The 72,089-nt window shown below is 31.8% G+C and overlaps 3 protein-coding genes across 4 annotated transcripts in view; all 3 read right to left on the reverse strand.

Annotated features, from left to right (window-relative positions):
• Nucleotides 1–9,885: 9,885 nt before the first annotated feature.
• LOC107448651 (cytochrome P450 18a1) lies at nucleotides 9,886–55,485 on the reverse strand. 2 transcript variants are annotated; one of them, XM_087160952.1, is made up of 8 exons: nucleotides 55,119–55,485; nucleotides 51,011–51,132; nucleotides 50,102–50,208; nucleotides 47,681–47,988; nucleotides 45,929–46,047; nucleotides 15,176–15,431; nucleotides 13,504–13,694; nucleotides 9,886–10,069 (listed from the first exon to the last, which is right to left on the reverse strand). In XM_087160952.1, the coding sequence occupies exons 1-8, from the start codon at nucleotides 55,361–55,363 to the stop codon at nucleotides 10,044–10,046; spliced, it is 1,374 nt and encodes a 457-aa protein (XP_087017078.1). In that variant the 5' UTR covers nucleotides 55,364–55,485; the 3' UTR covers nucleotides 9,886–10,043. The 2 variants fall into 2 exon arrangements, with proteins under 2 accessions (XP_087017078.1, XP_015919434.1); XM_016063948.5 differs by lacking the exons at nucleotides 9,886–10,069; nucleotides 13,504–13,694; nucleotides 15,176–15,431 and adding exons at nucleotides 36,678–37,047; nucleotides 39,850–40,040; nucleotides 43,311–43,566 and having other exon boundaries at nucleotides 55,119–55,483.
• LOC107448629 (cytochrome P450 2B11) lies at nucleotides 16,569–26,859 on the reverse strand. The gene is made up of 4 exons (XM_043042549.3): nucleotides 26,735–26,859; nucleotides 25,254–25,359; nucleotides 18,498–18,805; nucleotides 16,569–16,728 (listed from the first exon to the last, which is right to left on the reverse strand). Exons 2-4 carry the CDS (start codon nucleotides 25,308–25,310, stop codon nucleotides 16,569–16,571), a joined length of 525 nt encoding a protein of 174 aa, XP_042898483.3. The 5' UTR covers nucleotides 25,311–25,359; nucleotides 26,735–26,859.
• Nucleotides 55,486–60,217: 4,732 nt separating the features above from the next.
• The window catches only part of LOC110281906 (cytochrome P450 18a1), a 16,209-nt gene continuing 4,337 nt past the window's right edge, over nucleotides 60,218–72,089 (reverse strand). The window contains exons 3-8 of the mRNA XM_021146375.4: nucleotides 69,667–69,773; nucleotides 67,669–67,976; nucleotides 66,507–66,625; nucleotides 65,411–65,666; nucleotides 62,360–62,550; nucleotides 60,218–60,584 (exon numbers count right to left, since the gene is read on the reverse strand). Coding sequence (XP_021002034.3) covers nucleotides 60,409–60,584; nucleotides 62,360–62,550; nucleotides 65,411–65,666; nucleotides 66,507–66,625; nucleotides 67,669–67,976; nucleotides 69,667–69,773 — 1,157 coding nt within the window. The 3' untranslated portion in view covers nucleotides 60,218–60,408. The remainder of the gene's footprint in view (nucleotides 60,585–62,359; nucleotides 62,551–65,410; nucleotides 65,667–66,506; nucleotides 66,626–67,668; nucleotides 67,977–69,666; nucleotides 69,774–72,089) is intronic.

Genomic DNA, 72,089 nt, shown 5'->3' on the forward strand with positions numbered 1-72,089 from the left:
ACACCCTTATGAATTGAGTTTTTTTCTTCTTTTTTTTCTTTTGCATTCGGTAAATTTACGTCACGATTTTTTGCTAAGTAGGTAAATGTGTTTGATTCCCATAATTTGCTTTTAATTGCCAATTTATTATAAATTTTTCTTCGAACTGGAATCAATTTTCAAAATTTTTATGTTGATAATTAAAGGATATTATAAGAAATAATACACATAAAATTAACAATTTATTCACAATGAAAAAATCTAGTACTTTGCTATCAACTAGTTCCTGAAAATAAACTCTCACTTAAAATTATAGGTTTCTATAGTTTAAAGTGCAGTATTGATTTTAAAAAACATACGCTGTTTTTACAATTTCTTTCAAAATGTTTATAACATTAATTCGTAAACTTTGCACATTAACTACTATTCTGTACTGAAAAATGTATTCAGTTTATCTCAACAAAAGTGTTGACAACTATCAAAAACTTTTACTGTTTAGTACACTTAAACTCTTTTTACTTAAGGCAATTTTAACGAACTAAACAATTTTGTCAATTTGCTATGTTACAAACCCATCTATTTACACTAATTCTATTGAAATTTAACTTTTAGTTGGCAGCAAAACCGGCCAACTCTAAAGTGAATTAATCTAAAATTCTAAAAAAAATAATAATAAATGTTATATTATGTTATATTATATTATGTTTTCTATTATGTTTTAAAAGTACATTGTCTTAAACCTAAGAGGTGTGGTTCATATCACATTTTGCCTAAATGTTGCAGAAAAGAAACTTTTCCTGAACATTTTATGTTTTGGAGATGGCCAATTTTGTATCTGAAGACAACTCTGTTCTAAATGTAATCTTTATTTAACATTGAAATGCATAGAAATCAAATCCTCGTGTATTAAATGAAATGCTTGAAATTCAATGCTTTCACTAAATGTCACTTCAACCACGTTTCATTTTTTTGGGACCTCCTTTTAGCAAGGGTACCGATATGCAAATACATAAGCATCCAATAAGCGCGGAAAGGAACTCCTCAATTGACGAGAGCAGCGAGTGATGACGTCACTCCTAGTTGTAATTAATTTACGGATATTTTAAGAAATCAATCATGACACTTTTTTTTAATACTTAAACAGAGGTTACCCAATTTTTCGGAAATACTTGTTAGTTTTTCCTTACATAGAGTACCATTTTCATTTTTCAGAAATTTCCTTTCTGGATATTAAACGAAGTTTATGATCATTTATGACAACAAAATATTTAATGAAGTATGCATATGTTGTCTTTAAATTTCAGTTTATATTTGGCAACAAACTACACCGTCATTCTAAATTAATATTCCATAATGAAGGAGGTATATTCTGACCCAGCAAGTCTGGATAAAGTAACTGAACAGTTTGGCCATATGACTGATAATATTGGTAAGCATATTTTCTGAGTTAACCTTCTAACACCACAGAAAAATGAAAATAAATCAAAAACATAGAGCCATTTTTTTTTTTAAGTAAGAGAAATTTTTCCCAAGATAATACGAAATCGAAATTAAGGGTCCCAAACTTTCGACCATTTTCTAACGATTGGGGTCATATTTTCTAGATTGCGGTTACCCTCTCTCCATCTATGAAAATTGAAAATCCGTGTGAGTCACAAAAAAAATTTTTTTTTTTTACATTACATTTCTGTGATAAATATCGTCAGTTGTAATTCTTCTTTTTTCCAAGTCACTGCGGCTTGTTGCAGGCTAAGGCAATCTCAAGATTTATCTGTTTCCATCCTCAACAAGCCTCCAGGTTTTTTTATAAGTTATCTTCAAGTTTCTATCAACAAAATCAATTGACATAATTTGTAGCTTTTTTTTCTATCTCCCATAAGACTTGTGAATTTGAACTTTGTTTGCGGGATTGTGTTTTCAATTTGAAATCGATGTAAAAGTCTATTTAGCTTGTCACTTGTTATGACCATACAGATATCAGGCTGTCTGTATCTTTGAAAAATTTCGAAGTTAAACTATGATCCACAGACATTATTTATATAGATTTCACAAAGTATTTTTCCCGCTGCCAAAGCATGGAAGCTATTACCTCTATAGGATCAAAATTGTGATGACATGTCTTTCATTATTTTTAGGGATGTTTTCCGGGCCATCGCCAACAACCCGTTGAGCGTGACTATAAATTGAAACTTTAGTTGATTTTTAAGGTTATGGTAGTTTTTTTTTATTCTTTTATCGGAATTTTTAACAGGAAATATTGTCAGATTAAATAGTTGGTAAATCCAAAGTATGAGCATGTTAGTTATTAAAACTGAGAGTTGGTGAAAATTCCACTCTAAGTAAAAATGGGTCAAGGGTTTAAATTCTAGAAAAGTTTGTATTCAGCAATTAGCATTGAGGATTACATGCTCGACTTACCACGCTCCGACCTACACGGATCTTTCTGGCGACTCTTCATGAGAGAGATAAAAAAAAGTTTCGAAGGTTCATTCGGATAGACAGGATGTCGTTAGTTAGATACATCAAGGGTCAAGGGTTTAAATTCTAGAAAAGTTTGTATTCAGCAATTAGCATTGAGGATTACATGTTCGACTTACCACGCTCCGACCTACACGGATCTTTCTGGCGACTCTTCATGAGAGAGATAAAAAAAAGTTTCGAAGGTTCATTCGGATAGACAGGATGTCGTTAGTTAGATACATCAAGGGTCAAGGGTTTAAATTCTAGAAAAGTTTGTATTCAGCAATTAGCATTGAGGATTACATGTTCGACTTACCACGCTCTGACCTACACGGATCTTTCTGGCGACTCTTCATGAGAGAGATAAAAAAAAGTTTCGAAGGTTCATTCGGATAGACAGGATGTCGTTAGTTAGATACATCAAGGGTCAAGGGTTTAAATTCTAGAAAAGTTTGTATTCAGCAATTAGCATTGAGGATTACATGTTCGACTTACCACGCTCCGACCTACACGGATCTTTCTGGCGACTCTTCATGAGAGAGATAAAAAAAAGTTTCGAAGGTTCATTCGGATAGACAGGATGTCGTTAGTTAGATACATCAAGGGTCAAGGGTTTAAATTCTAGAAAAGTTTGTATTCAGCAATTAGCATTGAGGATTACATGTTCGACTTACTACGCTCCGACCTACACTGATCTTTCTGGCGACTCTTCATGAGAGAGATAAAAAAAAGTTTCGAAGGTTCATTCGGATAGACAGGATGTCGTTAGTTAGATACATCAAGGGTCAAGGGTTTAAATTCTAGAAAAGTTTGTATTCAGCAATTAGCATTGAGGATTACATGTTCGACTTACCACGCTCCGACCTACACGGATCTTTCTGGCGACTCTTCATGAGAGAGATAAAAAAAAGTTTCGAAGGTTCATTCGGATAGACAGGATGTCGTTAGTTAGATACATCAAGGGTCAAGGGTTTAAATTCTAGAAAAGTTTGTATTCAGCAATTAGCATTGAGGATTACATGTTCGACTTACCACGCTCCGACCTACACGGATCTTTCTGGCGACTCTTCATGAGAGAGATAAAAAAAAGTTTCGAAGGTTCATTCGGATAGACAGGATGTCGTTAGTTAGATACATCAAGGGTCAAGGGTTTAAATTCTAGAAAAGTTTGTATTCAGCAATTAGCATTGAGGATTACATGTTCGACTTACTACGCTCCGACCTACACTGATCTTTCTGGCGACTCTTCATGAGAGAGATAAAAAAAAGTTTCGAAGGTTCATTCGGATAGACAGGATGTCGTTAGTTAGATACATCAAGGGTCAAGGGTTTAAATTCTAGAAAAGTTTGTATTCAGCAATTAGCATTGAGGATTACATGTTCGACTTACCACGCTCCGACCTACACTGATCTTTCTGGCGACTCTTCATGAGAGAGATAAAAAAAAGTTTCGAAGGTTCATTCGGATAGACAGGATGTCGTTAGTTAGATACATCAAGGGTCAAGGGTTTAAATTCTAGAAAAGTTTGTATTCAGCAATTAGCATTGAGGATTACATGTTCGACTTACTACGCTCCGACCTACACTGATCTTTCTGGCGACTCTTCATGAGAGAGATAAAAAAAAGTTTCGAAGGTTCATTCGGATAGACAGGATGTCGTTAGTTAGATACATCAAGGGTCAAGGGTTTAAATTCTAGAAAAGTTTGTATTCAGCAATTAGCATTGAGGATTACATGTTCGACTTACTACGCTCCGACCTACACTGATCTTTCTGGCGACTCTTCATGAGAGAGATAAAAAAAAGTTTCGAAGGTTCATTCGGATAGACAGGATGTCGTTAGTTGGATACATCAAGGGTCAAGGGTTTAAATTCTAGAAAAGTTTGTATTCAGCAATTAGCATTGAGGATTACATGTTCGACTTACCACGTTCCGACCTACACGGATCTTTTAGGCGACTCTTCATGAGAAAGATAAAAAAAAGTTTCGAAGGTTCGTTCGGATTCACAGGATGTCGTTAGTTGGATACATCAAGGGTCAAGGGTTTAAATTCTAGAAAAGTTTGTGTTCAGCAATTAGCATTGAGGATTACATGTTCAACTTACCACGCTCCGACCTACACGGATCTTTCAGGAGACTCTTCATGAGAGAGATAAAAAAAGTTTCGATGGTTCATTCGGATAGACAGGTTGTCGCTAGTTGGATACATCAACTGTTAGTTATTCAATTCAACTCATCAATCCGTTCCTCCATTTTAGGTAAGAAGTAATTCTTCTTCTCCTCTTGTCCTACAGTTCCCAGTTGATCCAAAATGGGGGAGGTCCATCTACAGAAGATCAAAATTGTTATGTCCAATTGTGATGATCGAAATTGTCTGGTAGTCATTTTTGGTATCAATGTAAGATTTTTTTATAACCGTTGCTGAACAGCAGACCCAATTTTCGGGTTTTCGACTACTAATGTTCAACTCCGTAACCTTGTAATTTTGAATCCAATCCAGAAGACATGGGAACTCCTGGATCAAGTATGCGGAGAATTTTGCTTTCGTGGAGGACGTTTTGATGGAACTAACTCGCATTTGCGCTACATGAAGAGGAAGACCACAAGAACCTCCTACGGTTAACCAGACTGTTAAGGGACTCTAACCCATGATCCGTCTACCACTGAGGATATTTCACGTCATCACTGTGATCGGTGCAAACTGGATGCAGAATTTGTATCGACCAACCATCGCTAGGATTCGAACCCGGTTCATTGGAAGGCGAAAGGTCGATTCCCTGAGCCATCGCGGCTCTAATGTAAGATTTAAAAAGAGAAAGAGAAAGAAAATAGTACGCGTTTGGATAAGCATTAAAAAATTATTCTTTGATAAAAACATGACATTTAAATGTATATTTATTTATTTATGTATGTTACAGGGACCTATTTTCAACAACAAACAAAGCCAAACATCTCCGGGAGAAAAACTCGCTTTTAATTGTATAAGTTTTTTCTTTAGAATCAATATAAAAATGGTGCTTAGAAAGTCTTTATAAATACTATACATAAATAACTATTTTTAAATCGTAGCTCAAGAAATATTTTACACGTAAATTATACTTTTATATATTATAATATACAAGAGAAACATGTTTCATAACTAAATTCTTCGCTGAACTGGTCTTTATGCGGCTGGTGAATTAAGATGCAGTCCATAACGATAATAACGTTATCCTTGTAAATTACTCTTTACAAGGAGGCTTCGCCCCCTGCTCGCTGGCGCTCGCCAGCTCCCGGAACTGCCTTCGCAGTTCATTTCGGATTGCGAAGCAATCCGATGCTCGCTTTGCTCGCTCATTGGATACGTTCTTAACGTCTAGCTTTTATATACTTTTTTGAACACTTAAGTTCCGAAAACTTTTCACTGTAGAAAATTCTAAATTTGTGCATTTCAATATTAATTTGAAATTGCAAACAGTTCACATATTTTTCTTAATCACACTATTCTAAATTTCAGTTGTTGAGAAAAGTAACTGTTGTAAGTTTTGTTTTAAAGACTTTCCCACCAGAGGGCTAAAACCATGTGTTGTAAAACAATATGAACGCCGGATGTAAAGCATCGGCTTCGATGAAGATAATTTTGTGAGAATTTTTTTAATAATTAGGTGAGAATTCACCCGATTAGATATATGATGCTCACAACGTGCTCTTGCGCGCCGAAGCCTATCAATTAAAAATGAAAACTGTTGCCAACGCGAGTAAAGAAATATCATCGGTTTTATTGATACATACGTATTAGCGTTTTATATAATATAGATAGATAGATTATGTTTATTCTACTGAAATGTAAAAATCTTGGTTTCATCGTATGATAAAACTGGATTATACAACTGAATGATGGATTATAAATCCCATGAAAGTAGAATAACGTTATTTATTTGACAAATGAAAATTGCACAAGTGGGTCATCACTTCATCTAATATGATAAAAATTAGATATAGATATAGAACTTCTTATTAATGTTATAAAAACTGCCGAATGACGCATGCGATATTATTTTACTCAATTTAAAATTAAATAAAGTTAAATATAGTAGTTTGCTCATCAAATGATATTAAGTTTTTGTGAAAGGTATTATTATATGAAAGATGTAATCAATAGATCTTATCATTAAAGGGAAAGCATGTCGCAGGGATAAGCTTTTCAATTGGTTTCACTTTTATTTCTTTCAAACATTATTATGAGTGCCTAATCTTGAGAACATTTGGTAATGTTTGATCAGAATCAGAATGTTGAGTTACAGGTTTTTATAAATGATTTGTAAGTTGAATATCAGCTTCCTTAAACGTGTTTTATATCTGTATTTCTTGCCATATGTGGATATTTGATGGTCAGTTTTTAAAAAAAACTAAGTTTCAAATGAATTCCTCATGGCAAAAAATTATTTAAAAAAATTAGCAATGCATCATTTTCTAAATTAGTGATAGATATGTTTTGAATTGAGCATAATTTGAACCAAGTAAGCAATTTTTATAAATTTTCCATCAATATTTTTGACAGATATGTCCATTTTTTAAGGAATTAAGAGTTACTTTTTAATATGAAAATTTTTTTTAAATAAATGTTTCATTTTTAAAAAAATTACCGTTCTTAAATTGTCATTTTTGATGTTAGTGATAGAGATATGTTCTACATTTGCCATGTTTTGGAGTTAGCAAGCTTTTCAGTTAATTTTTCAATAAATATTTCTTGATACATATGTATAATTTTTAATAAATTACCCCTCACTTTTTAATATGATTCTCACATTGTAAAAAATTATTAAAAACATTTACAAAGAAACCTATAGAATAAGTTAGCGACATATATGCTCTAAACTTAGAATGCTTTGGACTAAACAAACATTTTTGTAAAATTTGTAATTTAATATTTCTATACATATATTGGGTACTTTTTGACAAATTGACACTCACATTTTAATAAAAAGCAATTTACAAACTTGTAATTTTTTTTCAAATTAAAAAAAAAATGCATATTTACAAATCGCACTGTATTATTTTAATAATGCAGATATACTCCGAATTTAGAATGTTTAGGACTAAACAAGCTTTTTTTAAAAAACAAAAAATCTTATAAATATTTAATGACATAAATGGCATACCGAAACAGTTTCAAAATAAATTTGCAAACTCTTCGCTTTTGTTATAGATAAACTACACGGAAGAGCCATTACATTACGACCACCCTCCATCTATAACAATGGGCTCGCCCAGATTTTCATGGTTTCTCGCCCAGGAACAATATTTTCATGGGGCACATTAGGTCCCATAATCCTCATAGAACAATCCCTGACGTCTGAAAGCTAGTTGCAGACCAGTTTCACCCATTCATGGCAACTGTTTTTCCTGCGGGGGATGGTGTTTACCAACAGGATAATGCACCATGTCATAAGGATCAAATCGTCATGGATTGGATCGAGGAACATTCCAGTGACTTTCAAGTCATGTCTTAGCCCCCAAATTCACCTGACCTTAATCCAATAGAGCATTTGTGGTCCTACTTGGAAAACCAAATTCGCGCTGCAACGCTACCCCCTCGCAATGTGAGGGAATTGCAGGACCAGTTAGTGAGTGCTTGGTGCCAGATACCTCAGACTACCTATCAGCACCTTGTGGAATCAATGCCACGGCGGGTGCTAGCAGTTTTGAGGGTTAAAGGTGGTCCTACATGGTATTAGCAGGGTGGTCATAATGTAACGGCTCTTCGGTGTATATGCTCATAGATTTAGAATGTTCTGGTATAAAAAAGCTCTTTTTTAATTAATCTCTAAATATTTCTTGACATACATCGTTATTTGCTAAAAAAATTGATACTCACTTTTGAATATAATACAAGTTAAAAAGGATTTCCGAATTTCTAAAACTTATTTTAAAAAAACCGCCATGCCCTTACGTTACAGATTGATATGCGTTGAGTTTAACATGTTTTTTGCTAAACAAGCTTTTTCTAAACTTTTTCATTCAATATTTCTTGACATATAGTTTTTTCTAAAAATTGACACTCATTCTTAACATAAAACATGTTGCAAATCATTTCGGCGTTACAACTAATAATAAGCCATTCACAAAGTGCGATGTACTTTGTATAACCTCTGAATTCAGGACATTTCGGACACAACAAGTTCTGTTCTAATAGAGTCTCGGTGCTGCCATTTAGTGTGGCAGAAACTAAATGTCTAAATTAACATGGCCAATGGTATCTCACCCATTGTGGTGGTCCTGAAAGAGTGAATACCACTTCTGGAGAACGCACTAGGTCTGCTCATCGGGAAGATTGATTGTGCAGCTCATAGGAAACAAAAAAAAGCTCTGTTTCATTTTTTCTTCCTTTAATTTTTCTCTAAGTACTTTGTAACACACTTGGGTGTTTTTTAGCATATTGACGCAAATACGACATTGACTGTTATTCGAAAAATTTTAGGAAATCCAAGAATATGACTTATCTAACATACCCTAGCTGATTCTTTAAAAAAAATTAGCTTTGAAGCAATTTGCTTGGTTTATACAGAATGATTAAAACTAATTTAAAAATTCAAAGTTTTCCGCTTTTCCAATTTGGAAAAAAATACAATTATTTTCAACTTTATGATATTTTTGACAAGGATGACGCCTCGAAGAAATTTCTGATAATACTACTATTTTGTACAACCTTTCAATTTCAATTAATGTTCAATTCAATTTCTTTTTGGTTGATGGATGAAACCTTTATTTCTTTGTTATGAAAATATTAAAATACTTCAATTATTTGAATTTTATGCCTATTTTGCAATAAATTCCAAATTTTTCAAAATTCGATATTTGTCCTAGACAAGCTTTTTTGCTATTGAGTATTTAGCTTGGTTACTTAAGTACTTTTTTAGGCCTAATGATATATTTTAATCAACAAACTTCAAAAATATTTTCTTTAAAATTTAAATTTTAAATCTGGTTTTTTTTTCATAAGTTAAACTTCACTTCGGAGATTCGCATTTCCCTTAAATAATTTAAAATAAAAATACAGCTGTTAAAATCATTTAATTATTTTTTAAAAAAATGATCAAAATTTATTGAGGCCTATGATCAAAATTTATAAAGAGCCTATGTTACAAGCACTATAACCTCAGAAAACAGAACAAAAACATGAAATAATATTTTTCTTTTTGTTTTACTTATTTTAAAAAAAAGGTTCCAGAAAATATACTTTACAAATGCTTTCGCGTTTCTAAATTACAAAATTTTTATTGTAAAATAGTCAAAATCATTTGTCTCAATTCAACTAAATGACAACATCTAACTTAAGAATAAAACATGAACAAATATCCTTCTTTTTTCATTATTTCAAAAAACGTTATTCTTATTTTCAGGAAAATTATAATTCACTAATAATTCTGCGTTCCTAAATTACAAATATTCAATAAAAGAAATCCTTAATTCATTTTTCTCAATTTAAAGCAAAGCTTCTGTGGGAGCAATGTTCCGATAAGACCTTTTCTTCTAATGAAGTCTACTTTTTCTCCATGTCCAGTAGAAACTTCGAAATTCTTGATGATTTCAGTAAAGTAAGAGAGTAATTCCATCCAAGCAATTATTCACCAGGGCAATTTCTTCTTCCTATATACATCAAAAATTCATATTACGTTTTATTAGTTATGCATACGTATAAAAAAAATCAGGCCAAAACAAGATGCGGAAACCGCTTTCTGGTGTCGTTTAAAGGGAATTGTACTTGATACACCAGGACAATGAAAAACATCGGTCTACGCCATTATATTTTTACCATATTTTCAAACATGTTACTCATTTACACATTTGCAACCAAAATTATAAGAGATGCTCAAAGATTTTGCCTGATTTACAGTGTTAAAATGTGTTTGAGACATATTTGGTATTAGATGAATAGTCCCTATAATCTAAGGCGTAGAAATGTACTTGTTAATGTAAGAACTTCATTTACTTCAAGAATTTGTAACGGTGGTAAAAGTTGACATGTTTCGAGGGCTCAAAAATGAGCACCATTCTTAAAACTCGCTAGAAGATTAATTGAGATTTTGAAGCATAAATCGTAATATTGCCAATAAAAATGGAATATAAATAACGGTGCCGCAATGGCTGAGAAAGGCTAATCAAGGCAAAATGCATTACCGCGTGCTAGGGAGGTGTAGGGAAGAACTTATGTTGCTTACAAGGAAATCGGTATACATATGACTGAAACAAAATTCCCGGGCATCAAAATGAGCTGATGTCATCGAGGTGGAAAGAGTTTTGACTTTATGAAATATAAATTTATGCCCCAAGATTCCAACAATGAGCGGCATTAGATAATTTAATGAATTCTTGATTGCGGGCGTATTTATCGCGCTCCATTGAACTATTTATTAAAACGCGCATGTTTAGCCCGAAGAAATATTAATGAAATTTATATTAGCAAATACATCTGGTATATTTGAGATGTTTTGCCATTCCTTGCAAAGTGATGTAATATGTATCATAACTTTGAACATATTTGTAGAAATATTGCTCGGAAATGTCCAACTCCGATGAGTGTTACGCTCGATTATAGTGAATACACTGTGGTGTAATATCTCTCCTAATGTTGGACAATCCAATAAATAATATGACGGAATACTTCACTTCAAGTTAACACCAAAACATACACTGAAGAGTAATTACATTATGACCACCCTCCATCTATAACAATGGAATCGCCCAGGTTCTCATGGTTTCTCGTCCAGGAACAATGTTTTCATGGGGCACATTAGGACCCATAATCCTCATAGAACAATCCCTGACGTCTGTAAGCTACTTCAACATAGTTGCAGACCAGGTTCACCCACTCATGGCAACAGTTTTTTCTGTGGGGGATGGTGTTTACCAGCAGGATAATGCGCCATGTCATAAGGGTCGAATCGTCGAGGAACATTCCAGTGACTTTCAAGTCATGTCTTGGTCCCCCAAATTCTAATTACCTTAATCCAATAGAGCATTTGTAGTCCTACTTGGAAAACCAAATTCGTGCTGCTGAACCAGTTGGTGAGCGCTTGGTACCAGATACCTCAGACTACCTATCAGCATCTTGTGGAATCAATGCCAGTGCGGGGGCTAACAGTTTTGAGGTCTAAAGGCGGTCCTACATGTTATTAGCAGGGTGGTCATAATGTAATGGCTCTTCGGTGTATGTTCATATACACTTTAATGTATTCATATGTATTTAAATCTAAACACTCATAATAAAGATTATGCTTACAACAAACTCACCCACATTCACTCGCTGTTAAAATTGCCGTGAGATATCTCTCCAAATTTGATGATGAAAAACTCAAAAAAATTTCCGAATAAATACTTTATTTCAAATTGACACCGTGTGTAGCGTTCATAAACACTTAAATTGAAATCTAAATACCATTGTTGCGGAATTCTTACTCCAAGTTCACGCGCATAACACCATTCAAATGTTTTGACCTCAGATGCAATGTTTGGAAATCGGCACAAAACAACGATAGATTTTTGTATAATAGCTGCTAGCTCAAGATAGTGTGATTTTTTTATCCCCCCCCCCTTCCGTACGTTGTTAATTATTCTACAAAAACAAAAACTCACTGCTACAATTATGTTTTCAGAAGATAATTTACATGTATCCTTCAGAATTATATTGATTTTATGTAATTTAAATTTCCTCAACGTTAGTTCAATATTCTGAAGCCTAATTTATTTTTATCATCTCGCTGTGATGGGAGTATGGTGGCCAAATAAATTTTATTTCAAGTATCGTTTGAGTGCATGCATTCTAAATTAATAGTTCTTGTTGTAAATTTTTTTCGGAAAAATAACTTGACTGATTTTTACATGAATTATATCTTATTTCCATGGATTACATCTGGTTATGTCTGGATTATACCTTACTTCCCTTATATCTTATTTTTGGTACAATAATAAAGCAAAATAACGGTGGCAACTACTTCACACCAAATGATCTGTACTGGAACATTTGTAATGTTCATTATGCCAAGGACTACGCTTCGTATTTCATTGTACCGTTCTTGGATACGTATCTTTGAATTGAGTATGAGATGACATGAATTTGTTGTCTTTACGCTGCTTAAATACCTACCAGTACCAATCATCAATACACAATGTTTGTCTGTTTTTATTTGTGTAATAAGGATACTTATGTTTGAATTTTTAAGTATACTCCAATTGTATTAAATAATTCGCTTCTGCTCCATTAAGCCTAATTCGAATTCATGTTTAATACTTTCTCTATGCAATGTGCATTGCTTAATTTACGAACTGATTTTATTTTTAAAAAAATAATGTTTTAAATTGTATTGCAAAAATAATAATATAACTGACCCTTTTACGTATCAAATCTTACTGTAATAATAAATTTTAGTGTAACTGAACACCAAAAATAATGGCCCCTACATTACACAAAAGTACTGTAATAGAATGTGAGCATTCTTGGTGCTTCACTATTGTCCTTGGTGTCTAGTTACACCAATCTGGTGTTTCGCCGCATCACTTTTGGTGCTACATTTTTGCGAAGGAACACTAAAGTTTTTAATAGTGTATAATATAATTGTTGAATGGCTAATTCGCTTGAATTATATCAACCTATATTCAAAACGAATATAATTTAAATCAGTCTAGTATTGCAGTTCATAGTCGGCAAAATTCTCACTTATCTGAATACTAGTGTACTTATAAATTGACCTATTGGTAGCGTAATGTCGATAAAAAAATTATTAATTATGTCAGAAAGTCAAAATTTAGAGTAGAATTTGAAATTTCAAGGCAAGTGAAGCTTAAAAAAGTTGCGTATGTGATGATAGTCTCGTTCTGAATTGAAAGTCTTATTAAAGTCTTAGTCTAAAGTTTTCAGTGGGAATTTTCATGTTCATTTTCTGGGACCTAAAACCAAATTTTTATTGGATCAAGCTTTGTTAAAAATGCCGAAAAACGAAATTCACAAGTATATTTCTTCAAATTTTTTCGATAAACCTAATTTAAGGAAAATGAAATATTTTAATTGCAATATTTTTACTTGCCAATTGAAAACGGAGCAAAACTTGATGGATTTTTTTCCAATTTTGTGCCATTATTAGATAAAAACCTTTCCGGTATGAACTTGTGTGGTTCTTCCCAATAGTTTGGATCGTGATGAATGGTCCAAATATTACTTGTAATATACGATCCTTTAGGAATGGTATATCCTTTAATGTGTATATCTTCACTAGCCCTAATAGATTATATAAATAAAAGACAAAATTAGTTCAATATAGACAATTTTGAAGCATGTTAAATTATACTAACGTACAAATTCACTACAATTGTTATACGGTGCCCTATTGGATACCTTCAAGTGAGAGTAATAGTAAGTAAATCATGACAGTTGTCGATTCAGAAGCCAATCAGGTTCGACACACACACGTGACGTCGCCTCCAATTAAATCTTATTTATATCACATGGTTAGGCATAATCACGTCACTTCTTCTCGAGTTGCAAGTACCCAATTGAGAAACACAATCGTGTATCGTGTAATATAGACCACCTAGGGCTCATATCAAACAGAAACATCCCCCAATTTAACATCTCATTAAAGTTTTAGCAAATTTAACCAAGGTTACAGTACAAGGTTAATATGTGTTCAACCGTGATATTATGGTTAAACAGTTAACTTATTATTTTGAGATTTGCCAAAACATCTCCTTGAAGTCTTAGCCAATTTAAACTATCATATGGCGCAAATGTTATTATGGGTAATTCGACCTTGACATTGTGATAAATCAGTGATCGATTTTTTCAAAAGTGCTCGTTGGACCACAGATTTTATAGGCTCGTGATGTACAAGCGTTTTGGGAGTTACCCATTGATTGAAGTCAGATAAGAGTAAAGAGAACCAAGCATCATCCAATCTGTTCTGCTAAGTGCATATTAGATTTAATGTGGTAGGATGCACCCTAGCGGCGTATCATGACGTTTCTGATCTTGGGTCAATCCGCATTTTTGAGTTCATATGAAGTACCACGAGTCTCTATGAATTACCGGATTGTTGATACGGAACAACCAAACCGGTAGGCGTGATGCCCACAAAATTCACTCACTCACTCACCACGAGGTAAAGCTGAGGTCTTACGTTTAACATCAATCTCAGCACTCTTAAGTATTACTTGATTAAGTCATTATTTTAAGATTGCCGAATCTTTTTAATTAAGAAATAACCGATTTCAGGACAATTCCAAATATGTACATTGTTAAAAGAAATAAAAGAGCATTTTTGTTTATAAGAAATAAATTATGACTACTTCATACATTTTTATCGTTTTCTACAAGAATCAAGGGGTGAGCAAGCTAATCTACATGAGAAGCTAATTTACGTGACAAAATACAAACTTGGGGAAAAATTGGTAGAATATTATAGTTCCTGGGAAATCAAATTTAAAAAATACGACTTTTTTTTAAATTTGATTTCTCAGGAACTAGTCGTTAAATCAAATAAATAATGAGATTATTATATTAAAAGTTATTCAGGATGTTCCGTGTCTTTTGCGCACTGTACCATACTGCCATAAATGTTTATTAGTACATTTTTGAAAAGACGCCGTTTTTCTTTTCCGATATTTTTCGTACCATCAAGTAAGCCATTCTAAAGTAAAGAAAAAATTGAATCCAAACAAAATAAATTTTAAAAAAAACATCAATTTCAGTAAATAGCTTACTTTCTACTCGCGAAAATTGTGACAAAATCAGAATATCGCTGTGTTTCCATCAATACAGCGAATGTATAAGGAATCAAATCTCTCTCTTCATATTTTGCTTTTCCATCCATTCCAAGAACACTCTTTATTTCGGCGTACACTTTGTCTTGCACATCTTTACGATCCGCCATCAATCTCAACAGCCAAATCAGAGACCCAAATATTGTGTCACTTCCTCCAAGAAATAACAAAACAGCATTTCCCACTAACATTTTTTCTACAGAAAATACGATTTTCAGTTTTTATTGTTACTAGGTGAGAAATAAAATGAATTAAATAAAATAAAAGTTTAAAAAATAAAAATAAAATAACGTTTTAGCATTATGTAATGAAAGAATAACTTTTGTACCAAAAATAGTCATGGATTTTCAAAGCCGATAAAAGAAAAATCGGAAGAGATAAAAATGCACGGTTTGCTGATTTTGCTTAGGAAACCAACTTTTATTCCCAGCAAATTTCTAAGCTGATTGCAAAGTTCATCAAGAACTAATATCTGACTTATAAAACTATAAATTAATGTTTTCCGCTGATTGCAAAGTTCATCAACAGATATTTTCTGACTTATAAAGCTAAGAAATAATGTTTTCCGCTGATTGCAAAGTTCATCAACAAATAATTTCGGACTTCTAAAACTATGAAATAATGTTTTCCGCTGATTGCAAAGTTCATCAACAGATAATTTCGGACTTATAAAACTATAAAATAATGTTTTCCGCTGATTGCAAAGTTCATCAACAGACAATTTCGGACTTATAAGACTATGAAATAATGTTTTTCGCTGATTGCAAAGTTCATCAACAGATAATTTCTGACTTATAAAACTATAAAATAATGTTTTCCGCCAAATGTCAGAACACTGTAACCGAAAAATTTGCACGGACGTCTATTATCCTCAGACTGTGGCATGATAATGTTGTATAACGTGAGTTTTCTTTTTTTTTTAATGTTTTTTCATTAGTTAGCAGCACCACCTATTAAGAGAACGCCATACCTCGAGAGAAACTTTTCATCACAAATTCTCTTTCCCCTCCATTACTAATTCTAAAATTTAGAAGAAAGAAAAAGTGTGCTTATGCAAGCCTAGAGTAAGTCCTGAAGTTCCAATTTCTTGAAGAAAAAAAATTTCAAAATATCAAAATGCAAAAAGCTGACCTCTCATAGTTTGCTTTTATTTTGAGATTTTAAAAATTTCTTTTCATTATTTGAAACTTTGGGGCTTACTCTGGGTTTGTCTAGGCGTCCTCTTAACTGAAACTTGGCGAGAATAAGTTAACTGGCTGCCTTAGGAGAACGCAGCAGAGTGTGCATTCCCGTCTCCTACCGTTTTCCTTAATTGAAATTTTTTATTTAGCTTTCATTTTTGATACACCTGCGAAAAGATAAATTTGATATTACCTGAAAAGTATTTTTCTTCTGCGGCTGCTCCTAATTTATTTAATTGATTCAAATAAATACTGAGAAAATCATGCGAAGCTTGGAGATTTGATGAATTTTTATGATTTTCAACTTCATTTCTGTAAAAAAAATTGTATAATTTTCTTTATAAAAAAATATGCAGGGAGTGAAAATTAGAAAGAAAAAAAATATCCTGACGCATAAAAAATTAGGAAAAAGTGAAGAAGCATTTTATCATTTTTGTGTGTTTTTTCACAATTCACAAAGTTTATTCACATATTATAAATCACAGTTTAATTCTTTTGTTTAAAATTAATATGTTTTTGATTCATTTAATTTTAAAAAAAATACTGTCAATTAGTGGTACTTAAACCACATTTTAATTTAAGACATTTGCTAATTCAGTGGTATGTACTTTAGAAATTAATTAAATGCTTTAAAATTCAGGTCTACAGTTTCAGCCTATGTTTACATGTATATAATTTTTCTAAGCGATGCATGTTAGAGACTTAAACATAAAAACAACATAAGTTACCTCTCAATATATGGTAACAAAAAAATTCACTTTTCTGGTCATACTAGGTGGTGAAGGTGTAACAAAAATTTAGAATTAATATGTAGTGCGCAAAAAAGAAACGGACTGCCCTGAATAATTTTTGATCTAATGATCGGATCTTCACGTTTTAGAACTCAAAGTTAATGGTTCGAGGGAGAACCTCAAATATTCTAATTAATTAGTGCAGACTATACGAAATCAGACACGAGTTAACAAGTTAGGTAACGAAATCAGACACGCGAACTCACTTCTCTGAATGAACATATCTTCTCTGACCCCCAAACTACAGAGGGTACCCGCAATCATGGAAATGTGGTTCCAATAGTTTGGTCAATATTTGATCATAATAGTATTATTGTAGAATAATAGGTTGGAGAAAATATTCATTCGGGTAATTATATTAAAGTATTTTTCATCGATCATTATTGTATGAATAATAAATTAGAGAAAATGCTTTTCCAGGTAATTATAAAGTAATTAATATCATCTGAATAATAGGTTGGAGAAAATGTTCATTCGGGTAATCATATTAAAGTATTTTTATCGATTATTATTGTATGAATAATAGATTAGAGAAAGTGCTTATCCAGATAACTATAAAGTAATTAATATCATCTCTTATAGGTTGGAGAAAATGTTCATTCGGGTAATTATATTAAAGTATTTTTATCGATTATTATTGTATGAATAATAGATAAAATGCTTATCCAGATAACTATAAAGTAATTAATATCATCTGAATAATAAGGTGGAGAAAAGGGTCATTCGGGTAATTATATTAAGGTATTTTTCATCGATTATTATTGTGTGAATAATAGGTTCGAAAAAATGCTTATTCGGATAACTATAAAGTAATTAATATCATCTGAATAATAGGGTGGAGAAAATGTTCATTCGGGTAATTATATTAAAGTATTTTTCATCGATTATTATTGTGTGAGTAATAGGTTAGAGAAAATGCTTATTCGGATAACTATAAAGTAATTAATATCATCTGTATAATAGAATGGAGAAAATGTTTCTTCGATCATCCAAATATAGGATGTAGGAAAAACTTTCATAGTCCTGAAGATCCTTCATCTGTAGCCTGATGCATATCAAATTACATTGCAGCTTTATGACTAATTAATAATTAAAAAATATTAATTAAAAAAAGCTTCATAAACATGTTCTGTAAATAACCCACATGCAGACGGATATTAATTTAAATACTATTTTCATGCTTAAACTACTAGGCCATTGAATAAAAAAGAAGAATTCCGAAACATATAAAAAAAAAACTTAACCAAATAAAGAGCATAGTTATTTTGTTCTTAAATATTGTTAACTTACTGAAAAAAAGCAGCGAAATCTCTGGTAATTTGAGCAGCTTTTCTAAAGCCTGCAATTCCAAAGAACTGGTATAGTTTCGAGAGACCGGGCACATTGACTACTGCCATTGTTGTTCCAGTAACTCCTGCAATCATCCGGTTAAAATCCATTGAAAGCTGAATGATATCTGCTTCTTTTACCTTGTCCAGTTTCCGTCCAATTAAAAAGGCAATAATGTTCGAAGATATTGATATGTGTAAAGACTGAGAAATATCCGATGGCTCTCCTTCGAGCGTCTTCAAATAGTGTATAAAATCAGCTACTTCATCCTGTTGAAAAATAACATTCCATCTTTTAGCGTTTGCTTTTGTAGTTGTTCTTTTTTCTTTTCGTTTTTTTTTTTCAAAATATACTACGCCTCTTTATGTAAATGTGCATAAAAAAAACTGACTATAAAAATTCTGAAACATTTGTGGTATAGAAATATGTCAAGTTTAAGAACCAATCACTGGTTTTCTTGGTACTCTGTATTTTTTAAAAAAAAGACCTCAATATTTCTGAAAAGCTGTATTTCGGTTGTAATAAAAGGTAGAAATTAGTTAATGTTGACAACCTTCCTGTGAATGTCGTATCACAAGCTATAAACACAGGAAAAAAGATTTTTTTTTTAGTTCTCCTCAGACTATTGTATTGATATACAGTGATCTCTCACTTATGCGCCAACTCTTTTATACACCTTTTTCATTTATGCAACGATTTTTATAGGTCCCAGTGCATTAGGTAGGAAAATAATGATAATCATTCATCATTCTTCGCTCATGCGTCGTTCTAACCATAAATTTTTCAATTATGATCCGAAATTTTAGACTAAAATTTTAAATTTTTTTTTTGCTCTAAATATTTGTTTCTTTTTGAAATAAGGTTTTAAAAAATTGAAGCAAATAAGCTATCCTTGTTACAGATAAAAAGAAATATGTTGTTAGATCCTATTGAATAGTTCACTTTTCTTCCTCCTGCGACCTTCTCATATCTGTGACACCAACAACAAAGAAAGCCCATTCATCTTTAAGAAAAAAAACCATTCCTCTTGCCCAGAGGTTAGTTTTACACCCATGCTGTTTCCTAAAAAAAAGACACTTGGAATACGAAAGATGGAAGAGACCGCGATCACTTACTTGCAGTCAGATGGGCATCATGGGTAAATAAAAAGATGGGGTCTGTTTAGTGATAGTAGTAATCGAACAACCTATTGTGCAGCATATTATAACGTCAAGTACTTTTCCTTAAAAATTTATCATGTAATGTTTCACCCCTCCCATAAAACTCACTTTTTTGTGAAGAACTGTTCATTTATATCAAACTTAAACTTGTGTAGTATTTACGATTTGATCTCTTAACGAAATGGCAAAGAGAACGAAATTGAGCTTATCTTTTAAAGCCGATGTCAAAAAGAGATTTTAAGAAATTCCATCAACAACTAAAAAAGCTATAGCGGATCACTATAAAATTCCTGAATCAACTTTAAAAGGGATTTTTGAAAAATGGATGCAATTGTTGCTGCTCAACGGGAATGCGGAATTAAATCCTTGATGAAAAGCCGTATTCAAGGTGGAAAGTTTCAAGAACTGGAAAGTGTTTTATTACAATGCTTTAAAGAATCTTGTGCTTCTAACATTCCGGTTAATATTGAATTACTTTGACAAAAAGCAGCTCATCTAGCAGAGATATTGAAAATTGAAAAATTTTCAGCTTCACATGAAGGGGTGGAGAAATTCTAGATCCGACATGGCTTAGAAACTCGTACCATATCTGGTGAAATTCCAAGCATGGATGAAGAGACTGTAGAGGAATGGAAAGAAGAATTAAAATCTTTAATTAAAAGATACAACCAAAAGAATTGTTGTGATGAAACTGGTTTGTTTTTCAGGATGATGCCTGAAAAATTGGCATTTAAGGTGGAACCCTGCCAAGGTGGAAGAAACAGTAAAGAAAGATTTGCCCATTTTATTATGTTGTAATGCAGATGGATCAGAAAAACGCTTCCCTTTTATAGTTGGCAAGCCAAGAAGGTCTCGCTGTTTAAAAAAAAAAGTAAAACGGGAGTACTACCCTGTGAGTTCTCAAGCAATAGAGCAGCATGGATGACTTCAAAATGGGTGCCTTTTTTTACCCCTTCTTCATTCATTTGAGAAAAAAATAGAAAAAGAAAAGTCCTCCTTTTTATGGATCAATGTCCAGCCCATCCACAGGACTTGCCAACTTTTGAATATATCAAAGTAATGTTTTTTCCTGCACACTGCCTTCGGATGTAGGCATTATCCTTTCCTTAAAACTGCATTACAGAAAAAAAATTGATTCGTCGATATCTTGCAGAACTGGAAAAAGGCAAATCAGAAGCAGCCGACTTAAAGATTTCAATTCTTGATGCTATGAATATGGCATGCGCTGCATGGAGAAGAAATGGACAATCCAGCAAAAGGAATTCAAAAAAGCTGGATCTCCATTTTCAGATGAAAATTAATTTATGGACCAAATTAACGAAGTTAAAGAAGATTGGGATATCGATCTTAGTGATAACGAATGGAAAGTTGTATCGAATGGACTTGTTTCCTCTAATGAATTTATTGTCTTTGATAATAATCTACTAACAACGGAATTAAGAGACATTGATGACATTGCAAATGAAATGGACGAGGAAAACGTGGAAGATGATACTGACGAGGACGATAAAGTTCCTCCAAATCACTCAGCAGTATTAGAAGCTTTAGACACTATTCGTAAAGATTTACTATTTAACTCTGCTTCTGAAACTCCCTTATCCCATTTATATAAACTGGAAAAAAAACTGTTTTTGAAATACGTCGGGGGAAAAAATACAAGAATGTATGAAGGATTATGATGCAATAAAATAAATAGTCTTTAAGTATGTTAAATTTTTTCTTTGTGTTATGTGGGGGCGGAGTTAATCGACCATGCCAACCTTCATCTATCAAAAGGTACCTCGTGATTGAATCAAGTTAGCATGCCTTATATACTACTGAATGATGTTTAACTTTTGTAGTGGTAGTTACGCCACAGTACTCCCCCACCAGAATTTTATCTGGGATATAATTCGATGAACAGATCTCACTAGTTGATGTACTTGTGAAAGACCGGGAGAGAGTCACCGGATTTTTTGAGTGCTGAATGTGACAGGTGTATTAACATCACAGTCGAAGTCGCTCCTGTGTTGCCAGTACCAGTCGAGAGTATGCAGGCGTTGAGAGTGTAGGCGATGTGTGAATGTTCGAGACGAGACTGAGAAGCAACAGCGCAGGAGGTGAATGATGCATTCACAAATAACAAGTCAACCGTACAATGTGGACTATCCATCGAAGTAGGCGTAACCGTTAAGAGATTGTGAAGTGGGCGTTACTTGCGTGAGCAAATCACGTTCGAAGGTCACCAATGTGGGGAAAGTAGTTACAGACCATGCCAACCGTCATCTATCAAAAGGTACCTCTTGATTGAATCAAGTTAGCATGCCTTTTATACTACTGAATGATGTTTAACTTTTGTAGTGGTAGTTACGCCACAGTACTCCCCCACCAGAATTTTATCTGGGATATAATTCGATGAACAGATCTCACTAGTTGATGTACTTGTGAAAGACCGGGAGAGAGTCACCGGATTTTTTGAGTGCTGAATGTGAGAGGTGTATTAACATCACAGTCGAAGTCGCTCCTGTGTTGCCATTAGCAGTCGAGAGTATGCAGGCGTTGAGAGTGTAGGCGATGTGTGAATGTTCGAGACGAGACTGAGAAGCAACAGCGCAGGAGGTGAATGATGCATTCACAAATAACAAGTCAACCGTACAATGTGGACTATCCATCGAAGTAGGCGTAACCGTTAAGAGATTGTGAAGTGGGCGTTACTTGCGTGAGCAAATCACGTTCGAAGGTCACCAATGTGGGGAAAGTAGTTACAGACCATGCCAACCGTCATCTATCAAAAGGTACCTCGTGATTGAATCAAATCCTAATCCTAATCCTGTAGTTTGGCCGAGGTGCCTGAGGCCATAGGGCCCTTTACCTCTTCATCTTGTGTTGCAGATCCTTCTGGTGTAACCTTGAGGTCTTTGTTCCTAGAATTGAAATTAGAAAATTAGTATGAGCCATTGCTCAGGTATAATCATAAAGATGATTTAATAGTAAAATTATGAGATATTAGTAAATATTAACATAGTAAAATAAAATAAAGTAGAAATATACATGATAATACATAAATATGCAATTAGAAATAAGAAAGTCCTGTAAAGAAAAAGTGGAGATTATTATTGACTCCTGATTAGGAGTCTGTTAGATTGCTCGCCAATAAAGCAACAGTCAAGATTAAATGACCCATTATAGGGTATGGTCCGATTTATAATTATGAGGTATGGTCCATTATGAGTCGTATGATTCATATTGTTTTATATTTGTCCGTGATTTAGTCATGTCCGAGTTAATTGTCAATATTCAGTGCCATTATATAAAATTATAGTGCCATTTTAAGGTTATTTGCCATTATATTTTGCTGCCATTGAGTTAAACTCATATGGTCAGTATGGCATCACTTGTAAAAAAGTGAGCCACTGGCCTCAGGGAGGCGTCTTCAGCTAAGTTTTCGAACTCAAAAACTGAGTCGAAATTTGCTGCAGTACACGTCAACGCTTTCTTGAAAAAGTTTCGATTGAGTTTGGTAAAGTGATGTTCGAATTGAATCAAGTTAGCATGCCTTATATACTACTGAATGATGTTTAACTTTTGTAGTGGTAGTTACGCCACAATATCAATATTTAATTTTTAGAAGCATATTTATACATATTGTCATTGCAAATTTCGTTGCGGTTTAGAATTTTTCACCTTATGCGTCTCTTTCACTTATACGCTTTTTTCTGTTGGTCCCTTACAACGGTGCATAAGAGAGAGTTCACTCTATTTTGCTTTGGCTATATTGATACAATATTTGAAAGCACGCCTTTTTGCGGATATAATACTGTGAGTTGATGAAGAGATTATATCTTTTTTCCCTGATTTTTATTTATCTTTTTTAAGCATTTTTTAAAATAATTTTCTTTGTTTCTCTCTTTTTTCTTTTTGTCCTTTTTGAATTTATTTATTGTACTATATATATATATATATATATATATATACACACCGAAGAGCCATTACATTATGACCACCCTCCATCTATAACAATAAGCTCGCCCAGGTTTTCATGGTTTCTTACCCAGGAACAATGTTTTCATGGGACACATTAGAACCCATAATCCTCATAGATCAATCCCTGGCGTCTGTAAGCTACTTGAACATAGTTGCAGACCAGGTTCACCCATTCATGACAACAGGTTTTCCTGCGGGGGATGGTGTTTACCAACAGGATGATGCACCATGTCATAAAGGTCGAATCGTCATGGATTGGTTCGAGGAACATTCCAGTGACTTTCAAGTCATGTCTTGGCCCCCAAATTCACCTGACCTTAATCCAATAGAGCCTTTGTGGTCCTACTTGGAAAACCAAATTCGTGCTGCCACGCTACCCCCTTGCAATGTGAGGGAATTACAGAACCAGTTGGTGAGCGCTTGGTACCAGATACCTCAGACTACCTATCAGCACCTTGTGGAATCAATGCCACGGCGGGTGCTAGCAGTTTTGAGGGCTAAAGGTGGTCCTGCATGTTATTAGCAGGGTGGTCATAATGTGATGGCTCTTCGGTATATATATATATATATATATATATATATATATATATATATATATATATATATATATATATATATATATATATTGTTTATTGTTACAGATTGTGGATTACTTTAGATTCTTACACTATTTCTCATACCCCGAAACTGAATTGTTTTCTGACAGTATTTAAAAAATGTTCTGTTTCATCGCTTTGACGTGCGTTTTCATGAAAACAGTATCTTTACAAAATGATTTAAAAGAAAATCGTTACAAATCTTTTCAAAGCATGCATAATCTCTTGAAAAGGAATACCTAGCTAGCCTAACACATAGCTTAAGAGCTGAAACGAATCAATTGTTTCAAGTTATAGAAAATTAAAGTAATGCTGTATTTAACTGTTACGGGTAATTTTAAACCTAAATATACTTACACAAAAGCATTTGAATTTCAAGACGCTTATAATTATTGATCTCTAATAATAAAACGTTTTGTTACCAAATAATAATAATTTCTTAACATCTCTTTTAAACGCAAGAGTTTTTAACTCTCAAACTTAACATTATTATCATTTAAACTAATATATCATAAAATAAATTAAATAAATCGGTATTTATCGGAAATAAGGACTATAAAGTCAAGTTAACCAACACGTAGTAACAGCACCAGGTTCTGATTTACGCAGGTCACTTACTAATAATAATATGCGCAAGTGTAACAAATACGATAATAGCTTGAATATTAAACATTGCGATAATCATTAAATGTGATATGACAATTGTTGCTAAATTATATTTGGGTGACGAGAATATTGACTGATGTAAAAATTATATAAAGGAATTAAATTGGAAAAATATTGCGATATATTGTTAAATGTGTAATATTTTTCAATGAAACAGTTTCCTTAGTTTTAAATGTTAAGTTGTAAAAAGTTAACATATTTCGAGAACTAAAACAAAAACAAAAAAATCGAAAAAATAAAAAGCTTCATGCTTTCATCTTTTTCTTCAAACTGTAGATTAAATTTCTCCAAAAAATACCAATAAAAAAGATTAAATATTGCACAATACTTACTCTGACGACTTCTTCAAAATATTCCTTTCCAAAACCTAAATCTTTCATGGTAGACATTGCAAACTTCCTTTGCTCTTGCACGGTTTTCCATTTAAAATAAGGAAACCTGAAACAACATTCCCAAACTAATTACAACTGTTATAGGAGAAAAGATCCCTGTAATGATGCATAGGAAAAAAGGATTAATAATCACTCATTATTTTACAATCGAAACTCTTATCAAAAAAATGCCATAAATTCACTACGGAATCTAGCATCAAAATCAAAACATCTTACCGTCTTGTGAATCAGTAATTCGTTTATTTACTTTTTACTAGTCCTTTTTAATTGCAGTCCCACAGTGGACTAATTGTAAAATAGAGTTTCAAGTAGATCAACGAAGTCAAGCATCACTGGCTATAGTCAGTGTGCGGGTGAGTGACCACTTTGATCAGGCTACGAAGGGACCGAGGGTGTGAGGTAGATGGGATGTTTCCCAGACAGTCGCCAATAGCCCATTGAGAAGCTCTTGTGCAGCGTAAATTAACAACTAGAAATATAACTATTTAATTACAATAAAAATCGTGTTTAATAAAATGCACATTTTTAATTGTTGCATTAAATTAAATTTCACACTAAATATTTTTTTTAAATTTTATTTAATTTACTTGTTAAATATTAAAAATGAATTTCTTTTACTAGTAAAAACTGATTGAATAACTTCAAGGGACATCACCGTAGGTAGATCAGGGCATTTATCGATTCAAAAGCCAATCAAGTTCGACGCACGTACGTGACGTTGCTTACAGGTATCCAGTAAAATCTGATTCAAATCACATGGTTAGGCATAATCACTTCATTTCTTCTCTAGTTGCAAGTACCCAATTATATACAGAATATTTTTAAACATAACCCAGTTAATGACGCAATTTTCCAATCAATATCGACTTGATATTTCAATGCAGTTTTCATTCACTTTGAAGACTTGCATTAAATCAGGATGAAATAATAAGCCTCTGACGAAAATCACCAAGATGCCAGATGTGACGGATAAATGATACCAAACGGGAAGAAAAATTAATATTCGATTATCCATGATAATATGATTAGACTTAAGTGTTATGCATTTTTCTCTTAACTGTAATACTATTTAATACTTCTTATAATAATGTTCTTTTTTATTAACAATTCTCAATCAACATTTACTACATCAATGCTTATTCGTGCTTAATGATTCGTAGGAAAATACCAAATAATTATTTTTCTAATACTTAATACGTCTAATTAACACTTAAAAGAGATGATGTAGGTGTGATAATAATCATTCTTTTTTGACAGATTCATAATAGGTACGTGCATTAATATGTTTCCATTAATATGCATTAAAAAGATGTTAAGGTATTTAACCGTTTTATTCAGATATGTATTATTTAAACTAACACACCAGATAGAAAATGTAAAATTTTAGGATTTTTTTACACTTGCTACAAATATATACTTACCGAAATTTTTAGCCATATGACCAAACTGGTCAGTTGCTCTATCCAAACTTGCTGGGTTTGAATATACTTCCTTCATTATGGAGTATTCATTTAAAATTACAGTGTACTTTGCTCCTAAATATAAGCTGAAAATTTAGAAATAATATATAAATCTTTCATATACTCATTAAACGCAATAAGCATGTAAGCTGCTGTCAGAAGTTTTAATGTAATTGGTAATAAAAAGATTGGGCAAGATAATGAGAAGCCACATTGTTAAGGTTGTAGTGAAGAGTATTTTTAGAAAAAAAAAACTATGAATTGCATGTAAGCACCAAGATGTTTCTGAGTATTTCACAGCCATCTAGTGGAAACTTCTATAACATGTACTTATCTGAAAAATACTAAGTAATAGTTTTATGTAAAAATTATTATATTTATAAGCAATAAGCATGTAAGCATGTATGCTGCTTTTAGAATTTGTAATGTAATTGGTAATGAAAAGATTGGGCAAAATAATGAGAAGCCACATTGCTAAGGTGGTAGTGAAGAGTATTTTTAGAAAAAAACACCACGAATTGCATGTAAGCACCAAGATGTTTCTGTGTATTTCACTGCCATCTAGGGGAAACTTCTATAATATGTACTTATCTGAAAAATACTAAGTAATAGTTTTATGTAAAAATTATTATAATAATAAGCAATAAGCATGTAAGCATGTATGCTGCGTTTAGAAGTTGTAATGTAATTGGTAATGAAAAGATTGGGAAAGATAATGAGAAGCCACATTGTTAAGGTTGTAGTGAAGAGTATTTTTAGAAAAAAAAACCAAGAATTGCATGTAAGCACCAAGATATTTCTGTGTATTTCACTGCCATCTAGGGGAAACTTCTATAATATGTACTTATCTGAAAAATACTAAGAAATAGTTTTATGTAAAAATTATTATATTAATAAGCAATAAGCATGTATGCTGCTTTTAGAAGTTGTAATTTAATTGGTAATGAAAAGATTGAGCAAGATAATGAGAAGCCACATTGCTAAGGTTGTAGTGAAGAGTATTTTTAGAAAAAAAACACCACGAATTGCAGGTAAGCACCAAGATGTTTCTGTGTATTTCACTGCCATCTAGGGGAAACTTCTATAATATGAACTTATCTGAGAAATACTAAGTAATAGTTTTATGTAAAAATTATTATAATAATAAGCAATAAGCATGTAAGCATGTATGCTGCGTTTAGAAGTTGTAATGTAATTGGTAATGAAAAGATTGGGAAAGATAATGAGAAGCCACATTGTTAAGGTTGTAGTGAAGAGCATTTTTAGAAAAAAAAACCACGAATTGCATGTAGGCACCAAGATGTTTCTGCGTATTTCACAGCCATCTAGTGGAAACTTCCATAACATGTACTTATCTGAAAAATACTAAGTAATAGTTTTATGTAAAAATTATTATATTAATAAGCAATAAGCATGTATGCTGCTTTTAGAAGTTGTAATGTAATTGGTAATGAAAAGATTGGGCAAAGATAATGAGAAGCCACATTGTTAAGGTTGTAGCGAAGAGTATTTTTAGAAAAAAAACACCACGAATTGCATGTAAGCACCAAGATGTTTCTGTGTATTTCACAGCCATCTAGTGGAAACTTCTATAACATATACTTATCTGAAAAATACTAAGTAATAGTTTTATGTGAAAATTCCAACTTTGGAAAAAGCTCGGCTTATCACTACACCAAATACTACACGATGTTTATATTAAGCCAAACCATTCAAACATTATCGGAGAAAAAAAAATGTTTATCTGCACGGAAAACTAAAGCTGTTCATTCATTGCATTGAATTTAATATTTCTATCTAAGTGCAAAACTCGTGCCAAAATGGTGATATTTTTTTTAAAAAAATTTAATATTTGAGCTGTTTTGCCAGTTCAGAAATTTTTTTATAGTTAGATAGCACACCGAGAAAAAAGCATGGTCAAAACTACCACAATATGGTAAAATTTATCATGTTTCTGGCTCTATGGGAATCTAAAAAGCTCGGTAATTATTGCAGAAGCTCTTCGGTTATAATTTTGATAAAAGTAATAATTAAATATGGTCGTATTATTTGTTAAAATTCGGTAAAGGAGTTAAAACTTAATAACTTTACCATGATACCTTAAAATTCATTTATTCGGTTAAATTTACTGTTCTGATTTGCATTTCTTACTTATACATTACCAATACACATTTTGTACTTATGTATATTCTGTATCCTTAGGATTAAGCCAAGCACGTCCTGAAAAAGTGGACAGGTAAAACTTCGATGTAACACTTACAGAATAGTTGTATCATAGTGAAATGATATTGCGGATTGGGGAAAAAATGGCGGAGCACCCAAATATATAAAACAAAGAAGTGTAGATGATGTAAATTATTGAAAACAATTTTTAAAATTTTGAAAAATAACAAAATTTGATGTTTGCAATCTGCGAGAGAGTTTAAGAAAATAAAATAACATAGTGACTTTGCAAGATCTATTAAACAAATGGTTAAAATTAGGGTTGATGAATTGTTTATCTTCAACAAAAGAAAGTTAAACTTAACATCTTTTTCTTATCGAACCATGATAAATTATTTTTTCAGTGGCTTTGAGAGGTCCATATTTCATATGAACTACATCGATTTACACAAATTTTTATCTCAATTTAAGTTTAGAATGCTTTGAATTATTAAATAGACTCTGTAGTTCCGTTTTAAATAAAAACTTTACATTTTCGTTACTTAGTAAAAATTACATAAGAAGTGACAAACTTAATTTCAGGAGAAAATATTTTTTCTAGGTTATGTATATTTACAAATCAAAATCTTGAAAAAAAATTTTAATGAAAAACTTGCCTGAAACGTTTTTAAAAATATTTTTAAAAAAATCCTTAAAAAATGTTAGGTTTTATATTATTATTAATTTAAAGTTTAAGTTGTAGAAAACGATTTTTGAAGGAAACACTCACCCTATGATATCACCATATTTTGGTCTCAAATCATATTTGGTCTTTGTGAGGTTCTGATCCCAGAAATTGAATGTATCCCAGAATAGGTAAGCCACATGGTCCAGGAGGAAGATTCTTTCGATTCCAATAACTTTTTACAATCTTTTGTAATACAATAAAAGAAAAAGAACTTACAATTATGATTATTAAAGTTTCTGTAATGGAACTGAATTCTCTCGTGTCATTTAAATTTTTCATTTTTCCGTCGAATTAGATTTCCAAAAATTAGAATTATGTCTTTAATCGTGTTTAAGTCTATTATGTAATTGCCTTGATCCTTATCTTTTATTATCTTTTGTTATTTTTTGTGCAAAAAACAACTTGATTGTTCAGTGTCTCCTTCTTCATTATTTAATTGTTATAATTATCTTTTTCTTTAAATGTATGATAAGTGCTTTAGAAAGAAAGAATAATTTCAGATTGCAGGAAATCTAAAATTACAGTTTTATACCGTTATTTTATTTATGTTGTTTCCTATTTAATTGTATAAACAAATATAGAAAAGTAATCACATTTCACTTTGTCTAAATAATAATTTGAAACAGCTTAATATCTAGGATTATACTTCACAAAACTTGTTGTTACCTTTATATCACAACGCATATGCAAATTCAAAATTAAATGCAATAAATATAATTGCAAAACAAGGTAATAAAAATTTCAGCTATAAAATAAATATCAATGCTTTTTTTAAAATCATCTGGAACAATTATCGAATCATCGACTATTGATAGCTGACTATTCCAATACTGATTCAATGACCAATTCTGATACTATAAACAAATCTGGTTCTATGAACAAATCTGATTCTATGGCAACTTCTGGTTCTTTGACTTGTTCTATTTCTTCTTTTGTTTCGATGTCCAGCTCTGATTAATCACGGAATAACATGTCACGAAAAAGTAAAAACGCTCATATAACGTGCAATAGTCAGACCATTTAGAAATGTTGAATGACTGTTAAAAGATATAAATAAATCTTAGTTAAGTTTCTGACTGTAAGAAATCCTTTCCACCATTTCACAACAAATGAGAAAATTTTTCCATTGAATTTTAATACTTTTTATAGCTATGCATTTTACGATCTGGGCAATTTTTGGAAGTAAAATTTTGTTTGATGATTTCTGCTTAAATGCACGTTTTTACTAGCAACTTCATAACAGTTAATTGCTTATAAATTGCATGTTTACTCTAAGTAAGATTTATCTTTTCTTTAAAGATATCCGATGGCATACGTCTTTTTCAGCTAAAGGTTCAAATCGTAATGTTTGGAACGCTCTCAGAAATAAAACTCTCAATTTCGACGATTTAGCAATTTTTGAGCTATATTTCGTTAATTACGCGGATCATTTCTTCATGAAATCACGTGATTTTCGCCGAACCGAAACTCTTAAAGTATAAGACAAAAATATTTCTTCAATTCGGAAACTCATCGCAGTGTATTGTGGGAGATAGTCAACTAGAATGAAGAAACTGGAATGAAGACTAAAAGACTAGAATGGATGGTAGAATACTTCTTTACTTTTAACAAAATTCTTTTCCTCGAAGAAGGTCATTTCGTCACTTTGACGAAATGTTCGTTTAGAGCACATACAAGGAAATGATTTCATCAAAAGCAAAGAAAGTTTCGTGAAATTTGAGTATCCATTTTTTACGATTAAATAAATCATTAATTCTAGTTTCTTAGCTTGATGTAAAGAATTAGTTCGGTTATACGACCTTTTTTGGTAGTATAGTCCACTTTTCTCCAGGGGCTGTAGGTACTTAAAAAAATTTAATTATTTCAGCAAAGTAAAAAAGCATTTCCGTCTAAGCAGTTACGGCACCAACATGATTTCCTTGTCCTACAAGAAGCAAAAATTTAGATTGATGAACTTGGTTGAATTAGAACTTGGTTGAAGAAAGTTCTAAGCAGTATTTTGAGAGAATTTAAATTTAATGGGGAAATATCGTATTCCCGTCATTAACATTAAATTATTTAGTAACATAACTTAATTTAGCTATTAAACATTAAGTTTATTTTCAGAAGTCTCAAAATTTTGAAGACCTCTGTGGATAAAAGTAGATGAAATTTTTTAAGTCTGTTTGGTGTTAAATAACGTTCCAAGAACATCCAGCAACCAATGGCTGAAGAGTAACCTTAAAAAACCAAGCTTTTGGCAGCAATTAACAAGTAATGGCGTTTAAATACACTGGGTCATACAACAAGATATACAAGTCGAATTTTATAAAAATGAACTTAACAAAACTTTCTAATTTCCCTAAACTTATTTAAACTTTATTTCACTGATATTAAAATTAGCTGCACTTTGATTCATAATATACATTGGACCACACTATCCTGTTTAAAATTGAACAATGCTTTCGTTTAAGTTGATTCATGATATAGAGTATTCAGGTTTGAAGGGTTGAACAATATTAAGTTTGTAAAAATTTGTAAAGTGGACAAAATAAAAAATGGACCACCCTGATTAACTTTTGATCTAGCGATCGGATCTTCACGTTTTAAAGCTCAATCTTAATGGTTCAAAGGGGTGATCTCATATATACTAATTAATTAGTTCTGACGACATTTTAAGTTACGAAAATCAGACACAAAAACGTACTTTCTCTGGATAAATATATCTTTTTTGAACGAATCTGGTTTTCTGATCCCCAAAATATAAAGACTGCTGCAATCTGGAAAATATAGTCCTAAATGTTAGGTCAGGAAATCGGTCCAAAGTTTGGACCCCTTAATGATAATTTCCCTTTTTGCTTATATCCCCATAACTCGAGAACTTTTTAAGCGAATAGGAAAATATTTGCAAACAATTATAAAATTCATTTATCCAAGGATAATTCCGTGCAAAAAATAGCTTTTAGTAAATATTTATCACTTTTTATTATTTTTTTTAATATTAATCGAAAAAAATCGTGACTTGTAAGTTATAAAATTTTTTACATCATTTTGAACAGGGGTTTCCAACTTACATGAGGTCGGGGGCCACAATTAAAAACACAAATCAAATGGCGGGCCGCAACTTTATCAAAATTTTATGTAGGACTCTTTTATGTTTGAAGGTACCTTAAATATTACTGTCAGATTTTTACCAAGTTGTACAAAATAAAAGTATTGAATTACAATAAACAAAAGTATTGAATTACAAAATAAGAAGTAGATTTTTAAAAATATTTAATTGCATACTAAAAAATTCGGGCTACAATAACTTTAATGTGCACCCATGTTTTAAACAATTACACAATCAGACAAAAGATATCTAATTGTTAAGATATAAAACTTTAAAAGGGTTGGTTTTAAAACTTACATAGTAGCATACAAAATGTTCAATGACAAAATTGAGGTTTGTCTGCTGCAACCACCAGAGAATAGATACTTACATTTTAAATTTAAAATTTACAAATGTGTGCGTAAATATTTTCGTCCAAAATGAGTGGTTTCAAAAAATTAAATCGGAGAATTTCTTCGAGAAAAATTCTAATGCTAAATTATATTCACAAAATACAAAAAAAATGAAATAAAAAAGAACAACATACACGATATTATATTGCAACAAAGTAATTTTGTTTAAACAAATAAAAATTATTAACCGAATATGTAAGTGGACATCTTAATTAACATTTCAATAAAAAAAATAGTTTTGTTAATTAACTAGCATTGTTTTTAACAAATGAAGCTGAAATGGCGTCTTGGGGACAATTGTAACAATAAGTAAAGGGACGATTGTAACAGCTGAAAATAACTAATTTTATGTTTACAAGCCATTACTTAACTTTTTAAGAACCACCAATAGTTTCCTATATAATTTATCTTATGTTTCATGTGCATTATTTTATTTGTCACCTTTCACAGCATAAATTAAAATTTTTAACCCCTTAAAGTTTAACCCTTTAGGTCTCTGCTCATCATTATTTTGATTCCTAAAATATCATTACTATTTTGATCAATAAAAAAATACAGGGTGTCTATAAAAGAACTCCGGGGTTTTAAAAATTCATATCTCACTAACTATAAAAGATAGCAAAATTTAGTCGATTTCTCTGAAAAGAGTAGCTCAAAAAGTTTTACTCATACCAATTGGGAATGTTTGTATCAACTGTTGGCGACGCTGCAGGGCGTTGACCTTGAAATGACGTCGCGAAATTTGAAATGATGGCGACTCCGCAACAAAAGGCTGAATGTGTTATTTGGTTCATAGAAACGAAATCTTTAAATACCGTACAAAGTGCAGAGAAAATTCGTGATGTTCAACATCTCAGGGAACGAATAGTCAATTGTGTGGCAACCGTCACCCCAGACATGCTCGCCAGGACATGGGAAGAGGTAGAATACCGTTTAGACGTCTGCCGTGCCACTAACGGGGCTCATATAGAACTTTACCAAGTGTTAAAAAAACTTGAAAATGTAAGCTTTTCAGTCATGTATAAAACATGTATGTATGTTTTTTATTTCATTAAAATATTTTACCTCAAAACCCCGGAGTTCTTTTATAGACACCCTGTATATCACAACTATGATAATATGTATAATTAACTATGTTTTAATTGAATTTATGTACTGTTACAATTGACCCCGTAAGTGGGGACAATTGTAACAAGTGCACGACTGTCAAAAATTGTTAATTACTAATATAATAACATTTAAAATAAGGTATTTATTTTTTTTCTAGTAGAGGATAGTCTACTTTACTCGTCTGTCAATGAATCCTAATAGTATATTGGATTTCTTGTTAGTTAAAAATAGTTAAGTAAAAAATGTTGCAATTGTCCCCACTCTCCCTTACCGAATACTCATGAAATTAAATTATAACATGTTACTGTATAATAAGTCTGTTACTGTGTTATGCTGCCTATTACTGTATAATAAATACAAGCAACCGAACATTTTGAGTGTTACTGAGTCATATAAGATCAGATGGCTGGGAGATTTTTTTTTGTCGGGAAGATTCTCCGCCATTTAAAAAACTAATATTTTCAAAGATTGAGGGTGCAAGGAAGAGAGGGAGAGTGGCAACGAGGTGGTTGGACTGTGTGGAGAAGGACCTGAAAGTATTGGGGGTAAATGGATGGAGAAATCTAGCTACAAGTCGAACTGTCTGGAGGCAGACTGAGAAAGCCTTACCCTGCACTAGACTGTAGTGCTGTTAAAGAAGAAGAAGAATTTGCACTTCTGGTTATTATGGTAAGTAGCATAATTTTATTAGGTAGTAAATTTACCAATATAGATAATAGATTCAATGCATTATATTAGTATATTTGGTACCTAATAAAACTGCATGAAAATTGAGGAGTTTCATAATAGTTACGGTGTAAAAAGATTTCTTATAAATTTCGAACTAATAGAAATCAGTTTTACTCAAATAGCGTAATAAGTCACAGAAAAAGAACAACAAATAATAAATAAATAAAATTGAATTTATTTAAGCTTTATTTATTGCGTAGATTTTCAGTATTAAGCACGATTTATGTGCTATTTAGTTCTGATTTATTAATTATTTGCTTTTTCTCACCGCGTACGAAGAATTCGAATTCCTCTGTGTAAGTAATAAAAGTGAGCGAAAGAGTAACACCAACAAAGTATTTGTAAATGAATTAAATTCCCACTCGCCAAGTAAAAGCTTTTATTTTTTCTATTGCTTTTCTTTTAGAAAGAGTAGAAATTAAATAGTAATCTTTATATTTATAACCTTTTCTAGATACATATCTCTTGTTTTTTGCGATAATACAAATCAATTGCTCCGTCATCTCTTAACTGTTAATCTTATCTCATTTGATAAATGATATTTTCTATTTAAGTTTTAAAAAAACGCACTATCGAGACATAAAAAGATTAGAATTCAAGTTTGAAGAATAGAAAAAAATATATACAAAATATTTCCAAGCAAGTATTTCAAAATGGTAGGAAATGTTAACTTGTTTACATAAATGTAATCAATTTCATACATCGCATATTTTTGTCACAATTTTCTATTTCTGGAAAGCAGAACCAATTGAGGGTCAAAAAACCAAATCCATAAAAATCGGCATGTTTATTAAATACGTTTATATGAATGTGCGTTATTTGACTTGACTCATTTTATAGCTTAAAATGCTATTTGCGCAAATTATCTTGCACGTTTAAGTTTAGCCATTAAGACTGCGTCTCAGCATGCGAAATTCCGCATTACAGATCAAAAGTAATTAAGATTTTTTTGAAAGCTGTATAATCAAAATTCCGGATAAAATTTTAAAGGAAAACAAATGTATAAAAGCTTGTATATAAGACTATATATTACAATTTTTTTGGAATTTAAGGAGTTGGTTTAAGAAGGATTTCCAGTACAAGACTTTTTATTTTATTTTATAACCGTCGTTGAACAGCCGACCCAGTTTTGAGTTTACGACTGCCGATATTCAACTACGTAATTTTGTAGTTTTCAACCCAGTTTTGAATACAAGGGAACTCTTACATGAAGTATTGGGAGAAATTTGCCTTCGCATTGAATTATCCATTGGAGCTTCGGACTTTTTGATGGAAATAAGCCGCATTTGCCTGACATTGAGAGGAAAATCACGAAAATCTCCCACGGTTAGCCTGATGGCAAGGAGAGTCTAACCCATGATCCCTCTACTACCGAGGAAACTTTACGTTTGCTCAGTGGTCGATGCGAGCCGGGTGCAGAATTCATATCGAACAGCTATCGCTGGGATTCAAGCCTGGGAGGCCAGCGCTCTATCCCCAGAGTCTCCCTGGTTCAGTACAAAAGTTTTAGACATATTATAGTTATATATGATTAAATATTATTTATATTCTGAAAAAAATTTATAACTACGGAAACCACAAAAATCTATTTCACCCTGAATCATATTAATTTGTCATTTTCTCTGTAAATGACTTTTCTTTTAACTCTTCAACTGCATATATCTTCGATCATTAAACAAAAATCCAAAGAAATAAACTGAGAAAACTTTATTGTAATAATAATAATAAAACAATACATTTTTGTCATACACTGCGTCAGAACTGAAAAAATTCAAATCATGTTTTCTTCTTTATTGCGTATTTCATGCATCACAAGTTTTCTATTGATGTAGAATTTTCTCAAGTCCGATTTCAAACTTCAATTTTTTTGGCGATTATCATTTCCCTTATCTCAGCTTGAAGGAGAGTTGTTGAGGGAGTAGGGCCGCAATGAGACCAGGTGTTGCTGTGAAATCTACTTTTTCTCCTGGTGCAGTAGAAACTTCATAATATTTCATAATCTCAGTAAAATAAGAAAGAATTTCCATCCAAGCAGTTACTCCACCGGGGCAATTTCTTCTTCCTAAAAAAAGCTCAAATGTAAGCTCATCTGACAAAAAATCATTTCCTCTTAAAGAAATTCGGAAAATCAAAACTTAATACAGTGTCTCTGAGTATGATAACCATATTAATCTAGATTCTTAAGCCAGATTTTCTATTTGTTCTTAACAAAACTTTTAATTATAGAGTCATCACTTTATTAGATTAGGAGAAAATTCTTTTAATAGTTTGCGAACTCAGATTAATAATTTTCTCAAAATTGTAAAGCAATAACATTATTCAGATATTTACATTAAAAAATAAATTTACAGCTGTACATTTGCCTGTTTTTTTTTTCTTTCAAACGTAATATAACATAACTTTAAAATTCCATAAGATCATACAACATTTTAAAACTGATATCGACATACCTGAAAATAAAATCTTTGATTTTTATTTTACTTTTGAAATGTGAGAAAGTTAAACATGCTTTGAGCATGCTCAAAACGACACCCATCGTCATTATATGAGAAAGTTCAACATTAGGACTGGGCGATGTTAGAAATTATATATCGTGATGCATCGTCAGTTTTGCATCGCGATATAGCGATGTATCGCGATATAGTATTTTTGAATTTCATTTACTTGTAATTCACAGAAAATCAGATTTCTATCAAAACTTCATACTCAGATTGATTTAAATCAATTTATAAATTTGAAGATATATATGTTTTGCTTAAGAAAGATATTAAATAAATTGACTACAATGTACAAATCTTACTTAAAATATTTATTGAAATGTTTGTTTAGAAATTCATAATACGCGTAAAACAAAGTGTTAAAAACTTTTTTAAAGCGCTTTTTACAAATTAATATTTTCTTGTACTATTATGCATAAATAATTACATAATTATTAACTTCGTAATGTTCAATTTCTAAATGAAACGTTAAAAATTATTTGTATGTTTAAAACAAAGTGCTAAATAAATTTTAGAAAAAAAACGCTTTTAAAACACTATTTTTTATTATTATCATTTCAGTTATTATAGTTCTATTATAGTTCATTTACGTCACACTAGAGCTGCACAATGGGCTATTGGCGACGGTCTGGGAAACATCCCTGAGGATGATCCGAAGACATGCCATCACAATTTTGATCCTCTGCAGATGGGATGGCACCCCCGCTTCGGTAGCTCGACGACCTGCACGCGAAGTCGAGCACTTTACGGTAGGACAGTTTAACGAGGACCAATACCGCACACCCTCGGTCTCTACGCAGACTGATCCAAGTGGTCACTCACCCGCACACTGACCGCAGCCAGTGACGCGTGACTTCGGTGATCTGCAGGGAACCGTGTCTTAACGATCAGTCCACTGCGGGACCTTATCATTTCAGATAAATAATTAAATTAAATTAAATAATGACCGAATTATGAACGAAAAACAAAGTAAGATTTAATTTCTTAAAAATAAAAAAATTGTGATATTCGATAATATATTTAGCTAATTAACAAATAATATGAAAAGAATATTTTTAAAAAAAATTATTATACTCTCTAATAAAACGAAGTGCTAAATGATTTAAAAAAAAGAATAAAATACGCGAACCTTTCAAATTTTTTTGTATAAACAAAGTTAATTGACTTAATGTCCAAATCCAAATGACAAAAATAAATTTTGTTTTAACTTTATTTCTAAACATTAAAACAACAAGATTTATAAATTTAAAATCAGTAATAAAAACTCATTAAATTATTAGAAGTTTCATCAAAAAAGTTTTTAATAAATTAAAAGAAAGTAAAAAAATAACCTAACAAATACAATTCTTTATGGGAGCCTAAATTAGATTGCCGATAATTTTCACATTTAAAAATAAAAAGAAGTTTTTTTTAAAAAAAACTTATCTAATTAATGAAGAAACTCTTCTTTATATATTCTTTTCAATAATAGATTGCCTTCAGAACAAGGTAACATCGGCGATCACGAAGTTAGTCCCACTGAAAATAATCTACAAGTAAAGTCGCGACAACGAAAAAAAAAAGCTAAGAGGTGCGAAAAGGAACATGCGATATAACGATATGTGTTCTCAAAACTCTGATTCTGATTCTACAGCTCACCAATCAAGGCCATTTCAACATAACGAAACGAACATCGTTTTCCACAGCGCGAGTCGACATCGGAACGTAAGAGAAGAGTCTTATATCGCTATATCGTTCTTATATCCTTGCGTGTCTTATATCGCTATATCGTTTTGCGCTCGTTGCCTTTACTCGACGGCTTAAATCAGATTTCTGATGCATCGCCTTGAATGAAAGTCGCTGTATCGTCTTGCCGATATATGCGTTAAATCGGTATGTCTCGATACATCGATTTATAGCCCAGTCCTAATCAACATATTTCAAAATCTCGAAACCATGAAATAATGTCAAAAAGTTCAACACGTCTCGAGCGCTCGAGACAACACCCATCGTCATATGAAGTGTGAGAAAGATCAACACATTTCTATAGCTCGAACCGCGAAATAATGTTAAAAAGTTCAACAATTCTCGAGCACTCGAGACGACACCCATCGTCATATGAAGTGTGAGAAAGATCAACATATTTCTAGAGCTCTAACCGCGAAATAATGTCAAAAAGTTCTACACGTCTTGAGCACTCGAGACGACACCCATCGTCATTTGAATTGAAGAACTTCGACTAGTTTCAAGTACTCGATTCCGACTCAATTTGACTAGTTTCAAGTACTTATAATTTAACTTTGAAGCAATAAGAAGTACTTTATTTTCGGTAATTTTTTCGCATCAGTTTATTTGAGATTATCCATTTCACTAATATTTGCACTTACCTATTGAAAATGGAGCAAAACTAGGAGGACTTTTCAAAAGCTTTTTACCATCATCAGATAAAAATCTTTCAGGCTTAAATTTCATGGGCTCTTTCCAATAATTTGGATCATGATGAATAGCCCAAAGATTACTGCAGATATATGATCCCTTAGGTATGGTATATCCCTTAATGTTTATTTCTTCGGTGGCTCTAACAAGTACAATAAAATAAAATAAATTGTATATCATAATAAAACAAAATTTCTACAAATAGTCTAGATAAGAAATAAATTTCTAGATTTAAAGAGAAACTTGAATACGTTCTATAATATCAATAGCATTAATAAATAATCAATAGCAAACAACTATTTAAAATTTTAAAGCAATACAAGAAGTTTCTTTCGCACAGCTACTACTTCATCTTTTAGCCAATATATAAAATTTTTATAGTAACTGGAAATTAAATACGAGTTTAATTTAATGTTTAAAATTCTCTTTTTAAGTCTGTTAATTCTCCTTTCTGTTTAACATCAAGAAACGAAAATTAAAGCGAAGCAGTCATTGAGGTTGATGAGCAAAGTGAGCAGGAGGAATAGCCCCTATTATTACATATAATCTTAATTGCGCAGTGACGCTGAGCAATAAAAAATTAAGTTACACCAAAAAACAGATAAATGGTTTCTGTAACATTTTTATTTTAATTTCAACATCTTGTCACTATTTTCAGCAGTAATTTTACGTCCCTGGCAAAATAATTATAAGAATTTGGTTGCTTCTAATACTTTAACAATGAAAAAATAAAAAATTTAAAATAAAAAAGTCAAAATAACAAATTCATTATATTACACTGCTGGCTTATCTCTATCATTAGATCAATTTAGTACTTGGTAGTACCTTCTGTTTCCTGAATAAGGTGTATGTTTTGACTTGGCATTGTTTTAATCTATATTTATTTTTGCAGGTTCCTATTTAAAATTTATGTAACAAAAAATTAGATCTAAGGAAGCAATGCTTGCTTTTATTTTTTCGAAACGTAGCACATTACTCAAAAAGTCTCTGGTCTAACACATATATGGCAGCACTGCTGGCAGAATCGTGTGGTTTCTGGATGGTAACAACTTTCAGAGGATAATTGTCAAAATTTCATGACACTCTGATCAATAGTTTAGAGGTTACAAGTGGTTTTAGTGATCCTAATTTTATAATTTTTGAAACAATGGGAAAAAAAGAATTTCGTGTTTTGATTAAACATTGATTTTTGATGGGAGGAAAATACAGTTGAAGCAAAACATTGGCTCGATAAGGGTTATGGAGACTATGCACCTATTAGTGACTGGTATGCTGAATTCAAACGTTGTCGTAAGAACACAGATGATTCTGAACGCTCTGGTCGTCCAAAATCAACCGTTGTTCCAAATATCAAAAAAGTTCATAAAATAGTTTTAAAGAATCGTAAAGTGAAGTTGCGTGAGTTTGACAACTTAAGGATATCAAAAGTTAGGGTGTTTACAATTTTGCATAAAAACTTGAGCATGCGAAAGTTGCTAAGTTCGAAATGTTTGTCACTTTTACTCATACCGAACCAAAAATAGCAAAGTGTCGACGATTCAGAACACTGTTTGGAGCTTTTAAATCGGAAAAAAAGGATATCTTGGAAAAGGAAAGGAAAAGGATTGGTCAGTATGTGACAATGGATGAAACATGAATCCACTACTACACTCCTGAATAAAAAGATCTCTGACAGCTGAGTGGGCAGCAGCCAGTGAAAGTCGTCCAAAGCGATCAAAAACTCAAAAGTTAGCTGGTAAGCTTATGGCCTCGGTATTTTTTGAACGCGCGTGTTATTTTGTTCATCGAATACCTTGAAAAAGATAAAATTATCAATGGCGAATATTGCATGGCATTATTAGATCGACTGAGCGAGGAAATCAAGAAAAAGCGACTTCACATGCGAAGAAAAAAAAGTTCTGTTTTTACAAGACAGTGCCCTTTGTAGCTGAATAGCTACAAGGAGCACTGTCTTGTGCTGAATAGAACAATAGCTGAATTTAATGAATTACGGTTTGAATTATTTCCCCTCCCACCATACTCTCGATATCTCTCCCTTAGTGTGTACTAACTCCTTGCAGATCTCAAAAAGATGCTGCAAAGAAATATGAAGAAATTATTTTTGAAACTCTGAGGCCTGTTTTGAGAGCAAAGACAAATACGCTCTACAGATGCTCCAAAGAAATATGAAAAAATCATTTTTGAAACTCTGAGGCCTGTTTTGAGAGCAAAGACAAATACGCTCTACAGATGCTCCATAGAAATATGAAGAAATCATTTTTGAAACTCTGAGGCCTGTTTTGAGAGCAAAGACAAATACGCTCTACAGATGCTCCATAGAAATATGAAGAAATCATTTTTGAAACTCTGAGGCCTGTTTTGAGAGCAAAGACAAATACGCTCTACAGATGCTCCAAAGAAATATGAAGAAATCATTTTTGAAACTCTGAGGCCTGTTTTGAGAGCAAAGACAAATACGCTCTTCAGATGCTCCAAAGAAATATGAAAAAATCATTTTTGAAACTCTGAGGCCTGTTTTGAGAGCAAAGACAAATACGCTCTACAGATGCTCCATAGAAATATGAAGAAATCATTTTTGAAACTCTGAGGCCTGTTTTGAGAGCAAAGACAAATACGCTCTACAGATGCTCCAAAGAAATATGAAGAAATCATTTTTGAAACTCTGAGGCCTGTTTTGAGAGCAAAGACAAATACGCTCTACAGATGCTCCATAGAAATATGAAGAAATTATTTTTGAAACTCCGAAGCCTGTTTTGAGAGACAAATACGCTCTACAAAAAAAGCATCGAAAAGTTAGAAAAGCGTTGGAATGAATGTATGTTTCTTGAATGGGAGTATGTTAACGAATAAAATATAATTTTTTTAAAAAATTATTTTTCTTATCTAAGCCGGAGACTTATTGAGGGATGTGTTAATTATACGAACCAAATTTAGTACATCATCAACATTGATAATTTTGTCTAAATCTGGCAACAACAGCACTCACTGTAAAAAAGAAAATTGGTGCATAGTTGCTACAATTTTTGGTGTTGAGGTAAACTGAATATCTTTTTAAGTACAGAACTGTAGTTGTAGTAGAAAATATTTAACTAAATTGACAAAATAAATATTGTTTGAAATAATTAGAGCAAACATACTATTAAAATATGCTTGTTTTATAAACCTAATGTTTTCGCAATGAAGCCACTAAAGTGATTCTAATGCGCATGAAAATGTGTGTCAGTAAACAAACGAATAAAGTCGAATAAATAAGCAAAACTATAAATGGGAAAAAGTAAATAAATAATGTGACTATATGCACTGTAAAAAATGTTAGCTTACCTCAACATCAAAAATGGTGTCAGCTAAACAACAAACATTTTTACAGTGTTAAAGAAAAGTAATTACGAAATAATTAAAATTAATTACTAACATTCTACTTGCAGGTATTCTGACGAAACCAGAATATCGTTGCGCTTCCATTAGTACAGCAAAAGTGTAAGGAATCAAATCTCTTTCTTCATATTTTGCTTTACCGTCCATTCCAAGAACACTCTTTATTTCGGCGTACACTTTGTCTTGCACATCTTTACGATCCGCCATCAATCTCAACAGCCAAATCAATGAAGCGAAAATTGTGTCACTTCCCCCAACAAACAATATAACAGCATTGCCCACCAACATTTTTTCTGAAAAACAATGATTTGATATAAACAAACAAATGGTACACAAATATGACTTTATTATTTCCAATGGCGGCTCTTGATGCCAATTCTGAAACCTATCTACAAAATAGTAAAAGGCAACAGAAGAGCGTCTATGTACCCACTGACTTTGTGACTATGAATGACTTTTTGTTCCGTAATATTTTAAAGTAAAAAGGGATTTTACGGCAAAAAGTATCGGTACCCTAAGTGCCGGTACTTTTTGCGTAACTTGATCGGGAATTTTTATAGCGTGGCGAGAAGTTCATAGGTTTCTAACTGTTTCAAAGTTTGCAACATGGATCATCAAAAAAAAATTGAATACAAGGGTGGAAAAATTGTATAATGACATCTTTGAAAAACTAAAATCTGTCGAGAAAAGTTCTTATTTTAGTCTTATTTAACTACAAAAGATACAATTATTTTGAATAAACTAAAACTCATTGGCGCGACAGCCCATAGAAGGCCAAGGCCTACTGTGCCTATCTCAGTTTTCTTTACCTTTGGGCTCTGGGGTGCAGGAGCAGATGTTCCGGTTAGGTGGTCAACCGAACGCGAAACCCCCAGTGTTTAGTTCCCAAGCATGCTTGGTACTCATTTATCGACCCACTGAAGGGATGAAAGGCTGAGTCAACCTTGCCCGACCCGAAGATCGAACCAAGAACCTGTGGCAGTGTTTAGTTCCCAAGCATGCTTGGTACTCATTTATCGACCCACTGAAGGGATGAAAGGCTGAGTCAACCTTGCCCGACCCGAAGATCGAACCAGGGACCTGTGGCACGACAGCGCGAAGCGCTACCGCTCAGCCACCGGGCGTCATTTTGAATAAAAGATACAATTATTTATACATTTATTACACAAACAATTATTATATATCTTTGAAAAACTAAAATCTGTTGTGAAAAGTTCTTATTTTAGTTTTATGTAACTACAAAAGATACAATTATTTTGAATAGAGATACAATTATTTATATTATGTCCGAGGATCTCAGTGGATGAAGGATCCAAAGGACTGTCTATGGGTGTTTTTGATATGGAAAAATGATATTGCATTTGGGCATAAACAGCAGGCGAATAATTTCAAATAACTTGTCGTTTGGCAGAAAACTATAACCTAAGCCATAACGCAAATAGCTTAATTGAATGTTAGGATATCATAGATTTCGTCAAATGTTAGCTTGTCATCAAGAAATACAAGCAATCTTATAATAAATCTAAAAACTTTAAAACCCGTTTAATTAAATTCACTTATATGTCAATTAGGTTATTCATACAATCAGTTTCATTTATGGTATATAAATGTCTAAATGCATATAAATGTTGGATATTTACTGATAGTCGTGCCTCAATCCAGCATATCTCTAATTGGGATATTATCGGAGATCAGACCAGCCTTGATATTTTAGACCTAATTGACAGGCTCTCATCCAACCATTCTAAACACTTTCAGTGGATTCCCTCACATGTTGGGGTTGATGGGAATGAGAGGACTGACTTCCTGACCAAATCCGCTGCCGAAGTAGACGCTGATCATTGTGGGAAGCTTACCTTTAGTGAAATTTCTTCCCTGGCAAAAATGAAATTAAACAAGACCATAAGAACTCCACCCAACCACTCTTGGTATTTTGCAAAAAAAAACGGGAGAATCTTTCAATCTTAGACCTAGAGCACATCAAACTGCCTTTTCAGGCTTCTTGAGTGGCCACACTAGATCCCTTACTTTCAATCGGGGCCAAAAAACCTTTCCTGAATGTCATTGGTGCCCTGCACATATTCTGACTTGTTTGGGGTTCGGTAAAGATGAGATCCAGCGAGACTCCAGTCTTTTTATGGACTTTTTGGGGGTGTTCGGATTCATGGAGCACTGCTAAACGAATCCGAGATTAGCAACAACAGCAAATGTCTAAAAAAGTGGTCATGACCAGTATAGTTAGGCTAGATTCCTCCAAAACTTTAATCAGTCAGAAAAATTTCTAAAACTTACTCACCAGGATTGGTGATAATTTCTATCTAATATATTTTTTTCGGGATATTTTTGAAAAATTATTAAATGATTTACTTCGCGTAATAAAAAGAGATTTTATTTTAAGCAGTTGTGTTGCGTCAAAATTCATTCTGATAATCAGAGTTAGTATAAGCTCTTTTTTTAGTATATTTTCTAAATATCACTGAAATAATTAAACCAGTACTTGACTTAAAATATGAAAAATAATAATAAACAATTGCAGTAATTTATTCAATGTGTTGTAAAGAAATAGAATATTAAATATTTATTACCAACACTTCACTAATTATAATGAATAAGTTTCAATTTTTAAGAAAAATTGAAGAAATTAATTATTAGTACCTGAAAAATACTTTTCTCTAGCTTCGCTTCCTAATTTACTTAATTCTTCTAAATAAACACCTAGAAAATCATGAGATACTTGGGAGCTCGATGATTTCAAGCGATTTTCCACCTCCCTCCTAAAAATATAGAGAAAAAACGTGCATTATCAAGTTTTTAGCTGATGAAAAACGATTGATAACGGAAAAGTAGAGTTTTAAAGAATCCAAAGAAAATTTCTTTTAAATCAAGTTAAAAAAGTTCATCAAAGTTGTGTTGTTTAATCCTTAATAGCTGCACCTGGTTCAAAATAGCCTGACTATATACAGTTTACACTACAATTGGAGGAGTAGCCATTAAAGGTAAACAACACAATAACTACCCATCAAAATTACCTGAGTATGCACAGTTACACTACATTTGGGTGGGTAGCTATTACGGGCTAAACAACACTTTTAAACAACACAATAACTACCCATACATCAAAACGACCTGAGTATGCACAGTATGCACTACATTTGGATGGGTAGCTATTCCGGGTTAAACAACACTTCTAAACAACACATTAACGAACCACGGAATAAAATGATTGAAATATACATAGGATAAATATTAAGGGCTTAACACTTGAAAGACTGAAACTTAATATATACCTAGATTGCCCAAAAGCAGTCAAAATAACTGCATTGTGAAGTGTAAAGAAGTTTGTTTAATTAATTTTTAATATTTTTTATATTATTTACAATATAACAAGTTATTAGTAAGTATCAACAATAAAAAAAAATTTTCTTCGCTGGGAAAAAAATAATTTATGCATTATCATTTGTACATTTTTTGCAAATGAAAAAACAGTTAAAAAGCAGTCAAAATGACTTCCTTGAGGAATCTAGTGTTAACGAAACTTTCGGTTGGAAATTACTATGAGAGAGCTCTAATAAAAATGTTAAGAATAAAGTTGTTGTAAATAATAAATTTTTCATGGTGACATCTCATATTTAATTAACGAAACTCTTTTTCTTTTGCCAATTCAAATACTAGATAATTCCAACTGCCCCTACTTTAAATATAGGAATAAGCAAAAGTAATCACTTAAAACTACAAGAAAAACGGCGAAAAAACAACAAAAGAGCATTATAAAGTAATGAGTGATTGAAAAAAAATTGAAAACTAATTTTTCTTATCCGTACACTTTCAGAAAAATTATTTAGCTACTGACCTAAATTTTGTTAAAAATTTGCTACAACTTTATAAGCCGTCAAATTTAACCATATTCAAATTGATCCTTAAGAAGCCTTTATATCACTGGAGAAACCTTGCATCCGAAGTTTTCTTCCCCCCCCCCCGTAACTAATTTAAAATTTAAAGTATTGAAAAAATGAGTTCAGGCAATTCTGGAGAAAACCATAAAGTTTCTATTGCTGAAGAAAAAAAATTTAAAATACAAACTAATTATTGGAAAAAAACTTTTCCATTGAGTAATCCTAAATTTCCTCTCGTGATTTGTAATCATTTTAATATTTTGAAAATTTCTTTCCAGTATTTGATACTCCATGACTTACTATAGGTTTTTCGAACTCACTCTTTCAATCTCTTAAATTAGTTATGGAAGTGAAAAAGAATTTAATTTGCAATGAAAAGTTTCGCTCGTGGTGTATCCTCCTCTCACATAAATTTAAGAAACATAAAACAATGGTACCATATTAAGGCTGCATTAAATTCAAGTAATATCATCGCACCTTAGAATTTCTAACTGTGAACTTAACACCGACATACCTGAAGAAACCATTGAAATCTTTGGAGACACGAGCAGCCTCTTTGAAACCAGCAATACCCAGGAATTGATAAAGTTTTGAAAGGCCGGGCACGTTAACAACAGCCATTGTTGTCCCGCTGACTTGAAAGATTATTCGGTTAAAATCCATTGAAAGCTGAATGATGTCTGCTTCTTTTACCTTGTCCAGTTTCCTCCCAATCAAGAAGGCAATAATGTTCGAAGCTATTGAAAACTGCAAGGGTTGAAAGATATGTGTTGGCTTTCCATCAAGTGTCTTCAAATATTTTATAAATTCAGCTACTTCATCCTGTTTGCATAAAAGAAAAAATTTTATTTCTCGCATTACTGTAAATATATTTCAAAATGTGCTGAAGCAAGTATATCTCATAATAAAGTGTAATTTCCAAACGAAAGGTGAGTTACAGGTGAGCATAGGGTTGATTTTCGGTCCTGCTATCTAGTAAAGAAGGATAATCAACAACATATTCGTCATTAAAAGGTATAAATAGTAGGTTGGTTAACCTTAGTGGTCACCTCAAGTAGTGGTGACCACTAACTAAACTCACAATAAAAAATCATCGTTATTCAGTCCAATTGCGATGATATTTTATGATTACAGTAGAGTCCCGATTATCCGAGCCCCGGTTATCCGAGTTTCCGCTTTAACCGAGCTATCAAATATTTCAAGGATTTTTTTTGTTCTAGTTTATTTTTAAAAAAACCGCTGAAAAATAAATCTGAATTTTATCTTCAAAACACTCAGAAAAACAAAATCCAACAACTTGGTCTGATGAAATTATCGTTAATATCGTCAATAATGATAATGAATCTAGCGAAGATGATGAAGACAGTGATTATTAAAATCAACATATAAAAATCTCTCATATAGATGGACTAAAAGCTATCGAATGTACTATTGAATATATAGAACAACAAAAAGAGGCGACACCAGCCTTCCTGTTATCCCTAAAAAAGGCGAAACATTACTACAGAAAAGCACCAAAGTTACGTAGAACGAAAAACGATTTAGGACTTTTTTTAAGTAAAAACTATTTAATTCTCGTAAAGTATGCTTTTTAAATGTTTTTAAGTAAACTTTTTAATTATAATATGAATTCTATGTGGTATACATTTTGTATTTCTTAAATATATTACATTTATACCTTCTCTTTTTCTTTCCGTTTTTATACTCTTCGCTTTAACCGAGTTTTTCAGTTATCCGAGTTTGTTGCGGTCCCCATTAACTCAGATAATCGGGACTTTAATGTATTTTAAAAGTGATAAATCATTTGACAAGTAAGTTGGTATATTCGAAATTCATATATTAAACATTGACGTAAATTATTATTGAAAGCAATTTATTATTGTACGTAATTACATTGCATTTTTACATTTGATAATGATTTTTATAATGTTTAATTATTTAATGTGAATAATGATTATTTAATTAATTAAGATTATTTAATTAATTATGATTATTTAATTAATTATGTTTCTTAGCAAATAATAATAATTTTTTGTGATAATAATTTATGGTGTTTTAAGTATTATTCATTGTAACTAATACACTGGGGAACATTTTTTTTCTTCAGTTGCATGGGATTTTTTTAACAGATCTTATATACTTTCGTATCGCTGATTTCAAATCTGCAATCGGTCTCTCTCTCCAAACTAAAGCTCTTTCAATCATATATTTTTTGTCTATTTTGTGTCTAAATGCTTACATTTAAAAAAGTTATATATAACAGGGGTAAAATTAAATGTTGCGACCAACCTCTATGAGAGTTGGAGCACACGATTAAGATCAAAATTGCGTCTTCATGCTTCTGAACAGGTCATTATAAGGAAGTACCCCAAGCAGCGTACGATGATATTTTCAGAAAGTGAATTTCCTATCCAGCGGTTTTTAATGACCCGCTCTTCTGTTCGACTTTTTAATAAATAAAAAAACTTGATTCTTGACTTTTTTTAGTTTGGGTAGCATATTTTTTAGAAAAAAAAGTTTAAAGTTATAGTTCCCCTAAAGGTTTGATGCAATATTTGCCCGACCCCTTGTTCTATACAACGTTTTTAAACTTGTACGCTTCAACAAAAAATAGACCAGAAATGACATTTTAAAAAATATCTGCAGCTTTAGGAGCAAAACAAATTTCAGATTTGATACATCCACACCGGAATTAGGCAATATTAAGTATTTGTACAAATGCAACAAAAACTTTGCTCCTCAGTGTAATTTAGTTTTCTTAGATTTTAGTCTATTCTGTGACATTCCATTTGAAAATTAAAACTTTTTATCATCCATGATAAAAAAGACAAAATCCTAAAATATTCCAAGATCAAATTTCCATATTTTTTAGGATTTGAAGTGAAAAAATTTAGATAAAATGTTCTAAGCGATTCCAGTAGAAAATGTCACTTACCCTGACCACTTCTTCGAAATATTCTTTTCCGATACCCAAATCTTTCATTGTAGACATTGTAAATTTCCTTTGATCTTGCCATGCCTTTCCATTCAAATTGCCGAAACCTGGTCAAAACATCAACATAAAACTGTTTATTCTCTTACTACAAACAGAAACAAACTTTGTATATCTCGCATATGTGTATACAACAGCCGAATACTTAACTTTCGAATGACCTCAGCTATACTCATAAAAGTGGCTATAGTGTACTTAATCAGTCTACTCTAAAGCTCTACTGGTGAAAATTAGTATAATCAACCTTTCTTGCGTTGAAGGAGATGAAAATCAGGGAGGAAAAGTCAATTACAAAGTCGTTGGAGAGTTGTTAATTAAATAAGAATATACATCTTGTGAATATTATTAACGAAAGAACACTTAAAACGTGCCTTTGTTTATTTGCACTCGTTTATCATGTGAGAAAAAAGATCTTAGAAAAAGAAAAAAAAAGATAAGCTATCATAAATTACTTTTGTCTTCGATGTACAAAGCTTGGATAAAATTAAAGTTATCTCCTGAAGAACCTAAAGTTATGTCTTGATAAATACTTTTAATTCATCTGAAATCGTCAAGTTGAGCCACATCGAAGGAAATTAAGTAAAATGAATGCAAATTTTAAGGATTTTTTCTTTTAATTATCAATATTTACAACAAATAGAAACGTTAAATTATACATTTGCACATAAAGTTTCGCTTTAAGCGATCTCATTTTGTTAAACATTGCCATACTGAGATATCACCTTTAGAATTATAGCTGCGATTGATTAGTAAATTATTGAAAAAACAATTTTAATTCGACCAGACGGTTTTTATCAGTGATATTTGATCAAATTAATTTATTTTAAACGTTGATCTACAATACATACTTACCGAAATCAGCTATATGGCCAAATTGCTCAACTGCTCTATCTAAACTTGCTGGATTAGAATATACTTCCTTCATTATGGAATACTCGTTTAGAACTACTGTATATTTTGTTCCCAAATACAAACTAAAATCGAAATATATAATTAAATAAAATTTGCATAAAGAGTGTTATTAAAATTTTAAGCTAATTCTAGTTATTTAGAAAGTTACAAATTTATATACAAATTCAAATTTAAAGTAGTTTATTAAACTACTTTAAATTTGAATAATAAGTTTCCAATATTTGTTTCTGCGAACTGCGAGAACTCAAATATGAAATCGATTCATCTTCTGAGATATTAGTGCTTAAATAAATCAAAAACAAATTATAAACGCATTTTCATTACGAGTATAAAGGTTGTTCTGCAGAAAACTTGCAATTTATGCCAAGTGACAATAAATTTTTGTTTAAAAATATTCAAAACTAAATACACTCTATAACAAAAAAATCGACGCACCAAGAAGCAATCATCCGATTGCTTCTTGGTGCCAGATTACAGTGGTGCATGGCTCGATCAGGCTGGAATGATGCCGACTGGGGACGTATAGTCTCTAGCGACGAATCCCGCTTCCAACTGTGTCCTGACGATCATCGAAGACGTGTTTGGAGACGCACAGGGCAGAGGGGGGATCCTGCCTTCACTATTGCCTGCCTCACCGGCCCTCAACAAGGCATTATGGTCTGGGATGCCATTTCCTTTGACAGCCGGACCCCTTTCATTAGTCGTCATTAGAGGTACACTTACTGCACAGCGATACGTCGACGACATCGTAAGACCTGTTTTGCTACCATTCCTTTTTTCTGCTCCCTGGGCTGGTTTTTCAGCAGGACAATGCCAGACCACATACGGCACGTGTTGCTATGAACTGTCTGCAAGCTTGTCAAACTCTTCCTTGGCATGCCAGATCACCAGATCTCTCTCCCATCGAGCATGTCTGGGATATGATGGGAAGGCGATTGCATCTGGCACGGAATGTTGATGACCTCGTTCGACAATTGAATCGAATTTGGCAGAAAATACAGCAAGAGACCATCCGGGAGCTTTATCGGTCTATGCCACGCCGTGTGGCAGCTTGCATCCAGGCTAGAGGCGGGTCAACACCCTATTGAACTTGTTACTGTAACTCTGCAATAAATTATTCAATTGTTCTGAAATTTTAATCATTTACTATTCTGCACATTGTCTTCCTATCCACTAATTTTCGTTTTAATCGGACAACTTCTTCTTGGTGCGTCGATCTTTTTGCTATAGAGTGTATAATAATTAATTAAAAATACAATATAGTATCACTTTTACGGTCAGCAGCAAACCATTGTTGCTTTATTTCAATAGTTGATTTTTCTGTGCAATGACACATGCATGCAGTAAGCTTTGCATTCATTTAAGAAAACGTACGAATTTTACTTTCACATAAAAATTAAAGATTTTTTGCCCAATTTGTAACATCAAAATTAAAAGGCATTTAATTGGAAGTATTCTAAGCTTTACTGTACATTAAGAAAAAAATAGTATAGTCAAAACTATCAGAATATGATAGAATCTACCGTCTCTCTGGCTCTATAGCAACATCAAAATCTCGGTAAATTTTACCCAAGCTCTTTGATAATGATTTTGGAAAAATTAAATATGTTTTTTTTTTACCATATATTTGGTAGTAAATTTTGTAATATATGGTAATTTTATTATGGCACCTTAGAGTATAGCATAAAAACAATTTATTCGGTTTTCAGTTTTGAAATTATTACCAAATTTGCTGGAGTTTTGTCGCGGTGGTGCCACCTGTTGGAAGAGTTACAAAATCACTGAATTTTCATTAAATTGAATGCTGATGATTTTCTTTCTTTTTCTCTCAAGAAATTAAACGAAAACACGCAATAAATTGAAATACGCAAATTATTACTTACTCGTTTAAATGTGTTTTTACTGTGGTATATTGTTGACTCTGGCAAAAATCCAGAGCTATAATATTAAAAACTAGAGTTTTTGGTGAAACTGTTGCCATACGAAAGTAAAAGAACAATATTTTACCTTTAAACTTTTCATTAGGGGCTAGGAAAGTAAAAAAAATTCTAAAACGTGATCAGTTGTGGGAGGGAAAATCAGTGAGGAATTAATTGATTTCTCTCCCTCACCTTCTTTTATCCAAAATTGTCACAGATATTTATATTATATTACATGGGGTGTTCAGGCGAGCAAAAGGAGGTTGTAGAACTTTTAAATTGAACTAAAAAAACTCTGGAAAAAAATTCTTCATTTTTTTTCTTAATTTACGAGTACAAATTCCCCAAAATCCTCTTTTTTGAAAGAACTATTCAAGTTTCTGAACTTTTTAATTCTCTAGCCCCTGATAAAAAGCTTAGAGATCAAAAAAATTATTTTTCCTTCCAAATCAAGTTCGTAGCCTTAAAATTACCGAAAAAAATACATGCTTATTTAAGGGATGTTCCCAAAAAATGCAAAGGGAGGAAGAGAAACAGGAATCTTAGTAGGATTTGGGTCGTGTCACATAAAAATCAGCAGAAATAGTGACAGATAATTCTTTTATGCAGCGCAGTGTAATAAAAAAACGATTTATAAACTAGATTAATTCAGAAGTAAGATGAGTAGAATAATTTTGAACTCTGTGTAAATTCTTAACGCATATGCTTCCTTTAAATTTTTTCAGTTCATGCCATTATCTTAACGAACATAAAATTAACATTTTAAAATTTCAATTTTCATTATGCCTATTATAATAAATAAAAGATGACTATCAATCTGCTGTAAAATGGCGCAAAACATTAATATGGGGAAAAGCTATAGTTTTGTGGAAATGAAAAGCAATTGTGGTCTAATTTTCTTTTAATATTTAAAAACTTACTCTAATGCGGCATTATCCAGGCTCATAAAATCTAAGAACAAGGCAGGGATTTCAATAATTTTCATCCAGGTGGGGAAAATGTCGCCAAATTGGCGATTTTTAAAAAATTTTAATAACTTTTAAAATATTTAAGTCATTTATCCATTCCAAAGCCCAGATAATTCTTCACGGCAAGATTATACATATAGTTTAAAATCATCGCATTGCTTCAAGTGTAAGGCACTTAAACTTTTTTCTTTTCTTTGGCGACAGAGCTTCGAAAAACAGCGTTAAATCCGAAATTTTGATATGATCTGTGAATATATATCAGGGGCATATAGGGGAGCAAAGCATTTCCTGCAACATCCCTTTACGGGCCACTTGGTCATTGAAATTTATAGCTTCACAATTTCAACTTAATCGCCGCAATGTAGTCAGCATTGCACACCAACCACCTTTACTCCTAATAAAGCTAATGCCATAATGACACAATCCCTTGAACACAATGATCGCTTCGCAGATAATGACACATTGATTGCGTGACATTTTCTTCCCCGAATAATACGGTATTTTCATGATATCTGTAAGTTTGTAGCAATTAAGTTAAGTTAACAATACTGTTAGGTCAAGTCTTGCTTATCTATAGTCATCGCTCTCTATGCTTACTTACAGTTTCACAGCTTCGTGGACTAATTTTATAATATTATAAACCTTATTCCAATACTGCATTATTTGGGCTCATAAAAATCTGCTAGTGCTGAGAATAAAGCAATGGTTTTGAAATTTTTCCAACGGGAGAAAAATTTCACCAAATTTTGAATTTTTAAAAAAAAATTGAGTAATTTTTAAAATATTTAAGTTCTTTGTCAGCTCTACACAGAAGATGCTATATATACTTTTGAATTATAATGTAATGACTTAAACTATATTTTTATTTTAAACTACCATCACTTAAACTTATTTTTAGCTTCCTTGACGAAAAAACTTCGAAAAATCATGTTAACTCTTACGCAATCAAATTGAAGAAATTTTGCAAAATGAAAAACATTAATTTTTTTCAAAAAGAAAAATTCAAACTAATTTTAATAAATAAGCATTGGTCAATTTTACTGTATCTTTAGTTTGCACATTTTGAAACTGACAGCAATCCTATATTAATCTACCCTAACAACTCTCCTATTATTAAAATAAAAATTTATTTTAAATGAAAAGAAAATCAGGTTTACTTACCCTATAATGTCACCATATTTTTTTCTCAAACTGTTAATTTTTTTATGAGGTTCAGGACCCAGAAAAGGAATATATCCTAGTACTGGCAAACCTAGAGGTCCAGGAGGAAGCTTTTTCCCACTCCATAATTTCTTCACAATTTTTTGCAATATAAATAATGAAAGAGAGCTAACGAGTAATACCAATAAAGTATTGGTAAGGGAATTAACCTCCCACCCGCTAACTAAAAGCTTTGTCTTATCCATTTCACCCCCTTTTGTAAAAAAGAGTAAAGATGAATTAGAAATCTTCTTATTTATAAACTTTCCTAGGTGAATATCTCTTGTTTTTTGTGATAAAACGAATCAATTGTTCTGCCATCTCTTAACTGCTAATCTTATCTTTTTACACAGGTGATATTGCTTATTTAGCATGAAAAAACGCGTTATCGAGAACAGAAAAGAATTAAAAATAGAGTTCAAAAAACATAAAAAGATGAAACATTACAAATATTTTGAAATAACTAATTCAAAAGGAAAAATATATATAATTGCTTACATAAATGTGTAAGTAATTTTACGTTTTTTATATTTCTGCCATGATTTTCTCATTTCTATAAATCAGCCAGCCATTTTAAATAAAAAAATTATCTTATGTTTTATAGCTCATAGTCAAACTATGTTGCACTCAAAGCTGAAATATATATCTATTAATGATAAGGTGTTCTGTAACAACTACCCTTAATATTTATTTTTAAATTCCTTACTAACTTACAAAACCCTCTGCATGTTAAGAATTAAGGCACATTAACACTAAGTTAAAAAAGCAACCTAAAACTAACAATATATACTTTACAGCTCATAACCCAAATATGTTGCACTCAAAGCTAATATAGGTTTAAAACTTTACAAAGTTTCTTATAACAATAACCCTTAATTTTCATTTTTAGATACTTCATAAACTTGCAAACCCACCGCACATTAAGATTCGTAAATTAGCAAGTAAGCGAAAGACTCTATCAAAAATATTGTCCCACGTTATAAGCCTAAGTTTTATAGCTCAAAAGCAAATTTTGTTACATTCAAAACTATAATATGCAATGAACAAAGTAATCAAGGTAATACTACTTTCAATATTTATTTATAGATATTTTATGAATTTGCAAAACATTTGCTCATTAAGGGTACCAAATTAGTATTAGACGAACAAAAGCACCAATATATTTTTATTTTAAGTCTATGTTTTATAACTCATAATTGAAATATCCTGCACTCAAGCTTAAAATATCTATGTTAAGCCTATCAATGTGTTCTGTAATGACAGTTCTTAATATTTAAATTTAAATATTTCATAAACTTGCAATCCTCCCGCAAATTACTATTTAAGCAAATTATTATTTAAGTGAAATAAACAACCAAATGCATTGTCTTGCGTAACTTAGGTTTCATTGATCTAAGTCAAAATATACTACTCTAAAGGATATTATGTGTGTTAAAATTGAACAAAGTGTTCACTTTTTAATATTTATTTTTTTATTCTTAATGATGTTGCGAAGACTTTGCTCATAAAAATCCGGAAATTACTCTTAAAATAATAAAAACAACCAGAAACATTATTTTATGTTTTAAGCTCATGTTTTATAATTGAAATATGCTCTATGCGCCATAGTTCTATGCTCTATGTTGCATAAATAAGTTCTATGTTGCATATTTAAAATAAGTTGCATTCAAAGCTAAACTATGTGTTATAGTTAAGTGTCCTGTAATGACCACTTTTAAATTAATTTCGCACATTTAAATTCGCAAATTGAGTGATAAAAGAAACAATCAAAAACAAGCTATATATAATCAATATAAAGGAAAGACTAAAAACTTTAAAAAACTAACTAGATGCAACCGAAAGACGTTTTCTAACCAAAGGCAAATGATTTTAGTGAAAAACTTCCAACTTTCTCGAAATCTCAGTGCGGATTCGTCATCATTTGATAACGTTTCATTTATTTTTTGCTCAGAATATTATTTTTCAATCCTCAATAGATTTTTTTTATTTAATTTCTTTACAACGATTTTAACTATAAATATTAAAAAGAATGGCAATTAAAGAAGTCGCTGAATATTTTTGTTGAAGATAGGAAAATAATACTATCTTTGTAAAATTTCTCTTATCTTCTCATATTGTATAATTTTTCTTCACCATAAAATCGAGTATTTCTCTATGGCAACACTACATGTTGGTTGGATTTTGGTAGGTTGCTTTAAGCAATACATTAAGTAGTGGTAGAAATTCGTTCTACGTTACGTACTTATTTAAATTCATTTTGTTAGGATGTCTTAAGTAATATTATGTGTTGAATAATAGGTTATACATTAAGTAATTATTTAGAATAATTATGTTTTTTTTTCATGAAAATAAAAACTTAGTTCCAAAGTAAATATGGATAGACTATATTTGAGGGTGCCCCTTGATTCTCGCCAAGTTGTGATCGCGGTTTTTCGCCAAGCTGGGCGATGTTGAAACCCAATCGTGATTCTTGATCGGTTTAGATTTCAGCGTTATTTTTAAATGTTCAACGGTATATGTAATTTCAGATGTCCCTTAGTTCTACGATGGATACCGGCTGATAAGGTTACTTTTGCTTCTGGTCAATAAGATCGGAGGTATGTGGGCAGTCATAAAAAGGGACTTTAGAAGAAAATGTCACCACCAGTCTGGTACCACAGATGCCATTTTCGATTCGTATTTCACCTAACTTATGTGCCGATGGAGGCAGGGACTGATTTACAGGAGGGCATTCGGGGCACGTGCCCGGGGCCCCCAACATTTGAGTGGCCCCCTTTCCCAATAAATGATCTTTTACATTACATGGCCAATACAAATCCTTGTGTAGAAGATCCCTTTGAAAGAATGTTTAGAACAGGGACAACTATCAAATTTTATGAATGGGGTACTTGCATTATATCATTATTCCATTATATCATTACTATTTACTCCGCACTCGCACTAGAGCAAAATAATTTGCTATTGATATTATTTATTACAGTATTATAACAACTTTTAATGCTCTAGTGCAAGGTCATTCTTTTTACAAGACTAAGCTATAAGCTTCTGTTAGTAATTTCTCTGAAACATTGTAAAAGTGTGTTACATGCATATATAGGTCTATTAAACAAACATTGTGAAATCTTACGCTATATTCTAATTTTTTGATAAAACAATTTTTTTAATGTTTAGCCAATTATTGATTATATTGAGTATTTAGGTCAACTTTCTTAAAATGTCAAATAAATTTTAAACTCAATAATAAATCTAAAATGATTTTTTTTAGAATTCTACGTTATGTTTTTCTAGGTAATCGGTACAAATATCTTGTTTCCTTCATAATTTTTAACATTCTAACCAAAACCTCTAGATATGTTTATTAAATTTTTGTATTTTTTTTTTACAATTTCACTAAATTAAATTCTGAATATCTGAATACTTCTAAATAAGGTTTCATGTTACTTGCAATTTTTACGGTCTGAAAAATACTTTTTCAATATTAAGTTTAAGACCTTGCATGTTAACTAAAATTTATCGGCTCTTTAACTGGGGGCCCCAAATTCATTTGTGCCCGGGGTCCCTGGATGGAGGTACACAGATTCTATTCATGAAAAATTTAGATAGTATCTAACTGCTATAAGAGAATTCTGTGCACTTAAATCTGAGGATATTCAAGCTTTATGAAGAAATGAGTTGTTGTTTTTTCCTTTTTCTTCTGTGCTTACACCATTAATTTTTGTTTCGATTCGAAATGCATTTTATTGGCTCTATTAATTTTGCTTATATGGGGTTCATTTCAATTTTATAAAATTTTGGCCAATGTTTTGTTGAAATTTTCCAATGTTTTATTGAAATATCAATGTTTTGACCGCCATTCCTGTTATCACGGTGTTCCGCGCAAGCAGTAATGGCGCCAAATATGAGTCGCCAATTTCGCAAAGGGACACCCTCAAGTATATTTTTAGCGTAAATATTTTTGATCCTTTCTAAAATGGCTGTAAAATTTTTAAACATAAACGATACCGCTTACTGTGATATATAATATATATATATATATATATATATATATATATATATATATATATATATATATATATATATATATATATATATATATATATATATATATATATATATATATATATATATATATATATATATATATATATATATATATACATACATAGATAGATCGATAGATATTTCCAAACCCATAAAAAACGGTATGTTATTGAATACGTTATTTGACTTATTATTTGGTTATTGAATACGTTTATATGTATATACGTTATTTGACGATTTTATTCGTAGATCAAAAGTAAGATTTTTTTTGCACGCTGTACATACAATCAAAATTCCAGACAAAATTTTAAAAGAAAACAAATGTATAAAAGCTTGCATATAAGACTATATATTCAAATTTTTTTTGGAATATAAGGAGTTGGTTTAAGGAAGATTTCCAGTACAAGATTTTTTATTTTATTTTATTTTGTAACCTTCGTTGAACAGCTGACCCAGTTTTGAGTTTAAGACTACCGATATTCAACTCCGTAATTTTGTAATTTTCAACCCAGTCTGGAAGACAAGGCAACTCTTGGATGAAGTATTGAGAGAAATTTGCCTTCGCGTCGAATTATCCATTGGAGGTTCGGACTTTTTTAAGGAAATAAGCCTCATTTGCGTGACATTGAGAGAAAAATCATAAAAATCTCCCCGGTTAGCCTGATGACAAAAAGACTCTAACACATGAGCCGTCTACTACTGAAGTTATTTTACGCTAGTACTGTCGTTGATGCGAGAAGGGTGCAGAATTCATATCAACCAGCCATCACTGTGATTCAAACCTGGAAGGCAAGCACTCTATCCCCAGAGCCACCATGGCTTAGTACAAGAATTTTAAATACATTATGGTTAAATATGATTAAATATTACTTATGCTTTGAAAAACAATTAATAACTGCAGAAAGAACAAATATCTAATTCACCGAATCACATTAATTTGTCATCGACTCTATAAATATCAATTCTTTTAGCCCTTCAACTGCACATGTCTTCGATTATTAAGCAAAAATCTAAAGAAATAAACTTAGAAAACTTTATTGTATATCAAAAATACTAATAAAACAATACATTTTTGTCATACACTGCAACAGAACTGAAAAAATTCAAATCGTGTTTTCTTCTTTATTGCGTATTTTACGCATCACAAGTTTTCTATTGATGTAAAACATTTCCAAGTCAGACTTCAATTTTTTGGCGATTATCATTTCCCTTATCTCAGCTTGAAAGAGAGTCGTTGTGGGAGTAAGGCGGCAATGAGACCAGTTGTTGCTGTGAAATCTACTTTTTCTCCTGGTGCAGTTGTAACTTCATAATATTTCATAATCTCAGTAAAATAAGAAAGAATTTCCATCCAAGCAGTTACTCCACCGGGGCAATTTCTTCTTCCTAAAAAAAGCTCAAATGTAAGCTCATCTGACAAAAAATTATTCCCTCCTAAAGAAATTCTGAAAATCGAAACTTAATACAGTGTCTCTAGGCATGATAACCACTTTAATCTAGATCCCTAATCCAGAATTTTTTTTTCTTCTTGTTCTAAACAAAACTTTTAATGATAGAGTCATTAAAAGTCATCACTTTATTAGATTAGGAGAAAATTCTTTTAATAAAGATTGATATTTTTCTCAAAACTGTAAAGCAATAAAGTTATTCAGATCTTTATTTTAAGAAATGAATTTACAACTGTACATTTGCCTGTTTTTTTTTTTTTTTTTTTTTCAAATTTAATATAACATAACATTGAAATTCCATAAGATCATACAACATTTTAAAACTGATATCGACATACCTGAAAATAAAAACTTTTTCTTTTTTTTTTACTTTTGAAGTGTGAGAATGTTAAACTTGCTTTGAGCATGCTCAAAACGACGCCCGCTGTCATTATGTGAGAAAGATCAACATATTTCAAAATCTCGAAACCATGAAATAATGTTAAAAAGTTCAACACGTCTCGAGCTCTCGAGACGACACACATCGTATTATAAAATGTGAGAATGATCAGCATATTTCTACAGCTTGAAACCATGAAATGATATTAAAAAGTTCTGCACGTCTTGAGCGCTCGAGGCGACACCCATCGTCATATGAAATGTGAGAAAGATCAACATATTTCAAAATATCGAAACCATGAAATAATGTTCAAAAGTTCAACACGTCTCGAGCGCTCGAGACGACACACATCGTCATATGAAATGCGAGAAAGATCAACATATTTTTAAAACTTGAAACCATGAAATGATATTAAAAAGTTCTGCACGTCTCGAGACCTCGAGACGACACACATCGTGTTATGAAATGTAAAAAAGATCAACATATTTCAAGAGTTTGAACCCATGAAATTGATATTAAAAAGTTCTGCATGTCTCGAGACCTCGAGACGACACACATCGTGATATTAAATGTAAGAAAGATCAACATATTTCAAGAGCTTGAAACCATGAAATGATATTAAGAAGTTCTGCACGTCTCGAGACCTCTAGACGACACACATCGTGTTATGAAATGTAAAAAAGATCAACATATTTCAAGAGCTTGAACCCATGAAATTGATATTAAAAAGTTCTGCACGTCTCGAGACCTCGAGACGACACACATCGTGATATTAAATGTAAGAAAGATCAACATATTTCAAGAGCTTGAAACCGTGAATTGATATTAAGAAGTTCTGCACGTCTCGAGACCTCGAGACGACACACATCGTGTTATGAAATGTAAAAAAGATCAACATATTTCAAGAGCTTGAACCCATGAAATTGATATTAAAAAGTTCTGCACGTCTCGAGACCTCGAGACGACACACATCGTGATATTAAATGTAAGAAAGATCAACATATTTCAAGAGCTTGAAACCGTGAATTGATATTAAAAAGTTCTGCACGTCTCAAGTGCTCGAGGCGACACCCATCGTTATATGAAATGTGAGGAAGATCATATTTCTAGAGCTCGAACAGCGAAATAATGTCAAAAAGTTTTACTCACCTCGAGCACTCGAGACGACGCCCATCGTCATTTGAATGGAAGAATTTCGACTAGTTTCAAGTACTCGAATCAAGCAGCTCTTTCTTATAATTTAAATTCGAAGCAATAAGAAGTGCTTTATTTTCGAATAATTTTTTCACATCAGTTTACTTGATATTATTCATTTCACTAATTCCTGCACTTACCTATTGAAAATGGAGCAAAACTAGGAGGACTTTTCGAAAGCTTCTTACCATCATCGGATAAAAATCTTTCAGGCTTAAATTTCATGGGCTCTTTCCAATAATTTGGATCATGATGAATAGCCCAAAGATTACTACAGATGTATGACCCTTTAGGTATGGTATATCCTTTAATGTTTATTTCTTCGATGGCTCTAACAAGTGCAAAAAATAAAAAAAATTAGTATATCATACTAACACAAAATTTCTACAAATAGTCCTGACAAGTGGTAAATTTCTAGCTTTAAAGAACACTTGAATGTGTTCTATAATATCAATAGCAATAATAAATAATCAATAGCAAACAACTATTTAAACTTTTAAAGCAATACAAGAAATATTTTCTCACAGTTACTAATTAATATATTAGGCAAAACACATATATATACATGAATTTTTATATCAACTAAAAATTAGATAGGAGTTTAATTTAATAATTTTAAATTTTGTTTTATTCTGTTAATTTTTCTTCCCGTTTAACATCGAGAAACTAAAATTAAGGTAAAGCAGTCGTTGAGGTTAGGGAGTGAACTGAGCAGGAGGAACAGTCCCATTTATTACATAAAAATCTTAATTGCACAGTGGAGTTGAGCAATAAAAAATTGAGTTGTACCAAAAAGCGGATAAATGATTTATGTAAGATTTTTTTTTTAATTTCATCCAAAGCGACCAAAAATGCAAAAGTTAGCTGGTAAGCTTATGGTCTCCGTATTGTTTGAACGCGCGTGTTATTTTGTTCATCGACTACCTTGAAAAAGATTAAATTATCAATAGCGAATATTACATGGCATTATTTGGTTGACTGACAGAAAAAACGACGTTACACATGAAGACGAAAAAGTTCTTTTTCACCAAGACAATGCCCCTTGTCACAAGTCGGAGAAAACAATGGCTGACGCTTTGAATTACTTCCCCACCCACCATACTCTCGATATCTCTCCCTTAGTGATTACTAACTCTTTGCAGATCTTAAAAAGATGCTCCAGAGAAGGATTAAAAAGTTACTAGGAGGCTTCGCCCCCTGCTCTCTGGCGCTCACCAACCCCCGGAACAGCTTTCGCAGTTCCTTTCGGATTGCTTCGCAATCCGATGCTCGCTTTGCTCGCTCATTGGATACGCTCTTAACATCTAGCTTTCGTATACTTTTTTGAGCACTGAAGTTCCGAAAACTTTTCACTGTAGAAAATTCTAAACCTGTGCATTTCAATATTAATTTGAAATTGCAAACAGTTCACATATTTTTCTTAATCTCACTATTCCAAATTTCAGTTGTTGAGAAAAGTAACTGTTGTAAATTTTGTTTTAAAGTCTTTCCCACCAGAGGGCTAAAACCATGTGTTGTAAAACAATATGAAATAGTACTGAACACCGGATGTAAAGCATCGGCTTCGATGAAGATAATTTTGTGAGAATTTTTTTGATAATTCGGTGAGAATTCACCCGATTAGACATATGATGCTCACTACGTGTTCTTGCGCGCCGAAGCCTATCAATTAAAAATGAAAACTGTTGCCAACGCGAGAAAAGAAATATCATCGGTTTTATTGATAAATACGTATTAGCGTTTTATATAATATAGATAGACTAGGAGGCTCCGCCCCCTGCTCGCTAACGCTCGCCAACCCCCCAGAATTGCTACGCAATCGTATGTGGTTCACGCCGTGAACCATGGCTCGCTGCGCTCGCTCGCCAATGAACACAATGTTCTAGCACAAAGACATAATATATTATCATCAAAGACATAGTATTTTATCATCAAAGACATAGTATTGTACTTATGTAGATGAATTCTACCAATGTTCTTATTGGCTTTTAAAAAAGTATATTAGCTATTTAGATTGTACATGGTGAAAAAATCAAAACATTAGCTAAATAAGAAACATATTAGCAAAATAAATTATCAAATATTGCTTCACTAATATTCTGCATTTTAAAGCGTGAAAATTCAATGCATAAATAAGCGCGAAATATAAAAAAATTCAATGCATTCAATACAAACACTTAAACGTAGCTCCCAGTAGAAAAATATCAATTCAACAGCGGCCTTTTAAAGCATTCTCACTTCAATTAATTAATTAATTCCTAATTGAGTTTAAATTGAATATTGTCATGTTTTTAGTGCATGAATCTGAATTGAACAACCTGATAATGCTCACTCTGGTTATTGTTATCTGGTTGCTCACTACGTGCTCTTGCGCGCCGAATCCACTCAATTAAAAATGAAAACTGTTGCCAGCGCGAGAAAAGAAATATCATCGGTTTTATTGATACATACATACATACGTACATATTAGCGTTTTATATAATATAGATAGGAGATATTTGAAACTGATTCCTGTTTTGAGAGCAGAGACAATTTGTTCAACAGTAAGAAATCGAAAAAGTTAAAAGAGCATTGGAATGAATGTATCTTTCTTGATGTTATGTTAACGAATAAAGTTGAATTTCTAAAAGAAATTCTTTTTCTCATCTAAACCGGAAATTTATTGAGCGATGTGTTAATTATACGAACCTTATTTAGTACATTATCACCACAGATAATTTTGTCTAAATCTAGCAACAACACTCACTGTAAAACATTTTTGATGTACAGTTGCTCCCCTTTTTGATGATGGTATATGATGATTTTTGATGTTGAATAGATTTCATTTAATCTCAAAATCAATACAAAACTGTCGTAGAAAATATTTAATTAAATTAACAGAATTACTATTTTTTGAAAGAATTAGTGCAAATATATTATTAAAATATGCTTGTTTTTTAAACGTAATGTTTTTATAATGCAGCCATTAAATTGATTATAATGCGCATGAAAATATGTGTCAGTAAACAAATGAACAAAAAGGAATAAATAAACAAAACTTTAACAATTAAAATGTAAATAAGTACTGTGACTATATGCACTGTAGAAAATTTTAGCTTACCTCAACACCAAAAAATGGTATCAAATGCACACCAAATTTTTTACAGTGTTAAAGAAAAGTAATTACTGAATAATAAAAATTAATTACTAACATTCTACTTGCAGGTATTCTGACGAAACCAGAATATCGTTGCGCTTCCATTAGTACAGCAAAAGTGTAAGGAATCAAATCTCTCTCTTCATATTTTGCTTTTCCATCCATTCCAAGAACACTCTTTATTTCGGTGTAGACTTTATCTTGAACATCTTTACGATCAGCCATCAATCTCAACAGCCATATCAATGAAGCAAATATTGTGTCACTTCCTCCAACAAACAGTAAAACAGCATTGCCCACCAACATCTTTTCTGAAAAACAATGATTTGATCTAGACAAACAATGAACAAACAATGTCTTTATTATTTCCAATGGCGGATACAAATGCCAATTCTGAAACCTTTCTACAAAATAGTAAAAGGCAACAGAAGAATGTCTGCGTACCCATATTGTCCCTTTCCACACTGAAAACAAAAGTGTGGTAAACAATATGGTAAATACTGTAGGTAATTATGCTACCGCAATATTATAAAATTTACCATATTTCTGGCTCTATGGTAACACCCAAAAGCTCAGTAATTTTTACCGAAACGCTTTGGTAATAATTATATTAAAATTAACAATAAAATATGGTTTTATAATGAGTGTCAAAATTTGATAAAATTACATTACTTTTTATTGTTACATTAGGGCATCACATAAAAACCATTTATTTGATTAAATTTACTTTTATTTTACTTTTATTTTAAATTTATTTAACAAGAATTATAATTTTGAAAACCAGGATCTCCGGTAAACCGTCATGCTCTTAACGAAAAATTACTAATTCAATGGATTAAATACCGTATATTTCGGTTTCATTAACCAGAATTATGGTTATTTAATACCAAAAATGCTTTCACCATAAAGTGCAGTAATTGAACCATTTTTTTTCACTGTACCCCTAGGGGTGTTTTTATACTATAAATATCGCTGCAATAATTAAACCAGTACTTGACTCAAAATAAGAAAAATAATAATAAACAATTGCAGTAATTTATTGCATTGTTGTAAAGAAATGGAATATTGCATATTTAGTACCAACACTTCACTGAATATTATGAATAAGTTTAAATTTTCAAAAGAAATTTGAAGAATTTAATTATTAGTACCTGAAAAATACTTTTCTCTTGCGTCGCTTCCTAATTTACTTAATTCTTCTAAATAAACACCTAGAAAATCATGAGATACTTGGGAGTTCGATGATTTCAAACGATTTTCCACCTCCCTCCTAAAAATGCAGAAAAAAAATGCATTATCAAGTTTTTAGCTAACAGATAGTAACTTTTGAAACTTCTCAATTATAAATTTCATGTTATATTAAAGAAAATCGTAGATTAGCGCAAAGTAGTGTTGTTTAGCTCTTAATGGCTACTCCCGGTTCAAAATAGCTTGACTATACACTGCAATTGGGGGAGTAGCTATAAAGGTTAAACAACACTTTTAAACGATACAATAACTACTCATGCATCAAAATGAGCTGAGTATGCACAGTATATACTACATTTGGGTGGGTAGCTATTACGGGTTAAGCATTACTTTTAAACAACACATTAACGAACCACTGAATAAAATGATCTAAATATACATAGAATAAATATTAAGGGCATAACACTAGAAAGACTGAAACTTAGTATATACCTATATTGCCCGAAAGCAGTCAAAATTACTCCATTGTGTAGAGCAAAGAAATTTGTTTAAATTATTTTTAATATTTTTTATATTATTTACAGTTATATAACAAGTTATTAGTAAATATTTGCAATAAAAAAATTTACTTCACTCAGAAATTAATATAATTTATGCATTATCATTTGTACATTTTTCGCAAATGAAAAAGCAGTTAAAAAGCAGTCAAAATTACTTCCTTGGGGAAGATCAGGCAAACCTAGAAAAAACCATAAAGTTTCAATTGCTGAAAAAAAAATTTAAAATACAAACTAATTATTGGAAAAGAACTTTTCCATTGAGTAATCCTAAGTTTCCTCTCGTGATATGTGTTCATTTTAATATTTTGAAAATTTCTTTCCAGTGTTTGAAACTCCATGGCTTGCTCTAAGTTTGTCTGAGCTCACTCGTTCAATCTTTTAAATTTAAACTAGTTATGGCGGGAAATCGAATTTGTGATTAAAAGTTTTGTTCGTGGTAAAACCTCCTCCAAAACAAATTTTAGAAACACAAAACAATGATTATTTTGGTACCTTATTAAGGTTGCAACATGTTCAAGCAATATTATGGTTCATCGTACCTTAAAATTTCTCAACACCGACATACCTGAAGAAAGCATTGAAATCTTTGGAGACACGCGCGGCCTCTTTAAAACCAGCAATACCCAGGAATTGATAAAGTTTTGAAAGGCCGGGCACGTTAACAACAGCCATTGTTGTCCCACTGACTAAAGAGATTATTCGGTTAAAATCCATTGAAAGCTGAATGATGTCTGCTTCTTTTACCTTGTCCAGTTTCCTCCCAATCAAGAAGGCAATAATGTTCGAAGCTATCGAAAACTGCAAGGGATGAAAAATATGTGTTGGCTTTCCATCCAGTGTCTTCAAGTATTTTATAAATTCAGCTACTTCATCCTGTTGAATGAAAAAAATTATATTCCTCGCCTTTTTTTTAAACTTATTTCATGAAAATACAAAAAAGATCGGTAAATATATTGCAAAATGTGTTAGAGAAAGTATATCCCACAATAAAGTGTAATTTCCAAATGAGCAGAGGGTTTAATGGGGAGCATAAAGTTCACCATTGCCTTCTTAAAAAAAAGGGGTAATTAACAACATATTCATTATTAAAAGGTAAAATTGGTAGGTTGGTTAACGGTAGTGGTCACCTCAAGTAACGTTGACCACTAACTAAACCCATAATAAGAAAACATCATAATTCAGTTAAATTGCAATAATATTTTATTATTATTCTAAAAGTGATTAATCATTTTACAAGTAAGTTGGTATATTCATAATTCTTATACATTGATGTAAATTATTATTGAAAGTAAGTTGTTATTGTAAGAAATTACATTGCATTTTTGCAGTTGATAATGATTTTTGTAATATTTAATTATTCAGTGTGAGTAAGGATATTTTTAGTGCTCAACGATTATTTAATTAATTATGGTTATTTAATTAATTATGGTTATTTAACTAATTATGTTTCTTTGTAAATAATAATTTTTTTTATTGATAATAATTTATAGTGTTTTAAGTATTATTCATTGTAATTATTACACTAGGGAACATTTTTTTTTTCAGTTGCATGGGATTTTTTTAACAGATCTTGTATATTTTCGTATCGCTGATTTCAAACCTGCAATCGGTCTCTCTCTTCAAGCTACAGCTTTTTTTAAATAATATTTCTCAGTCTATTTTGGGTCGAAATGCTTATTCTAAGTGAGGTTTAGGTTTAAGAACGTTTTCTATAACAGGGAGTAGCTTAGATGTTGCGAGCAACCTCTACGGGAGTTGGAACAGATCATTAGGGTCAAATTGTATTAGTACCAGTAAAAAAGTCGTTACATACCACAAGGTGCGCTTCCCCATTATGAAGTGCTTCTTCATTCTTCTGAACAGGTCATTATATGGAAGTATCCCAAGCCGCGTACGATGACGTTTTCCGAAAGCGATTTTCCTATCCAGCTGTTTTTAACGACCCGCTCTTCTGTTTGACTTTTTAATAAATAAAAAATCTTGATTCTTGATTTTTTTTTTTTTTTTTTTTTTTTTTTTTTTTTTTTTTTTAGTTTAGGTAACAGATTTTAAAGGAAATAAAAGTTTGCATTACAATTGGACAACAGCCGCGAGGAAAATCTCCAATAAAAAGAACGAGTTGTTAAAAGTCTCTGGATTGTAAATTTACTTCCGGTCATGGCTTAATGCAATTTCAATTCTGATGATGAACCTTAACTCCCCCAAAAGTTTGCTGCAACATTTGCATGACCCCTTATTATATATAACATTTTTAAACGTATATTTCAACAAAAAAATAGACTAGAAGTGTCATTTTAAAAAATATCTGCAGCTTTAGGAATAAAACAAATTTTAAAATTGATACCTCCGCACTGGAATTAGCTAATGTAAGGAAAAGCAACAAAAACTTTGTTCCCCAGTTAAATTTTAGTCTATTCTGTGACATTCTATTTAAAAATCAAAACTTTTCCTCACCTATGATAAAAAAAAATCCTGAATTATTCCAAAATAAAATTTCCATATTCTTTGTGATTTGAAGTGAAAAAATTTAGATAAAATGTTCTAAACGATTCCAGATTCTTACCCTGACAACTTCTTCGAAATATTCTTTTCCGATACCCAAATCTTTCATGGTAGACATTGTAAATTTCCTTTGATCTTGCCATGGCTTTCCATTCAAAGTGCCAAACCCTGGTCAAAACATCAACATAAAGCTGTTTATTCTCTTACTACAAACAGAAACAAACTTTACATGTCCCGTATATGTGTATACAACAGCCGAATACTTAATTTTTGAATGACCTCAGCTATACTCATGAAAGTGGTGTCTAAGTATAATAAAGTGGCTATGGTGTGTTTAATCAGTCTACACTAAAGCTCTACTGGTGAAAATTAGAAGAATCAACCTTTCTTGCATTGAAAGAGACAAAAATCAACCGAATACTCAACTTTTGAATGACCTCAGCTCTAGTCCTAAAAGTGGTGTCTAAGTACAGTAAAGTGGCTATAGTGTACTTAATCAGTCTACTCTAAATCTCTACTGGTGAAAATTAGAATAATCAACCTTCTTTGCGTTGAAAGAGACGAAAATCAGGGAGGAAAAGTCAATTACAAAGTCGTGGAGATTTGTTAATTAAATAAGAATATATATCTTGTGAACATTATTATTGTTCATTTGCTAACCTTTGTTTATTTGCACTTGTTTATCATGTGAGAAAAAAGACCTTAGAAAAAGAAAAAAAGGATAAGCTATCATAAATTTCTTTTGTCTTCGATGTACAAAGCTTGGCTAAAATTAAAGTTATCTCCTGAAGAACCTAAAGTTATGTCTTGATAAATATTTTTAATTCATCTGAGATCGTCACGTTGAGCCACAACGAAGGAAATTAAGTAAAATAAATGCTCGTTTTTTTAAAGATTTTTTCTTAATTATCAATATTTACAAGAAATAGTAACGTTAAAATACACATTTATAAACAAAATCTGCCTTTAAGCTGTCTCACTTTGTTACACATTGCCACGTTGTCATACTAAGATATCACCTTTATAAGTATTGCTGCGATTGGTTAGGAATTAAAGAAAAGTAGTTGCAGAACTTTTGTAAGCACCCTATTTAATTCAAGCAAATATTAGTTTCTTCATTTTTCACATGGTTGCTTCATTAAATTATCGAAATTTTCAGAATTTCAATTTTCAACACTTGTAAACTCTTCAATAATGAAATGAGAGAAATTTACAAAAGAAATTGTTCTTAGAACTTAAGTTTTTATCGTACAAAATTAATCTCAACATAGTTCCAATAATTTAAAAATTAATTCTCAATATTTTCTAATATTTCTTTTAACAATTAATAAGTTCAACTGTTAATATTTTTCAGTGACTTTGCCATACGAGCGAAAATCAATAATTGTATAACTCTCTAGTTTGAAATCAAAAAAAAAAAAATTATTTCCAATGAGCTGCACAATCAGTCTTCCCGATGAACAGACCTATTGCGTTCTCCAGAGGTGGTATCCACTGTTTTAGGACCACCTTAATGGGTGAGATACCGTTGGTCATGTTAATTTGACGTCTAGTTTCTGCCACACTAGATGGCAGCGCCGAGACTCTATTTGGATGCTAAAGTGCTCTAGGAATTTAATTTTGCCGGAAATGCCAAGAGCCAATAAGGCACTCCAGGGATCTCTTACATGCCGCATGCATGATCATACGACATGGCCGCTGAGGATATTCTGCATCCCAAAAATCCGGTGTCTGGGCCGGGGATCCAACCCGCAGAATTGGGCACAGAAGACCGACGACAAACCAACTGCACCACCCAGCCATGGGGTGGTAGGAGTAAAATAAAATAGCTCCCGCGGACCAACAGGCAGAAGTCCAACCTTTCCGGAGGCAATGGCACCCCTCTTCTATAAATAGTGCCTTGTTACCAAGACTTTTGGAGGACTCTAATCTTTGCACTAGCATAGACACGACAACAACAACAACATCTAACACTTTGCCTATATTGGTAGGGAATCTCTGTTTCGATTATTTTGAATATTGATAAGGTTTTTTTTCTAACATTAAGGCATTCTAAATATGTTGGCGTAAGGAGTTACTCACTGTTAAAAAAAGTATGGTCAAAACAGTCACAATATAGTAAATGTCACAATATAGTTTTATGGGAACACCAAAAAGCTCAGTGATTTTTACCAAAGCGCTTTGTTAAGAATTTTGTTAAAATTAACAATAAAATATTGTTTTATAATGAGTGTTAAAATTTGGTGAAGTTATGTCATTTTACCATGATGCATTTAAGAGCGTGACTTAAAAACCATTCCTTTGGTGAAATTTGCTTCTCAGTTTTATATTTTTTACTCAATGTGTTGTAATAAGAACTATAATTTCGAAAATAGGAATTCCGGTAAGCCATTACGATAGAAATGAAAAATTACTAATTGAATAGTTTAAATAAACATAATTATAATGATCAATCAAAATTAATAATAAAATATGCTTTTATAA

The sequence above is a fragment of the Parasteatoda tepidariorum genome, chromosome 4 (assembly GCF_982258835.1).
Source record: "Parasteatoda tepidariorum strain Cologne lab strain chromosome 4, Ptep-v5.0, whole genome shotgun sequence".
In the NCBI taxonomy this organism is placed as follows: Eukaryota; Metazoa; Arthropoda; class Arachnida; order Araneae; family Theridiidae; genus Parasteatoda; species Parasteatoda tepidariorum.

What these genes read in the sequence shown, in the direction of transcription:
- LOC107448629 (XM_043042549.3), bottom strand. Translation starts at nt 25,310, where the DNA reads ATGTCTACCATGAAAGATTTAGGTTTTGGAAAGGAATATTTTGAAGAA. An exon ending in ATTTTGAAGAAGTCGTCAGA is followed by an intron (nt 18,806 to 25,253) that starts GTAAGTATTGTG and finishes ATTTTTCAACAG; the next exon opens with GATGAAGTAGCTGATTTTAT. An exon ending in GATTTCGCTGCTTTTTTTCA is followed by an intron (nt 16,729 to 18,497) that starts GTAAGTTAACAA and finishes TTTTTTTTACAG; the next exon opens with AAATGAAGTTGAAAATCATA.
- LOC107448651 (XM_016063948.5), bottom strand. Translation starts at nt 55,363, where the DNA reads ATGGATAAGACAAAGCTTTTAGTTAGCGGGTGGGAGGTTAATTCCCTT. An exon ending in GATTTCAATGGTTTCTTCAG is followed by an intron (nt 46,048 to 47,680) that starts GTATGTCGGTGT and finishes CTATATTTTTAG; the next exon opens with GAGGGAGGTGGAAAATCGCT. An exon ending in TAGAGAAAAGTATTTTTCAG is followed by an intron (nt 43,567 to 45,928) that starts GTACTAATAATT and finishes ATTGTTTTTCAG; the next exon opens with AAAAAATGTTGGTGGGCAAT.